General features: G+C 33.6%; 4 protein-coding genes across 9 annotated transcripts; 2 read left to right on the top strand and 2 right to left on the bottom strand.

The window, feature by feature from the left end:
• The first annotated feature begins 17,748 nt into the window (after window positions 1–17,748).
• LOC111401643 (G-type lectin S-receptor-like serine/threonine-protein kinase CES101) lies at window positions 17,749–23,392 on the top strand. Of its 6 annotated transcripts, none has more exons than XM_023029476.1 (9): window positions 17,749–19,016; window positions 19,435–19,467; window positions 19,833–19,865; window positions 20,082–20,174; window positions 20,713–20,903; window positions 21,403–21,613; window positions 22,374–22,611; window positions 22,718–22,868; window positions 22,948–23,392. In XM_023029476.1, exons 1-9 carry the CDS (start codon window positions 17,792–17,794, stop codon window positions 23,254–23,256), a joined length of 2,484 nt encoding a protein of 827 aa, XP_022885244.1. In that variant the 5' UTR covers window positions 17,749–17,791; the 3' UTR covers window positions 23,257–23,392. The 6 variants fall into 6 exon arrangements, with proteins under 6 accessions (XP_022885244.1, XP_022885250.1, XP_022885247.1 ...); XM_023029482.1 differs by having other exon boundaries at window positions 22,718–22,749; window positions 22,948–23,069; XM_023029479.1 differs by lacking the exon at window positions 19,435–19,467.
• A 7,200-nt stretch (window positions 23,393–30,592) lies between these two features.
• On the bottom strand, window positions 30,593–31,458 carry LOC111401644. The gene is made up of 4 exons (XM_023029483.1): window positions 31,129–31,458; window positions 30,930–31,049; window positions 30,772–30,862; window positions 30,593–30,699 (listed from the first exon to the last, which is right to left on the bottom strand). The coding sequence occupies exons 1-4, from the start codon at window positions 31,447–31,449 to the stop codon at window positions 30,641–30,643; spliced, it is 591 nt and encodes a 196-aa protein (XP_022885251.1). The 5' UTR covers window positions 31,450–31,458; the 3' UTR covers window positions 30,593–30,640.
• A 327-nt stretch (window positions 31,459–31,785) lies between these two features.
• On the bottom strand, window positions 31,786–33,767 carry LOC111400460 (protein FAR1-RELATED SEQUENCE 5-like). Its single transcript, XM_023027875.1, has 2 exons — window positions 33,728–33,767; window positions 31,786–33,251 (listed from the first exon to the last, which is right to left on the bottom strand). Exons 1-2 carry the CDS (start codon window positions 33,765–33,767, stop codon window positions 31,786–31,788), a joined length of 1,506 nt encoding a protein of 501 aa, XP_022883643.1.
• A 17,912-nt stretch (window positions 33,768–51,679) lies between these two features.
• LOC111400459 (uncharacterized mitochondrial protein AtMg00860-like) lies at window positions 51,680–52,479 on the top strand. Its single transcript, XM_023027874.1, has 4 exons — window positions 51,680–51,694; window positions 51,762–52,132; window positions 52,222–52,279; window positions 52,408–52,479. Exons 1-4 carry the CDS (start codon window positions 51,680–51,682, stop codon window positions 52,477–52,479), a joined length of 516 nt encoding a protein of 171 aa, XP_022883642.1.
• Window positions 52,480–72,089: the final 19,610 nt, after the last annotated feature.

Here is a 72,089-nt window from a genome sequence, read left to right as displayed (position 1 = left end):
AAATTGTCTTGAATATGTGAAAAATCAAAAGTTGATTTTATTCGGTTTCTAGTTTCTAGCAATTAGAAATTTATTTTCATCTTCAAAATCTGTATTGAACTAGAAAATAATTTTTGGGCGAAAAAAGGGACAAATATGAGTCGGCAACCGCCGCCGCCGCCGCAGCGACGGTGCCAACGTCGGGCGCTGCTACAATAGCACCAACGCTCGGCTGCTTATTGCAACAGCGTGCGACGCTGCTGCTGTCGAACATGGCAGCAGCTCTGCAAGGAAATGGCGCCAGTCATTGCTAGCGTTGCTAAGAGAAGAAGAAGAAAAATTTCTTAGGGTTTTCAAATCGTGGTGAAAAAGGGTGGAGGCAGGGGCTTCGACTGCAATTAGTGTAATTACGAGCCCCCGCCTGCAATTAAAGAATAAAGAGGTGATTTTTCAATTTTAAATAAAGGGCTGCTCTGCAATTTTTGAAATTTGGAGGGCCACTCGCAATTAAGGGAAATGGGGTCAATTTGCAAAATTTTAAAAGGGGACCTGTTCTACAATTTTTTAAATTGGAAGGGTCAGTTATAATTTCGAACTTGGGTCAATTTGCAAATTTCAAAATGGTTTTGAATTTGAATTTTAAAATGGTTTTCAAATTATATTTTAAATGGGTTTGACCCATAAATTTTAATTTTGACGCAAATTAACATTTTATTTAAAGTTGACGACTTTCAATATTTTCATTAAAATATGATTTTAACTTAAATATTAAATTTTGACCCTAAATTGAATTTTATTTTATTTAGGAGTGTTATCCTGGATTAAAATACTAATTCAATTTAAATTAGAGTTGGACTCTAATTTAATACTTAATTAAAATATGATTTTAATTAATTACTCACCGGAATATATTCTAGAAATTAGAATTGGATTCTAATTTAACATTTAATTAAAATTTTATTTTAATTAAATTGTCTTACCCTAAAATTTTCCTTGGAATTAGAGTTGGACTCTAATTCAATATTTAATTAAAATTTAATTTAATTTAAATAATTCACCCTAGCATTTCTTGATTTTAGAATTGAATTCTAATTTGACATTTAATTAAAATTTGATTTTAATTAAATTGTTTGGCCCTAAATTTTTTCTTGGAATTAGAGTTGGACTCTAATTTGGTATTTAATTAAAATATGATTTTGATTAAATAAATTCGTCCTAAAATCTTGGAATTAGAGTTAGACTCTAATTTTGTTATTTAATTAAAATTTGATTTTAATTAAATTCAACCGCCTTAAGTTTTGAAATTAGAGTTGGACTCTAATTTGAAATTTAATTAAAATTTGATTTTAATTAAATTGTTTGGCCCTAAATTTTTTCTTGGAATTAGAGTTGGACTCTAATTTGGTATTTAATTAAAATATGATTTTGATTAAATAAATTCGTCCTAAAATCTTGGAATTAGAGTTAGACTCTAATTTTGTTATTTAATTAAAATTTGATTTTAATTAAATTCAACCGCCTTAAGTTTTGAAATTAGAGTTGGACTCTAATTTGAAATTTAATTGAAATTTGATTTTAATTAAATAATCCCGCCTTATAATTGTGGAATTTGAGTTGGACTCTAATTCGATATTTAATTAAAATTTAATTTTAATTAAATATGTCCGCTAATTAAATTAATTGATTAATATGATTGATTAATTATTTAATTGTTTTCATCCATTTGTCTAAAAGAGTTTAGACGAACTTGATTGCTGGAAACTTGAAACATGTTTGCTTAAAATATTAGAATTATATAATAATACATTTATTTGATAAATGCATTATTAGTGGACGATTATGGATTCGACCATGTGGATGTATTAAATGATTAATTTTACTCTTGTCGTTTTGTGAGCCTGCGAGCTCTTAGTTGTTTTGGGCTTGCGAGCCAGTTATTATTTTGGACCTGCAAGTCCATTTTTGCTATTGTAACTGTGGGCCTACGAGTCCAATTTCATCTAGGCCTACGTGCCAGCTAGTATAGGATATATGTTACAGTTAGATTAATTGAAGACACACGAAGAGGAGAAAACCATGAAGATGATGCATTGATACTGATCAATGCGATAACCCCTAGGAATTGACTAACTAGTCTTTTTTATGGCTCAGGAAGACTAGATAGTAAAGTTCATAATCGTACACACTATTACATTATATTATATATGTATTTATTTGCATGGTAGATGTGTAATATAACATATATGATTGTTACGATGAGACTTTTAAATGCAAAACCCCTCAACAATATATTAGGTCACATTTATAATTGTCTTTCATCATTACAATGAAAAAATAGAGTCCCAAATCGTCTTAACTTGTTGAGTACACTCAAGACTGGTCTATTAGGGATATGTTTGACGCTATGAACTATTGGATATTTCTGAATGATGGGTTCGACTTATCTAAAATTTATCTTTTGTTGACTACACTCAAAGAGATAAATTTTAGAGGCATATTAAGCTGACATATAAGATGTGTGAAGAAAAAAAGTTGTCGGCTTAATGATTGGGAGTTGTATGGAGATACAATTGATAATAGTATCTACCCAAATATTTTATTAAAGCTTGTTGAGTATACTCAAGGTCTTAATATAACAGATGAGCTCCAAGCCCACTACGAGTCAAGTATGGACTCCATAAATTTATGTGAGAGGGTCATGAATTTAAGTTAAACAGTGGAAGTATAATTAATTTAATAAAAGTCTATGTTAAATTAATTGATACATTTTATATATTACTCTTTTTCTTTTTGTCATTTATACTTATTGAATCGTGTGTAACCATGTATATTTGAGTGGCATACTGGATGCCAACAACCAAATCAAATCAAACCTTCTTGATTGGCACTGTAATTTGAGAATTGTCCTCATGCATGAGAAAATTGGTTATGTCATTGAGTAGTCCTTTCCAGAGACACCTGCTAATGACTCAACTAAGGAAAATGTGGCTACTGTAATAAACACTGTGACAACGATAGTATTGCAACATGTGCAATGTTTGCATTACGTCACCTGAGTTACAAAAGCAACTTGAGAGTATAGATGCTAACGCATGATTTTTCATTTCAAAAAGTGTATGATAATAATCATGTGTGGAAGGATATGAGACTTCAAAGCAACTATACTGATGTAAAATGACAGAGTAATCTTCAATCGATGCTTGGACATTGAAGATGATTGATGTTGAGAATTGTTTCAATGAGGTGTAGTCATAAACTATGAATTAGGTATTGACTTAGCTTTGCAATCTCTGTCAGTGAGTTATTCATACTAATTATGAATTATGATATGAATAAGCTCGAATGCACACACATTAAGCTGCTGAACATACTTAACACTGTTGAGCCCAATATCAAAGTTAATAGTGGGCAAGCCATTGATCCCTCTAAAGATATTAAGAGGAAATTTAAAGGAGCTTTGGGAAAGCATCCAATATGGCTTAGACGGTAAAAGCAAAGGATAAATACCAAATCTAATGACCTTTGTTTTCATTATAGAATGAAAGGTCATTGAAAGATATTGCATGGCTTACGTCTACTTCACGTGTTTCTTAAATATTTGATACCAAATGTAGATCTCATGTTTATACAAATATGGAGAAACTAAATAGAAGTAGGTCACTGTGAAAGGAAGAAGTTGACCTACACGTTTAAGATGAGCAAAGGTTGCTGCATTGCCCGTAAGAGCATACTTTTTGCCGTTGCCTTTTGACTTAGTATTGGAATTAGAGAAATGTTGTTTTGAACCCACCATAGCCGGAACATTAAATGAATTTCATATTTGGACATTAACTATTTTAATATTGAGAATAATTGTTGTTCGTGTCTATCTTGATTAAGATCTTAATAGTTATGGTAAACTACAATGGGTATAGAAGTTAAAAGGCGTAAAAGGGATAATCTGAATAATACCCAAATCTGTCATTGCAGACTTGGTCATATAGATGAAATACAATTTCAAAATTACATAGAGATGCATACGCAGAATCAATTGATTTTGAATCGTTTGACAAGTGCAAAACATACATGTTTGGCACAATGACCAAATCTCCTTTTACTTGAAAATGAATAAGTCTACATAAATATTGGTATAATACATAGTGATGTATGTAGACCCATGTCAATTAATGTCAGATGAAGTGTCTCTTATGTCATCAATTATCATGTATACTTGATGAAATTCAAGCATGAAGTTCTTGAAAGGTTCAAAGGAGTAGAGAAACAAATAGGAAAAGTTAAAATTTAGATTATCTAAGAGAATGGGATTTTCTTGCAATGAACTCCTCTATATATACTGCAACATTGTGGTGTGTCTGAATGGAGGAATCGTAAACTATTAGATATAGTCCAATTTATAACAAGCTAGGCAAATCTCCCAAAATCGTTTTTGGGGTCATACACTGATTGTAGTGTGTTACACACTAAATCATGTCATATCTAAATTGGTTAACTCAATTTCATATGAGTTATAGAAAGGCAATAGTCCTAATTTACCATATATGAAAGTTTGGGACTGTGACACTTATTTGAAGCACATTGAATTGGATAAGTTTGAGACTAAATACGATAAATACATATTTGTGGAATATTCAAAGCAGACATTTGGATATCAATTCTATTAACCTATTAAGAAGAAAGTCTTCGTCCCACGACATATCGTCCTCTTAGAGAAAATGTTTACTCTACGGAAGGACAGTGGGAGCAAAATAGAAATTGAAAGAGCTCAAGAGTCCACACAGATACAGTTAACCAAGTAGATGAATCCAAGTTTGATCTCATATCTGATATGGGACATACTCTTGATAAGGAAGTAAAGACCCATGAGGACATATTAGCTCTATGTGAATCTAGTAGGATCATTCGACCTTTAGGAAGGTGTGAATCCATGATTACTAATCAGGTATTATTAATCCAGGGTGATGAACCTACTAGTTGCACAAAAATAAAGTCAAGTGTTGACTTAAAAAGAGATAGAAAGAGGCCATGAAACCCGAGATGAACTCGACGTATGTGAACAAGGTTTGGACCTTGGTCGACCCTCCTGATGGGATAAAATCCATAGGTTGTAAATGGTTTACAATAAAAGGTTGACATTGATGGGAATATCCATACATACAATGCAAGGCTAGTAGCAATAGGTAACAAACAAAGACAATGTGTTGACGACTTTAAAGAAACCTTTCGCCTGTAGCCATACTGAGGTCCATTCGAATTTTGGTTGCAATAGTTACATACCGTGACTGTGGATTAAAACAAATCACTTGGAGCTGAAATCTTCGATTTGAGGAAAAAAATCAAAATGTTTAATTTTATCAAATATGAAGGTGAGTTGTGTGTTTACAAGAAGATAATAGGAGTATTGTCGCATTCCTAATATTATAGGAAACATCCCTATATTTCAATCGTTGAAATAATGGTTGTTAAAGGAATTTAATCGTGAACGATATGGGGAAGCAACTTGATCTATAGAAATAGATCTAGAAGATTACTTAGCTCATCCCAATCTATATAAAATATTGAGAAGATTTTATATAGAGAAATTGGTTTACTCTTAAACGGTGTGTTGGAAAGGTTCCAAACGTGAAGTAACCGTTGATTCAATAGCAGAAACCTAATACATAATTACTTCAGAAGTAGCAAAGAGTTGCAATGTGGATCATGATGTTCATAAATGAACTTGGAGTAATTCCTGATATTGTTGATCATATGCCATTGTATTGTGATAACCATAGAGCCATTGCGAACGCGTAGGAACTAAGGTTTCATCAATGATCTAAACATGTATTAAGGCTGTATAATCTCATCAGAGAGATAATACATAGAAATGACGTAAAGAGAACAAATTCCCACATTTAACAATATTGTAGATATACTGACAAAGAGTTGTTGTAGCATAAATATGATCGTCATGTAGACTCTTATGATATTGGATACATAAGTGGTTGGATCTAGTGCAAGTAGGAGTTTGCAAGTGTTATGCCTTAGGTCCAATCAACCTTGGACATAAATACTTTTGATATATAATTAATGCAATTTAATGACAGATCTATTATTTTATTAATAGACAATTAAATAAATAATAAGGTCCATAGATTCAAATTTTCGTAATTTGTTAATCACAAGGAGTTGTGATTGTAAGATACAAATGACATATGATTGAATCTTAAATTGTCCGTTGTCGTAAGTTATAACGAGATACGATTATCGTTATTACGAATAGACCATCATGTGTGGCATTTCTTACTTGTGAAGTAAGTAGCTGATCTCACAAGCTAAAGTGTGATGACACTTAAATGAATACGTGAATGTTTTGTTACAGAACAAAATATTGGAGACCCAACAAAAGATTCCACATGAATTACTATCTGAGTATCAGTGGTTAATCTTTAATGTTCGGTAGTGGGATTGGTCCTTTGACTTGGGGTCATCATAGTATCTTATATGAGGACAGTCTTGTTTTGATGATGTTGGATGTTGCGCTATCAAGGGCCGCTAAAACGCATCATTCGGGTATGTCAAGAATCGTATGAAGGTTGTGAATGACCAATAGAGGATTCGTCACGCCTAGATAGTAGGAGATTATGATCTGCGTTTCATTCAATTAAGTCGATAACGAAATCCTTGACCAAGGTGTACTCATAAGTCAAAAAGGAGTTTTCGATTTATATTGATTTAATAGTGGAGTGAAAGATATGATTGATATTCGAAATTGACACACTTCCATATCTCGTAATTGATCGGATCATATTGACGAAGGGATTATAGTTTCACGGTAAACGAATGAGTTTGATTTTGTCATACCACATGACATTCCTCATCACATGTATTGTCCTGACACACTGCTAAATCTCAATCTGGGACAGCGAGTGTGAATTGGTGATAAATTAAAATGGTGTTTTAATTTATCAATTTTAATTAGATCAAAATAATATTTCCTGTCGTTAGGTATCGTGATCGGGAATCTAATGGATCGCACACAAAAGAGAATTGGAAGATTGCAATTTGTCAATTAATTAACTTAACAATCGTTGGATAAATTAATTAATTGGGTTGGTTATTTATATGCTCGAATTAATTAATTGGATTAATTAATTCACAGACCAAAATTAATTAAATATTGGACCGGACCAGGCCCGTTTGGACTTATATAAATATATGGCTATGGTTTTCAATACATATAGTTATCATAATTTCTTGCTAGCACAAGAGGAGAAAATCCTGGTAATTGCAATATGTTCTCTGTGTGGATTATCGTTGGAGGCTGGACAATTGGACAGCTATGGTTGACAGATCAAGGTCGTTGCAATGCAAGTAAAGTAAAGGAGTTTGCAGATGTAAAAAAGGTATGATTTTTATCACAATTTCTATCTAAATACAAAGACGATTCCTGGTGGGAATCGAAAATTGTTTAATTTCCGCTATGCACGTTAAGTAGATTCCCAACAAGATCGACCCTCAGCCTAGGCAAAGTGCTATGAACTATTGCAATACAAATCCAATGAAAGTAGTCTTTAAAATACACGAATTAATCTTCTCGCCTTGCCTCTTCCAAGAGATCTTCCACATAAGAAATTTCTCAACTGATTGATGCGGCCCTTTTGCAGCAAGTGCCTCTCAATCAACTTGTTAGTCTACTTTACAAATATCAAACCTAGATTGTGGCCAATTTTTTAAATAATTAAATGTCCTTGAACCTATGACTGCAAGAAGTAATACCAAGGAAGAGATGCAAGACCGTTAAGATAATGCCACATATCATTTTATTCAACGTAACTACTTTTCATCTTCTACTATAAAAGTTCACATTTAGTGTCATTTAAAGGTAATGCAATTTTACAATCTCAATAGCATTATTGCTCACTCTCATTATTTTTTCTCTATAATCCGATGTCTACACGCACTCTTGTGGTTCACATCTTTCGTTCATTCACACTCAAATATACATATATAAGTTGGCTAACTTGATTATCAGAGTTCTCACAACTGTAACCTCTACCACCAAAGAAGGCCATGTGCTTCTAACGATTTTTCAAGTGTGCAAGAGCATTACATGTGGATGTGAATGGTGGCCATGTCACTAGGTCAAAAAGATCAATAATTTTTCTTATTATTACTATTATTTGCTTTTAATTTTCCCGAAAGTTTTTTTTTTTCTATCTTATTATTATTATTTTTTTGATTGCGTCAAAAGTTCGACATATTTTTTTTATTTACTTATACGAATTAAACAAGTCAAATTGATGTGACGAAAATGAAATTAGAATATTAAATATAGTTTTAAAATTTTTCTTTACTTGTTATTTTAAATTCCCCATTCAAAAAATTTCAATATGAAAGAACCTATCCTACTCACGAGTGAAGAACGTAGAAATAAAATAAGCTAAATGGTGATGATAAATGGGAATTAAATGATAAAAAATCAAATTATTAAATTCATTTCTAGCAATCATTTGGACTCATCATTCTGAATATCTCGTTTATCGAATTTTAATCTGGAAGATGAGTTGCGAAATTTGCAATGATTTTTCTGGCATGATACCAAGATCTTGTCCGACGAGGTAAAGAACATAGTTCAAAAATAAGTCAAAAGAGGTGACTTAAAATTAGAATTAAAAGATAAAAAAATGAGATTCTAAATTAATTTCTACTTGTTATTTTGTATTTGTCGCTTAACAAATTTTTAATCTGAAAGATGCTAGCAAGAAACCAAGCCCTCGAAATTCCCGACACCGCTACTGACTAATGCACCAAAAATTGGTGAACATGCTAGAATTGTGCCTAAGGTCCAGTAAACTAGGCTTGCATGCGTGGTCCAGTTATATAACAACATTTTTTGGGAAGTTTTAAAGGTTTAAGTTATAAATACGTAAAAATGAGTAATAAACAAGTGGATGAAATTGAGTTTCCTCAAAATATATGGATAAAATGTGACTTGAAAAATAATTTATACACATAAGTGAAACGTAGTCTAAGATTTAAAATAAGAAGAATTTTATTATTTATTTATCCAGGTAATAAAAAATTATAAAACATGAGTAGATATTTGCTTTAAGAGAAATTATTTGAAGTGGAATGCATAGTTAAAAGTAAATAAAAATTATGGGTCCAAGTGAAATTTTATTTTATTGAAAGAATTTGAGGAAAAAACATTTTCAAATAAGCTGTGCCATTAAAATGCAAATTGAAACTAACATAGTCTCTTATAAATATTGATTATTTTCTATTAGATCCAACTATAAACAGTATGAACTGCAAACAAAATGCTTAAATATTTGATCTGAAATTTGATGGAATGAAGGTCCAATTTATTGTAATGTTATTCATGTTGTTTTACAAATTGGAAAATTCTTAACTTTGAGAATAGGACTATTCTACACAACTAACTCGGAAATTCCAATGTTCACAATTCACACAGCTTGACCATGAAAGATAGACCTAAATTACTCCGTAATTTCATCAATTCTTGGCTTGCCATAGCATATTTCAGTCACAAGTCACACGTGTGATTGATTTTCGTAATTTAAGACAAAATATAAGATCAAAAACAAAGCTGGTAGAAAGTTTATTGCTAAATTTTATGTTGATCAATATATTTTATTTCAAGTTTACCAGTGAATTCTACTTTTTCATTTTTTAACACTACTTTGATTTAGTCTTTTAGTTTGACTCATAGTAAAGAAAATTTGATGATCTAGTGAACAAAAATTATGTCAATACAGGTGAATCATCGAACCCGCTATATAAATTAACCTTGCCACTCACGGTAGTAATTAAATTTCCCATAATGCATCAATGAGTTTACAGTTCCATCTACCCTTAGAAAGGGAACATAATAATTTTATATGGTGTCAAATTTTCTAACGACTATTTATTTAAACAGAAATTTCAAGTGGGTCATTAAACATTTTATGGTAACTTTTAAGATATTGAATTAATAATTTGAACTTATGATTTTGTTACTTGCACTATCTATGTATGTTAGTAAAATTAGGGTTAAACACGGTTCGATTTGAACGTTTTGTGGCTAATTTTTAAACCAAACCATTTAAAATAGTTGGATTTTTCTAGAGCAAACCAAACCTCTTACCTTCTAAACCAAACCCAAACAAATTTTTTCAATTTGAATTGATTTAAAACCACGATTTAGTGTATATTTATATATCACATTAAAACATAAAATTAGTATCATTACGAATATTTAAACGAAAGTTCACTTGTAATCATTGCAATGCAGCGAAATGATAGAAACAATTTAGTTCTAACACCTTAATCATACTAATTAGGCCAACATCTTTAGTTAAAAAATGTGATTCATTCTCGCATAAAGATAAGAATTTAATGAATGTATTCATTAATTTGTGAGTTAATATAACAAATGTATTCATTAATTTAGGAGACAATCTTGCACTTATTTTCATTCAATTTTCACTAAAATAATATGTCGAAATGCTCATTGGTGAATCTTCACAGCACTCTTTTAATAATCCATCAAATCATTCTTTTCGGCTTGAGCTTCATGCATAAATCCAGCGTTAAAAATTTAGGGAATTTGATTGGAAATTCTAATGTAGTTTTTGATGGACTTGGGCTTCGAGGTTGAGTAGCATTCTTAAATGGAGTTAGTGGTAGAATCATCATTTCCTTATAGCATTCATATAACCGGTGAAGTGGGTTTTCAACTTTCTTTAACAACATGTTTGTGATTTGTATATTATAAATACGTTCATGCCCAACTTTAAGCAATTCCGACTTGCATCTGGGGTCAAGAACTGTTGCAATGAATAACAACTGATTACACTTTTCAAGATTGCTTTATCAAATATCATATTTTCTTTTCATGCCAACTATCATGGATCCTATTAGAATATTTCTCTCTTTAGCTAATTCTTTCAACTCTCTACGAATTTCACATATTTCTTGAAAGAAGGTGTCTGACGTTATGTGTAAAGAACCACTAATTTTCAAAGTCATATCATAAAAAGTCTACAAACCAACAAATACGTCTACTTGGTCCCAATTGGGATGTGTTGGTTATCATCTATATTTCTTCCTATAGATCTTTCTTCATCAAAGTATTTTGTATAGTTTGCACCAATTTCCAAAACATCAAATGCCTTTTTAAACTTCATTTCAGCTTGTAACATCATGTAGGTAGTATTCCATTTAGTTGACACATCCAAACATAACAAACTTCGTGACTCAATATTTGCATCATTGCAACTCTCTCAAAATCTTTTTAGTCAGGATGGGGAAGATCTAGCATACCTTATAGCATTATTGATAGATGAAATAAAATTGCTAATTTCTTTTATACCATCACAAACTATAAGAGTGAGAATGTGAGCACACCACTTCATATGAAGCATTTCTTCCCCCAAGAACTACACCATTCTTCTTTTCTTGAAAATCACTCTTCAATTTCATTATTGCTACGTCATTGGTTGTTGCACCATTGTGAACAATTTCAATGGTATTCGCAGAGAATATTGAAATGTACAGAAGCATTCACACACTTTACAGTTAGAAAATTTCTTCATTTTGATTCCTTTTCCATGGTTCTAGACTCATAATTTTAAAATAACCACTATATTCTTGAATTTCAATTTTTTTCATTAATTTCTGGCAAACTTAAAGCGACAAGTTTAGCAATTATGGCCAGAGTAGCATTCGATATTTATGTAATTTAGCACTTGATATTGTATTATTTAGAAAATTTATTTATATCGTACGTTATTCTTAAAATCAAACAAAGTTAGGTAATGAACTCTATATACACAAATCTTCGATTCGGGTACATGCATGGTGGATAGAAGTCATTTTCTTGCATGCATTTATTAACATTACCTAATCAGCAAACCTAAATTCTCAAAATGAAGAATTAAAGTTAATTAATTAATGATTTTTTATTTCACTTTCCGTTATATATGGAGTGATTGATTATATGATAAGTTACAACGTTTTATAAACTCTTAATTATAGCTATCGAATTAAACTTTACTAATAAAAATGTGTGAATATTTACTAATAAAAAGGTCACATGGAAAATTTTATTAATTCTCCAATCATGAAGGCAAGATATAAACTCCTTACCTACCATATCACCCTTATGGCTAGGGACTTGGATGAAATTTAGGATTCTTTTTGAAGTCTCGAATCATTAGCAATCGAATGAGTAGTCTAATACAATTAATTTACTCTTGGTATAGATATCCAACAATCAATAGTCAAACATACTCGATATTTAATCAATTCTTTCCTCAATTTCTTCTTCTCATCAAGGAACAAACGATATATATCCCTAGCAACTGTCACCCTCGAAGGAATATAAAAATTTGGGAAAATACCTTTTTAAAATTGAAAACCTTAGTCTTCCATGTATCGAAAAGGTAACTCATATAATATAAAGTACTTAGTAATTTGTTCTCTCACCAATTCCTATGTAAACTTGACAAGGTTTTCGCCACAACCAAAACTATATAAAACCTCATCATTCTTAGAGTTACAATAAAAATTCAAAGTGTTTTGCCTTTTGTCTTGAATCCTATATGGATACTTTTTACGTAAACCCTTGATATGATTTCGCAATGTACTAGTCCCACCTTTAAATTGATGCTTACACACTTGTCCATAGCAGCTGAGTCAGCACTCGACGAGGCTGCCCGTGTTGCCTCTGCTGAAATTTACAAGTTACTAGTTTGAAATTGGAACCCAGTTCATAATTATAAATTTCTAGATGTGTCAGAAGACATATATGCTTATCTATTTCTACTTGACTGAAAATACCTTGATTCATATCTTCTATTTCTTAATCCAATACCATCTTGAACTACAACTTTTAAATAGGGATTCCAATGAGGTAGGCCCTGCCCATCCCCCACTCTGTCGAGTGTTTTGGGGATCCAAGACTATGGCGAGAACGTTCATTTATAATCATGTTTATTAAATTTTTTAATTTTTTTAAAAAAATCTGATATAAATTTTAAAGTATAAAATAATAAAAAATAAAAACCGGGCTAGGTTTGGGATCACGTAAGGACCATATCCCTTCTCTCCTCCCTTTACCCAGCAGGTCAAGGAGGGACATGCCATTTTCTCATTCTTAGTTTAAAACTTTAAGTTATTGGAAAGACAAAAATTTTATTTATTTATATTTTAACTTTAAAGATGATATATCGTCGCACATGGCTAAAAAAACATGATACACGAGCCATTAACTCTAAATGCTTCTACAATTTTTTTAATTAGCTATCAGGCGGCAGAACCTGTCTAATGGTTAGCTATATAGTCTAGATAGCTATACGAACCTGGGTGCCACACCCTTTCTTGTCATAAACTATCTAAATAGAAAATAATCCAAATTTATGTCAGATAATTAATTATTTAATTAACGAGTTAACTAATTATTCTAATTAGACCAGCTTAAATTTAAAAAGCAAAACGTATTCCTTGACCAGCTTAAATACAAATTAGTGGGCTTACCACTGGCCCCCAGGGCATATCTCCCAGTGGCAAAGGGGAGGGTGGATAGGGTTCAGCGCTGCAGTGTGAAGAGTTCGATTCCCCGCAAGGTGGAATTAGCTTTGTTGCAAGCGGGAGTTATCATATGGGTTAACAGCTTTGGCCTATCCATATGCTCTCCACCCTGACTCCTGGAAGGCACATCCTGCGATTTATCTCCTCCACGATGACCCAGGGCAGGGTCTGTGGGGGCCCTTAAGGTTGGGGTTCAACCTTTTTAGTGGGCCTTACCACTGTGGAGGAAAAAAATAATAATAATAATAATAATAAACTAATAAATCAGTTGTGCAAAAGACATAAGTAAGGTAGTCTCAATCTTGCTGACAGTGGCAGTATGAGAATTCGATTCCTGAAATATGAAATTGAACTCTTTGTGGGACCAGTGTATGAGCAAGCTCTGGTTCCCTGACCTACTGGGACGCATCTTGCGATTTACCTCCTTATTATAAGGTAAGAACTTTGACTCCAAACCCTAAGTGCGGATACGAAATTGATGTAAGGAATTGTTATAAGGTAAGAATTTTGACTCCACACCCTAACGACGTCCAATTTTGTTGGGGGGTGTGTGTGTATTAATTAAATTTTACATTTTTAAGCTATTGTTTGGCAATCTGAAACGACTCACAAAAATTGAAACCTATTCCAAATTGCTTTTTGGGTCAAAACCAAAACATTGAATGATCTACGTGGATTTAAATCAACAGTTCAAAAAAGTGGTTTTCGTTGAGTTCAACTGATTTGTTGTTCATCCCTAAGTAAAACTAATGAAAAATTCATTTGCAAACTTTAACTCTCAACTATCATTTGAAGTGAATGAACTTATTTATTTGAATGGTTGTAACTTTAAGTTAAATATGCTTTTAATTGTTGACTTTTATTTTAGTCAAAAATTTCCCCCACTTTTCACAATGCCTCATAAAATGTAGAATTTGTTTTTATATTAGTTTGAGCAAATTATCCTCAAATTTGTTGTAAAATTTAATGAATAATGGATTTTGTTGTGTGGAAATTATTTGGTTTTCCATTTAAGAAAGTGTGTGTTTGATTACATTTATTTTCCATGAAAAATATCAGTTTTTCATCCAAATTCTTACTTGGGTGTTTAATTGTTATTTTTTCCATTGAAAATATTTTCCAACTTTTGAAAATATGTCTAATTTTCCTTGTTTTCAAGAAAAATATTTTTTTGCGGGGGGCGGGGGGGTTTGTTTTTCTCGAAACGTTTTCTTTTCTAGGCGACATTTTTCCAAGCCAATCAAACAAACTTTAAGGCCATGTTTGATTGGTTCGAATTCCATGGAAAATGGAATTCAAATTCCACTTTCTTCCAATTTTGTGTGTTTGATAGTTATTTTTTTCCCATGGAATTTGGTTTTCTTGCTGTTCTTGGAAGTTGGAATTTTCTTGGTTTTCTAGGGTACTATTACGATTTTTTTCTTTGCAATGGAAACAAATTCTATTCGTAATTGTAAATAAATATTTTCTTTTAATTCATAATTTACATGTAAAACAAAGCCAAACGAACATCAAAAGATAGATGATTTTTTTCATAAACATAATTTTAATGGAATGTAGCGAATTTGCAATTCAGAGATGGGCAGGTAGGAGTATTAAGGCTCGATAGGCTTACTTGTTGCTTAAATTCAAAATCTCGATATGTTTGGCAATTGGAAAGTATTAGTTATGGAATATGGGCAATTATTTAATTATGTTTTGTACTTTTAAGTATTGTTGTCGTCTGATTAATGAATAAATACTCATGAGTACATTGTATTGAGGCGTGAGTTTTTAGCTGTATTTGAAATACAAATCATTTCCATTGATATTATTGTTGATTATGCTTCTAAAAGCGGTATATTGCAACATTCAGCAAGTGTATGTTGCTAAGACAACATTTTTTTAATAAATGTTGCTAATACACCATTTTGCAACATTCGATGTCTGTCGTCATTAAATTTTTTTTGCAGCCTGCAATACGCGTTGCTATTAATGTTTTAGCAACGTACAATGTGTGTATCATGATATCTTGCATAATTTTTTACAGTTGGCCGAAAAATTTTAAAATTTATTCTTGGAAGGTTTAGAAAAAATGCACTTTGAAAAAGTCAAAGGAAAGACTCGGAAGACTAAAAAATGTAGACAAGCTAGAAACTCGAAAAATATATATATAAAAATAAAAATAAAAAGAGGAAGAAGACTTGAAAGACTTTAGGAAGATGGTGTCGATGTCGGGAAAAAGAGATTTTGGGAGGAGACAAAATTATTGTAAGGAATTGTTATAAGGTAAGAATTTTGACTCCAAACCCTAATGAAGTCCAATTTTCACATTTTAAGCGGTTTGATGGTGTGAAACGACCCATGAAATTGAAACTTATACCAAATTGCTTTTTGGGTCAAAATCAAAACGTTGAAGGATCCACGTGATTGAACTTATTTATTTGAATGGTTGTAATTTTAAGTTAAATATGCTTTTAATTGTTCGCTTTTAGTTTAGTAAAAAAATTAATTAATTTTTTTCCCCATTTGTCACAATGCCTCATAAAATGTAGAATTTTTTTTTATACTAGTTAGTGCAAATTATCCCTGAACTTGTGTGAAAAATTTGATGAATAATGGATTTTGACTCGTGGAAATTACTCGATATACTTTTTCCTGTTGTTATATTTTTTCTTTTTTAATTTCCTTTTCCATAAACATAATCTTAATGGAATGTAGCAAATTTGCAATTCAGAGATGGACAGGTAGGAGTATTAAGGCTCGATAGGCTTACTTTTTGCTTAAATTCAAAATCTCGATATGTTTGGCAATTGGAAAGTATTAGTTATGGAATATGGGCAATTATTTAATTATATTTCGTACTTTTTAAGCATTGTTATTGTTTGATTAATGAATAAATACTTGCAAGTAACTGAATTGTAATGAGGCGTGAGCTTTTCCCTAAATTTGGCATTCAAATCACTTCGATTGAGGCGTGGTTCACGTGTTGAGAGTTAGTTGCGCAATTGGTCCAAACGTGTCCGACCCCACATGAGTGAAGAAATTGTGGAATATGGTCCGTACAATAGAACAAGGGCGAATTTGTGGTAATTTAAATTCAATTCAGAACTCACACATGCAATAAGGCCCACCCTGAATTGACAGGGAAAAAAATGCATTTATGGGGGTTCAAACAGGGCTGAGGAAAAGTATTCCTTGACAAGCTCAAATACAAATTAGTGGGCCTTACCGCTGGGGAGGAAAAATGAAAAATAAAAAAAATAAAAAAACCAGTTTTTTGCTACGTTATTCATTTGGATTAAACATAAACAAGAAGCTAATGATGATGCTCAAGAATTTAAATTCAATTCACATAAACATAAACAATGTGGTAATTCTAGTGTTGATGTGAGGAAAAAATGGATTTTCGACAATGACGAAATTATTGTAAGGAATTGATATGAGTCAAGAATTTTTGACTCCAAACCCTAATGACGTTCAATTTTGTTTGTGTATATATATTCACATTTTATTTTTTTCCATTTATTTTGGTAATTTTCGTTTTTCCTATTGTAATATTTGTTCTTTTCTAACTTCCTTTCTCATAAACATAATTTTAATGGAATGTAGCAAATTTGAGATTCAGAGATGGACAGGTAGAAGTAATAGGGCTCGACAGGCTTACTTGTTGCTTAAATTCAAAATCTTGATATGTTTGGTAGTTGGAAAGTGTTAGTTATGGAATATGGGCAATTATTTAACTATGTTTTGTACTTTTTAAGTATTGTTATTGTTTGATTAATGAATAAATACTTGTAAGTAACTCAATTGTATTGAGGCGTGAGTTTTTCCCTTTATTTGAAATACAGATCACTTCCATTGATATTATTGGTGATATCTTCTCAAACTTTTTACAGTTGGCCGAAAAATTTGAATAGTTATTCTTGGAAAGTTTAGAAAAAATGCACTCTGGAAAAGTTAAAGGAAAGACTCAAAGGACTAAAAAAGACAAGTTAGAAAGTTGAAAAAATTTAAAAGAGGAAGAAGACTTGAAAAAACTTTATATGGCAGTCTAATTGATACTGGGAAGATGGTCCCATTCAATTTCCTGTATGCACAATGTACACATGTTGACGCGTGGGCCCCCCCATGTGAGGGTGTCAACGTGTGTACTGATTTAATCCATTCAAATATTGCTGCTTTTACTGATTTATGCAATTTAAACTAAAATCACAAGTCCCTATTTATATTATTGGCTTTAACAATTGCTCATATCCAAATGGAGAAAGCTATAATCCTAACCATATCATTCTTCCTTTTGATAATCTATTGTTTTGGGTTCCCAATTTCATCTGTTGACACCCTTAAACCTGGGGATAGTCTAGATTCATCTTCTTTTTTAGTTTCTGCAAACAATGTTTTCACTTTAGGATTCTATAAGCCCATGAACTTCATTAACAATGACAGTTATTTGGGAATATGGTACACAAATTCTACTTTACATGTATGGCTTGGTAGCGGAATGAAACCTATTACGGATGATTCTGGCATTCTCTCAATAAATAGTGCTGGAAAACTTATTCTAACAAGCAACATATCAGATCCGATTGAGGTGTATGCAAGCGGAAATGGCGCAAATATAACAGCCACTCTGTTGAATTCGGGGAATTTTGTAGTGAGAGAGATGAACATAAATGGTTCTCCGGGCAGGATTCTGTTGGGAAGCTTTGATTATCCAACTGATATTCTTCTTCCGGGGATGAAATTAGGTGTCAATCATAGTACTGGAAGAAATTGGCATCTTACATCATGGTTTGGCAAAGACAATCCCGCTTCAGGAGCTTTTACGTTGGAATGGGATCCAGGCACACGTATGTTGATTGTACGACGACGAGGGCTGATTTATTGGACCAGTGGCAACTTGAAAGACTATACTAATCAGAGCTTGAGATTGAATGTCAAGGAATTTGAGAATATACCTAAACCCGATTTTGAAGATTTCAATTACAATTTCACCAATGTTTCAAATGGTGTGGAGGATTACTTCAGCTACTCCCTTATAAAGGACCCGACATTTGTATGGGAAACTATTTCTGGATGGCAGCTGAAATATAACGGGGATATAATTGACATTTTTCATGGGGCAATGATAGCAGAAGTGAGCCTTTGTTATGGTCACAGCATTAAAGGATCTTCTGTTTACAAAGGCTGTGAATTATGGGAGCAGCCCAGTTGCAGGAATCATAACGAGATATTTGTTTTGAAATCAGGGCATTTCGCTAATGGAAATGGGAAAGAGGCAGCTGCAGATTTTGATGATAATTATAGTCTTACTAAGAGTGACTGCAGAGAGAAATGCTGGCATGACTGTGAATGTTTAGGCTTTAAAGGCGGAGATGGATATGGATGTATATACTGGAAAGGGAAAAATTTGACTTTTGTACAGAGTTATAATGGTTCAGAACCTAAACAATTCGTTCTTGTTCTAGAGGCTTCAACCGAAAGTAAGTTCATAGCACCAAATCAAGAAATTTTCAACATATGCACACATATCTTTACTTCAATTCCTCTGTTTGGGGTTCAGAATCCCTTTATTATTATTATTATTATTATTATTATTATTATTATTATTATTATTATTATTATTTAGTTAAATAAACTTCTTTTCATTGAGTTTTGATTTTTTGCAAAAGAAATTTCTTCGGACTAAATATGTTGAAGATACATAAAGCACTATGCAGGTCAATAAATCTACTTCCCTTTTCCTCTATTGTTGACGTCTGATAGAACTGCTGGAAGGACTGTGAATGTGTAGGCTTTATCAGTAGATATGACTTTAGATGTTTATACTGGAAAGGGAAAAATTTTACTTTTGTACAGAGTTTTGATGGTCGGCACCTAAACAATTCGTTCTTGTTTCAGAGTCTTCAAACAAGACAGAGCTCCCAACCAAAAGTAAGTTCATATCACCAAATCAAGAATTTTTCAACATATGCACACATATCTTTACTTCGATTCCTTTGTATGAGGTTCAGAATTTATTTGTTTTTTCAATAAATTTCTTTTCATTGAGTTTTGATTTTTGGCAAAAGAAATTTCTTCAGACTAAATATTTTGAAGATATATAAAGCACTATGCAGGTCAATAAATGTACTTCCCTTTTCCTCTATTCTTGACGTGATAGAACTGCTGGAAAGACTCTGAATGTGTAGGTTTTATCGATAGATATGACTATAGTTGTTTATACTGGAAAGAAAAATTTTTTACTTTTGTACAGAGTTTTGATGGTTCTGCACCTAAACAATTCTTTCTTGTTTCAGTGTCTTCAAACAAGACAGAGCTCCCAACCAAAAGTATGTTCATATCACCAAATCAAGAATTTTTCAACATATGCACACATTCCCTTAATTCAATTCTTCAGAATCCTTGTTTTCTAAAAATAAATTTGAAGATATATAAAGCGATTTGCGGGTCAATAGATGTTCTACCCTTTTCCTCTATTCTTTACATCCCATAGAAGCATTTCTCTTTTAGCAATGTGTTTACTATCATCAAATGATAAATAACAGGATGGAAGTCATGGAAAATCATTACTTTGGTTATTTCGGTAGTTGCACTTTTGTTGGGCTGTGTATGGTTCATCATCCGAAAAATTGAACAAGGTATCTTTCTGATCACTTGTAGCTTTGAAAAACCTTCTTCGTATTCCATACAAATAAAATACCCATAACAAAAATTGACGAGCTGGAGAAGAAAAGATTGTAAAGAAAGTTCTATGTGTTTCTTATTTGATGTTATGTTGATATTTTTTTTTCATACAATTTCACTTCAATAGAATGATTGGAAATATGATTACAAAATACAGTAAGATTCATTTCAAGAGTTGTAGTTGCACTGTCATTTTTTATGTAGTGAGTATTGCAATTGTAATAATATGTCGCTCATATAGAATAGAACACATATGTATTGGAATAGATAGGGTCTCGTTGGAGCATAGCAGAGTGAAGTGAGGAGAGTGGATATATAACAAGTGGAAGTGTTAAAACAATATCTCTACATGGTGCGTTTTGTAAATATCATTGAGAATTTTAATATCTCCATTGCTTGCTTATTTTGATATTTCTAGTTTTTCTAGTTCTAATTCTCCTAATGATATTCATTGGCATTCTTATGTTGACACTTTGGATGTTCATCTCATAGGTAAAAGGAAGAAGGAAGAATTACGTGAACTGATGACCCTAGATGAATATACTGAAACACATGCTATTGAAAGTAATAGGGGACAGGGTTATCATCTTAGATTGTTTATGTATTCCTCTATCCTTGGAGCTACAGGCAACTTTTCATCGACAAACAAACTTGGAGAGGGTGGTTTTGGCCCTGTTTATAAGGTAAATTTGAATTGAGAATATTATTTTTGGCCCTGTTTATAAGGTAAATTTGGATTGAGAATATTATGTGTTCTTTGAATAGGATCAGCCCTTTGGAGCTTCAAGTAGCATTGAGAAGGCATTTATTGATCATTGCTGCAAAAATACTCTTATTGCCTTTTCTCCTTCTTAGCCATTGTCCTCGATCTTACTTTGTTAGGACACATCAACTTTATCCTATGTTTAGTTTAAGTTTCTAAACTATTTGTAAACGCTCAGTTTATTTTATATCCTCACATTTTGAAGGACTCACAAGTATTACTTACATTTTCAACATTCATTTCTTTGTATTTATGATTTAATGTTGATAAACACTTACCATACATGTTCACTCTGCAACTATTTCTTCTTTTGATAAATATATTAGTGTTGCATCAATATAAATATGGCATAGCCACTCCTATTAGTAGCATCCACTAATTTAATAATAAATAAAGTATGTGTTTATATATGATTACAGGGAAAAACCTTCGAAGGGCAAGAAATTGCAGTAAAGGTACTCTCACGAAGGTCAGTTCAAGGGTTGCTAGAGTTCAAAACTGAACTAATACTTATATCCAAAATCCAACACGTAAATCTTGTCAAATTATTGGGTTTCTGCATCCATGGAGATGATAAGATGATCATCTATGACTACATGCCTAACAAAAGCTTGGACTTCTTTCTCTTTTGTGAGTATCGTCTACTTCCTCCAGGATATTTACTTACGACACATTTTCAAGTTATAGTGACGGGTTTTTCAAAAATATGTTATGATTGACACAGAAATAAGCAATCAACAGACATTTCAATTGAAGAATAATGAGTTAATTTTGTTCACAAACGCATATTTTAAAATGGAATTTTTATACCCCGAGTTCAGAAACATAATTGGAGTCAACAAAATTTGTATTTTCTGGTATGATAAGGAAAATTCTAATTTTATCTTTATTTGTTTAGATTAAGTAAGTTTTACTTCTTATTAGTTCAAATATATACTTGTAGCAATATTTAAAAAGACTTTATTACGTACTGAGATGTTTTGTCTAAATGAAATGTAATCCTCGAGGCACTTTGAGGCGTGAGCCCCAATATAAAACAATAAAAGAATTCAAAAGAATATAAAAATGTGCTCATAATAAATTATGAACGTCCCTTTCAAAAATTCATAATAAAACTAATTAACAAAATTAAAAGTCTAACTTGTAATGAACATAAAATAAATCAAGAAAATAAGAGATAATAAATCCCCAAATTAGTAATTATGTAACAAAATTATGACCGCTAATTTTTTATATGATCTCTAATAATGTGATCACCATCTTTATAAGTTTATTTGAAAAACCTAAGGCAAAAATTTGAACACTATAGTTGGTTTGATGCGTAAGCCTCACTAAGTCAAGATATAAGCCTCAATAAAACGAGATACTAAGCAAATATTGAACATGACAGGTCCAGCTAAGAGGGAGCTCTTAATTTGGGATGCACGTTTCACTATCATTGAAGGGATTGCTCAAGGATTGCTCTATCTTCACAAATACTCGCGATTACGGATAATTCATAGGGATTTGAAAGCTAGTAACATATTACTTGATGAGAAAATGAACCCCAAAATATCTGATTTTGGAATGGCAAAAATCTTCAAGCAAAATGTGATAGAAGCAAATACAAATAAGTGTGCTGGAACATAGTAAGTAATGAAGAATATTTCTTTTTCATATTGCCTGCTAATAATGTATATATAATTTAAGCTCAAGGCTCATTACCAGCGAATTAATGCTTTCATGATTTCACAGTGGTTATATGGCTCCTGAGTACGCGATGCAAGGTATTTACTCTATCAAATCAGATGTCTATAGTTTTGGAGTTTTAGTACTTGAGATTGTGAGTGGTCGAAAAAACAATAGCTTCCAAAATGAAGACGGTCCTCTCAATTTAGTAGAATATGTAAGTTAACTTATGATCAATTTTTAGATTCAAATTTCAGTTTTTCTTTGTACTTAGATTTTGTGTAAAATTGTTGCAGGCTTGGGAACATTGGAGTAACGGTGCTGCAATCGAGGTCGTGGATCCAATGCTAAAAAGTTCATGTAGCCATATAGATCAATTGAAAAGATGCATTCATGTTGGTCTTTTATGCTTGGAAAATCGTGCAACTGACCGCCCCACAATTGAGGATGTTATATCCATGTTAAAAAATGAAATGAAGCTTTTGCCAATGCCAAACTGTCCAGCATTTGTCACTAGAAATAGTACAGTTTATGAACTTGAAAATGGCAGGTCTGAAAAGTTTTCGGCTGATGGACTCTCGATGTCTGCAATCGATGGAAGATAGTTAAACTCGAGAGCTACTCTTATTTGTTACACTGAGTATTCCATGATATTTCATGTCATTATTAAACTATGCAGCGTTTGAAAAATTCTACTTTAGCTATGCATTAAAGATATTTGTCTCCAATGTAATTATTGGTTTTCATGCATACATAAGTTAGAAGGAATAATAGTACATGAATTCAATTCATTGACTCATGCGAGGTAATCGAGAAGTAATGAATAATTTGTTCAAAAGGCTCCAAGTACATTATTTAATAAAAAATAACCAAGTTTACATTGAAACCAAGAGTCCCTATTCGAACAAAGAAGTCCTAGAAATGTAAAAAAGAAGCTATTTATTACTTTTCCCTCCCTCAATAAATAAGGCTAGAGGTTAATTGGTGTTGAAAGAGGATGTGAGGATACAAGGCAATATACAACTGACATTTTGAGGGAAGGTAGCATTATTGAGGATACAAGGCAATATACAACTGACATTTTGAGGGAAGGTAGCATTGATTTTGGAAAGAAGAATGATTTAGTGCAATATTATTAATACCAGCCGATTAGGGTGGGATTGGAATTGTGGAACAAAGAGCGTGATGCATAGAATTTGAGGTCATGTCATTCATTATGTTGCTAAAGAAGTTAACGCTATCGATTTTCATGTAGGATTGAAGTGGTCGGTCAAATTAGGTACGGATGGGGCACATATTTAGAAGTCAAATATGGATTATGGAAAAATGAAAGTTTGGATACCTATAAGAAATATCTAGTTAATTAGATATGTATGAGAAATATATTTAAAGTTCGAGTATGTATTTGAGAAAATTAAAAGTTTTTATACCTACAAAAAATGCTACTGAAAGTTGATGTACTGTTTTTTGGCTTTTTGTTAAACCTAAAAGACTACAGAAGCTAGAAAAGAGACATAAAAAGGAAAAATTATTCCCATCCCTAGAAATGAAGGAAAAACAGAAAATCTAAGGGAGTGTTCTCTTTGTGTTTCAATTTTGTGTTTTGAGTTTTGAATTCATTTTGAGTTTTATGTTTTGAGTGTTTATTTTGAAATTGTTGAAAATGCGTTCTTTTTGTTAGTTTCTCAAAACAAAAAATGAATTTTTTTTTTGAAATTTTGAGAATCACCACAACACCACCTCAAAACACCAAAAAAAAAAATAATAATAATTAATTTTTAATTTTTTTTGAAATTTTGAGAATCACCACACCACCTCCTCAAAAAAAAAAATAATAAAAAAATAAAAAAAGGTGTTTCCCGCATTTTCAATTTTTTCAAGTTTTACACTGAAAATGCCCAAAACAACAAAAAAGTCGTTTTGTGTTTTCTTCACAATTTTTTTTTTCATTTTTGAAAATTCGTTTTCAAAAACGGGAAAGAGAATACATTTTCACCGTTTTGAAAAATCGAAAACAGAAAACGGCCCGAAAACGGTAAAGAGAACAGGGCCTAAATAGTTTTCCTTCCATCATTCTGATATTTTCGTAATTTTATCTACATTTTCATCAAGTCCATATTTACATTCAACGCAATATTTTCTTTTCAGTGATTGTTTGTTTATTTTTTTGTAGATAAAAGATAAAATGAAAATCAATCTCGAAAGAATATAAATTTTATGTTCTATAAATAAGGCTACTTTAATAAAAGTAAATACGTAAATAACTAGTACTCATGGATTCAGCACTTTATTGTCATTATGTTACTTATATACAATATCCAGAAATAATTCTGACAACATTGAGTAGGAAGATAATTACAACAATAAACAAAAATCAAAGTAACGATATTTTTGTGCGACAGAGGTTAAAAAAGAAAAAACATTTCATGAAATACAGGGAATTTATTCTTGTAACATAAGGGGGAAAGGAAAGAAAATTCATTCTGCAAACACACAAAAGACAGGATGAAGAGCGGTTTTATTCATATAATTGCTCCCAGCAGCAATAGCTCAGATTCTGCAGGCGCGCTTCTATTTTTCTGAACATGTGAATTGGATTTCTTAGAGACACAAAAGCATATATGTGTCACAAAAATTCACGTAATTCTTATTCTCCAAAATATGCTAGTGAGAATCGACACACGACAAGGACAATCTTCCCAGTGACTAAATTTATCAATAATAATGGAATACTAAAAGTCTTTAAAGTCTTAATTTTACATTATTTATGTCTTTCCATTGAGAAGAAATAAAAAATAACAAAAATAAGTGCAAGTACGACAAATGAATTTAAGTGGTTTGGCAATCGTGCCTACATCCACAAAATCACACCAATTTTTCACTATATCAAGAAGAGAAGAAGAGGAATACAATAATACACTCTTTGTATTTTATTTGTCTGCATAAAGTTAAGTCTCTCAATTCTCTCTCATTTTAACTCTATGCACAATGCTACTTACTCTTTTTCTTCTCTCCTCTTCTTCATCAATTTTTATTTTTACACATAAAATTTACAGAGAAATATTAGGAGACATATTTACCAATTGCGTCTGCTAACTTTGAAAATGTGCTGCAATCGTATCTACTAACTCTTTCTCCTTTTGACTGTGCGTACCATTCATCTGCACAATGTCTGCCTGCCAATTTGAGAGTGAAAAAATTCTCATTATTCATGAATAGTGCACTCACTATTCAACTTTGAAAATGTTTCCTGCAACTTTTGAAAAATTTGAGGTCTATACTAGGCTCCACCATTCAACATTTAGTACCAATTAACATCATTGACAGGCTACCATGTAATAATGACGGGCACATCAGAAACAAATAGATTGATTCGTAGAGTTTGGGATAATACATTTTATTTAGGGGTGGCAAATGGGCCGAGCGGTTCATCGACTTGCCCGCTCGACTCACGAAAATGGAGCTCGTGGGCGGCTCGAACTTGTAAAAACACAAGCCCGAGCGCGAGCTGAGCGGGCCGGTTCAGTGGGTGAGCTGAGCCCGCTCGGCTCGCACAAAAAATGAGCCGCTCGCGGCTCAACTCATTTGGAGGCTCGTGGCTCGTTGAAAAACAAGCCACGAGCCGGTCTAGTTTGGAAATGTGACCGTTTCGGTCACTCTTTTAAACGGTCACTGACTTTTTGTCAGTGACCGTTTCAGTCCCTCATTTAAATTTTTTTTCTGTTTTTGACCGTTAATAGTCACTGAATTTTTTCAGTGACCGTTTTGGTCCTTAAATTTAATTTTTTTCTATAAATAGTGGCATTTAGCCACAATTTTTTTTACAATTCTCTCAACTTTCAATTATCTTTCTCTCAAGTTTCTTGTATTGTGTTGATAACTTGCATTTTCTATATACAATTTATACAATATCCAATTCTCATTTCTCAGTTCTCACTATATTTATTAAAATTTCATCCAATTTTCATTTCTCACTACATTTATACAATTATTCTTCTACTAGTTATTACTTATTACAACTAAACAAATGGATCCACGCTAATTTGTCGAAAACTTGTTCGGCGTGGAAGGAAACGAATCGCCTATGACACCGGAAAGTCAATTTCAGAATATATTTGAAGGTCTAAATGACGTACTCCTACCTGAAAATATTCCAGATTTGGATATTCATCATCATGTAAGCGGCAATCCAAATTATCCGATTAATTTGGATGATGTTGACGTTCCCGAAGAGGAACATGATCAGGAAGAAGATATTGAATTAAACATTCCTGATGCGAGAGGAAAACGAAAGGGGAAAAAACAAGCAAAATGTTGGAATCACTTTAAGTTGATTTCAACGGGAAAAATCGTCAATGGAGTCCAAGAATTCAAAGCAGTATGTAAATACTGCCAACAAAGATTGACATGGCAAAGAGGAATTGGTACCACCCATCTCAACCGTCATTACAAAATATGTGCGGCCAAACACGGACTTATTACAAGCTGTCAACCACAATTGCAATTTGGCAGTCCAAACGCCAGTGGTTCTACTGCACCCCTATCCACATGGGTGTATTCGGAGGAAAAAGCTCAAACCGGAATGCTGAAACTTGTTGCTGGTGCTGAGTTGCCTTTGACATTAATTGACAACCAACACTACGTCTCATATGTGAAAAAATATCTACAGCCAAGGTACGTTGGGGTAAGTCGAAACACTTTTCGTTCTGATACAATACAGTATTTTACTTCAACAAAACAACAATTAATTATGGATTTGCAAAAATATGGGGGTGTCATATCTTTAACTTCATATATATGGAAAGAGATTAATAAAATAGCATATATAGCTGCAACTGTACAGTATATAGACCCATTTTGGTGCATGCATAAAAAAATTATTGCTTTTAAAATTATTGAGTTTCCTCACAATGCTAATAATATATTTAATGCTATTATTAGTATTGTTAGAGAATATCATTACGAAGGTAAAATTCGTTCATTTACTTTCGATAATGCTAGTGTTAATAAAGTAGTTGCTGAAAAATTGCATAGGGTACTACAACCTGATTTTGGTGGGTATTTGTTTCATATTCGTTGTTTATGTCATATTTTGAATTTAATTGTCCAAAATGGTTTAAAATATATAAAGGATGAACTTCAAAATATTAGGAACACACTAATATATATCACAATCTCTCCAAGTAGAAAATAAACATTTGAGGATTATTGTGCCGAAATAGGAGTGCAAAATGCTAAAACATTTGTTCACGACGTAGGTTATATGTGGAACTCTACTTACTTATTATTAAAGTCATGTGACGGTTTTGAATATTTAATAACTGACTCTTATAACAATAGACATGTTAGAAGTGATGACGAGGGTATGTTGACTGAACGTGATTGGTATTTAGCTTTGAAAGTTAAAAAATTTTTGATATCTTTTTATGAAACCACTAAGATTTTATCGGGCGTTTACTATCCCACCAGCTGTATGGTGCTTGAACGTCTTTATATAATTGCAAAAATATTTCATAAATACAGAAATGACCCTGATTTTAGTGAAATTATAATTACTATGGAATTAAAATTTTGAAAATATTGGAAAGATTTGCCTATGTTATTTTCTTTAGCATGCGTGATGGACCCTGATATAATTTATCGGGAACTAAATATATAATTGATCAAATTTCAAACGCTTTAACATTTGATATACCTATCACATATAGAAATTTAGAGCAAACATTATGTAAAATGTATGCATTATATGTGAACCGAATGGGTACCAATATTAGTCGGGTACCATCTGCACCTACTCCTTCCACTGAAATTGAAGAAGAAGATGCGAAAATATTTAATTTATTTCAAGGCATTAATTCATATAGATTTTATTCATCTGCAATGTGTTCATCTATTACCACTGCCACTGCCATGTCATCACCATCTGTATCTCATTCTCATCATACATCTACGGGCTCAAACCATAATGCATTGCCTGCTGAATTAATTGATTATTTCAACCAGAATATGCCAACAGATAAAACAATTAAAAAAAGTTCAGATGAAATAATTGAATTCTGACGAAGGTATGAACGACGTTAGCTAGTTATATCTGTGATTGCAAAAGATCTGCTGACACTTCCTGTTAGTACTATTGCTTCGGAGTCTGCTTTTACTACAGGTAAAAGAGTTTTGAGCGAGGTCAGGAGCCGACTGAAAGAAGATATTTTATAAGCGTTAATGTGCGTTAAGGATTGGCAGGACGCTCATTTTCGACTACAAGATAAATATGTCGAAATTGCATGTCGTCAAGTAAGTGATATTTGATTTAATTATATTGATGAAACTTTTCTTTTATTATCGTTACTTTTAATTTTCTTTAAAAAATTGTACACGCTACAATAAATTGTTCGTGTACAATTTTTAACTCCGCCTGCTGAAAATTTAGGTAGCCGATCCCAAGCCCAGATAAAGGAGGAGGCTTTATATTTCGATCGCGCAACTCGTACTTGCTGGTTCACAAGCTTGTTGACACGGTGATGTGTCAGTTTAACAAAGTCGGGACAAAACTGAAGCCATTTAAAAAACAATAAATCTGGGTCAAAAACTTAAACTGGCCCACTTAATCAGCAAACCCATTTTGTCATTTTCACTTGCACTATCATCCCCAAATCTTCAAAACCCTTGGAGGCGAAAATTGGTTTGAAGTCCATCACTCCACCTCAGCCGGAGTAAGAAACCTGCGGTTAATGTAGCAATCGTGTTCTTGTTTGGGTTTTCTAGCCTAGGCTAAGCTCGCGCTTGGTTTTTTTTTTTGTTTTTTAGCCGTAAACGAAAGCTCCAACTTGTGCAAATCGGTCGTCTCCGACGCCATCCATTACCTCCGACGGAATCTAGCAGCACATATTATGTAAGCATGATATATTTGGCAGTGGTAATTGTAAATATTGGGAATTGGTCGACAATGGAGAATCAAGAGGTGGATCAAGCAGCATTACTGTGAAATCGAATAATCATGTGGCTGTTGAAGAAGTTGAACACTTCTCTCACTTGTTCCAATCTTTTTGTCGGGTAGCAGAAGAAAAAAATATTGAAATTTCATTGAACATGACACTACGCAAGGCCAACGGAAGTGGGGATCTGTCTAGTGTAGGTGGTGAACTGTAAGGATGTTGGTGTTTATCTGGGTGACTGAATGTTGGTGTTCTGTCTAGTGTAGTTGGTAAATTTCCTAGTGTAGTATGTGCTCTATCTAGTGCTTGGCAAGTTGATGTAATTTTCATTCATTCCATCTCAGTAATGTTAATTTGTGTTCTTGACTCTAGTATTTGGCAAGTTGAATAAATTGTGTTCTTCACTCTAGTGAACTGTAGTAATGTTTGGGTGACTGTATGTTGGTGTTCCTGCATCATTCTTGCCCATTTTATTGGATGATAGTGAGCGTAAGAAATTACTCATGCTGAGACTATTTTCTCTGTTAGACATTTTCTAGTTGGGGTTGATGGCAGGCTTGCTGGGGCTTCAAGTATTTTCCATAAGAAATTAATCAAGCCATGTGTTTATCATGGAGTCATGTCTAGACTGCCAATGTAAACCAGTAGATAGTAAGAGTAACTATACAAACACTAAGATTATTACATTATTAATTCCATTGTTCATGTATTCCATCATCCAGTTCACCATTGTGCCTGTATTGATGCTAACTGTGTACGCCAATCATACATGCATAATTTCATAAACTAAATTCATATATCGAAAGGAAAGATATAGCTATCACATATATAACGAAGGAGAGGTAGAAGATGCTTCCATTGTAACTTCATTAACTATTATACATTTCCATAAACATCATCCTGAGTTAACAAAATTTTGCAAATAGGATAAACATTTTTTTGAATGATGCTATTGCTAATGATGAAAAAAAATAATATTAATAAAAAAAAGAAAATTGGTAGGCTCTATTGTGGATGACCATGAGAACCTCCAAGACCTCAATTTTTCCATCCAAAATCACATATTTGCGCCATGTTGGTAAGGTGCGTTTGGATAATGGTACGGCATACCATTTCCTGTCAAATAATAAATTTATTAAGCAAACTGGAGTATGATTTCAAATAAATTACGTATGTTTAACCATATACCTTGACCATTGAATACAACACTCATTGAAGCCGACTGGAAGAAATTTGGAGTCATTCCTTGTTGTGTAAATACATGACCGTCGCTGTCACCCTACACAATATCACAATGTAACTAAAACATGGAAATCAAATGCATTTATAAATTGAATTAGACGAACCATTAGAAGTTGTGAATATGAGATCGGTGCAGGCATTTGTTCATTCATTGCTTGATCATTTGCTTGTACGATCGGTTCGTTCTCTCCTAGTTTACTTTGGCCTGACGTCCATCTCTTTCCCTGGGGTGGATGTGACTGCGTCAGCAACAAATAATAAATACACATATACAATAGGAGTAAACAAAAAATGGAAACATACCTTTGCTTTACTGGATGCTGATTCCAAAGAGCTTTTGTTTCGAAGTTTCTTCGGAGCCCCTTTTCTCTTTGAACATTTTGGATCCTGTATACCTAAATTACTGTTATGTTGTGACGCTCCACTATCCGACGCTATCTGAAATGCACTTCCACAACTCGACCCCATTGTCTTCAATACTTGTTTTTTGGATTCTATCCACTCCAGTACCTCATGGGTTTGATGATCGTCATTTATAGCCATGTCCGCAAGTGAAGCAAATGATTGACACATCTTGTCATATCTCAACTGGATAGGAGTACTACTTAAACCATCATAGTTCATTGCGACCTTGGTGTGGGCTCTACTTACATCTCTTCTCCATCTCCGTAATAAATAGGTGTCTGTCAATATCGTGATGTTATTACGGATAAGTACAGAGATCACGTGTCTGCAAATTATTCCTCTAAACTCAAATAAATGGCAACTGCAAACAATGTCACATTTCTGTCTTTCAAATGTCACAAAAAACTTCTGTTTCTTAACTCGATTATCAAGTATGACATTCTCCAAGACCTCATAGGTTGTCCCCGAAAAGCCCTCCGATGAAGATATAAGGTCACAATAAACCTTACCAATGAATTCATCCTGAACTTCCCTAAATTTTGATATGGTGTACACTTATTGAAACTGTTTCTCCAACTCGTACTTCGTTGCAGATGGTACCATTTGTGAGTATGATTTAAAATCTGCTTCAAACTCCTTCTCTACCTTTTTCCTTAATGCTCTCTCATATTGTTCTACAAATTGTTTTAGTGACGTCTTCGAGTGCACATAACCATCGAAGAACGCGTTCATACTTTCACTGCGCTGAGTGGTTGACATTCCCGCCCAAAAACTACTTTTTAAAAAGCAAGGTACCCAACAGCCTCTGTTCTCATACATTCTCCATAACCACTCATTATCATGCAAAGAATATCTATCAATCATAGCTCTCCAACCTTCTTCAAATATGTCAATAGTTTGAGAATCATATACCAATACGTGTATAGCAGAAAAGATCTCACCCTTATCAACGTGGTAACCAAATTTCTCTAGTAACTTCTTCAATATGTGCCATAAACACCATCTGTGTTTCATGTTTGGGAACACGATCTGAATTGCATTCTGCATGGCCCTATTTTGATCTGTAATAATCCCAATAGGAGCTTGGCCATGCATACACTCAAGCCAAGTTTTGAAAAGCGATACAAATGTTTCTGTATTTTCGTTTGATACCAACCCACAACCAAAGAGTATTGATTGTCCATGATGATTAACTCCAACGAAAGGAGCAAACGGCATGTCGTATTTATTAGTTAAGTACGTGGTGTCAAATGTTACAACATCACCGAACTCCTTATATGCTTGCCTACTCCTATTATCTGCCCAGAAAATATTCTTCAGCCGTAAATCTTCGTCTAAATCTATGCTAAAGAAAAAACCTGGGCACTTGGCCTGCATGTTCAAAAAATAAGTTTGAATTGCTGCGGTGTCTCCTGCTCCAAGTCTTAACCGCCTCACTTGTTCCACATAGTTTCGACAATCTTTTTCTATACAAGTCATATTTTCATACCCCCTTGCTTCTACGACTGCGGAGTTGTAGCTTTTGTGCAATGGAATCCCCGCCATATCATTCACATCAAGACGTCGTTTAACATAGGCAATTAATTCTCGATTGCAACGATATAACTTGGATTTCGAAGGACTCGTTTTATGATTGTGAATGAGATTGACTGTGTTAATCTTCCATATTCCACATGCATCTGTAGACGCAGTCATCCTAGCTTTGCAACCTGTCTGAATGGTAGCTTGTGGTTTTAAAGAACCACTTGTAGTACTACTTCTTCGCCCTTCACGGCTACACGTAAACACTACATATCTAACAATTCCATCATCATCCTTCTGTGAATTCCTTTCCCTAACTGGAAATCCAACGTTGTACGCATATTTCTTGTAAAAATTAAACATTTCATTTTCATCATTGAATTTCATACCCACCTCGGGCACAATCACACCGTTTGCTCCTTCAATTCCATCATCCACGAGGTTCACACTGTCCAAATTGTTATCATTTTCATCTTCTAATAGAATGACATCATCAACCTCTTAGAAATTTTCGTTGCCTGCAATAAAAAAAACCCAAGTACATGCTTAAAACTAATTCACAAAACAAATATTGAATTGAAATCATTCATCACAAAATAACCAATTTTGCAGCTTTTTTTTGGGGTTAATTCCCCCCTTCCCCATTTGAAAACTGGAAAACTGAAATCATCATTAACCCCATAGAAATCATCTATTCCCAAAATATGGATGATAACTAAAATCATCATCAACCTTTTTTTTTTTTCTTTTTTGGTTAATCAAGCTGTGACAAATCAACTATTCCCAAAATATTATAGTAATAACTGAGATTACTATAATAAGTAAATCAAAAAAACAAATTACAAAAATAATAAAAAGAACATAAAAAAAGTCATAATACAAGTGAGTGAAAAATGAGTTGACAGATTTCCTTGTAAAACAAAGTAGTCGAAAATGGGATTATGTTATAACATAGCAGCTATTTAGGTTTGTTCACTCTCAAGCAAACTTTTTCTATTGTAGTCTACTGTAACCATTGTTTCGGCATTTATATATCTCAAACAAGTTCTTTCTACCTTTGTCCGTCATCGAAGACGGCGATAGCTTGAAGCTAGAACAACTCTTTTTTACACTGCCGAATCTATGAAGATGACGGCAGCTTCAAGTCGGAATAGCTCTTTACCTTCAAGCCGAAGACGACGTCTTCTTGTATGGGAGGTAGGTTTCAATAATTGGGGCTAGAAAAATCGCGGGCAATGCGCTGGCTTATTTGAATTACCCGGTTTCATTAATTGGGGACAGCTTCTTGTATTGTTGCCCACTCCATCTGGGTCAAAAACATAAACCCACAACACCAGATTTTTTCTTTTTTCAAAATTCAAAAATTGCACCCTTTCCACGTCACAGTGTCATCCGACAGGTAAAGGTAAGGGTACAAATAGCTTTATTCTTTATATTTTATCTATTTTAAAAAGAAAAATAAAAAAATAAAGCTTTTCATATTTGTTTTTTCTTTCTCTTTTAGTTAAAAAAAATTACTTTTTTTATTTTTCAAATTACCTATTTGTTCTCTCTCATGAAAAAAAAAAAAAAAAAAACGAAGCTACTCCCGAGCAGGGCTCGGCTAGGCCACGAGCCTCGAGCCTCGAGCTCGTGGGCCGAGCCGAGCTCGCCCCTTTTGGACGAGCCGAGCTCGGCTCGACCCATTGATATCCCTAATTTTATCATATTGCTGAAGGGTTAATGTTGCCAACTTCCACGTAGAACCGAACTATGAGGATTGTAAACTAGTTAAATTATGTGGGGGTGAGAACGTGTTTAGAAGTTTGGAAAAATAAAAATAAAAAATAAAAAATTTGGATACCTGTAAGAAATTGAGTTAACAAATGCTCCCGTTTGGCCTTTATTTTTTTAAAATTTTAATGATTGGAATAATATTTTTTTGAAGAATGTATTGTTGAAAAAGAATGCAAAATTTTCAATCTACGTTCAATATTATTTTATGAAAGATTGTGATTGAAAATAAGAGAAAGCTAAAAAAATTGAAAGAGAATGAGGGTTAAACGGGATAGTGGTGTTATGTAAGTTCTTCTTTTTCTATTATTCTCCTTCATTATGTTGTTATATTACTACTTTTTAGGGATCGACTTATGGGTTTTTTTCGTTTTTTTATTTTTTTTTTTTCAGGGACTTATGGCTTCCATAGATACATGGTTTTTTTTTTCTTTTTTTTTTTTTAATTAAAACACTTGGAGCTTTTTGCACAAATTATTGGTTGCTTCTCATTTAACGTCACAGAACCAATAAATCATGATTACTTATTTTAGTCTTTCTCCCTTGTGTCTGCATTACAGATTAACACCAATAATTACATTGGACACAAATATCTATAATGAATAGCAAAAGTAAGAATTTTTCAAAAGTAACATGGTTTATATAATAGCTTGAAATATCATAGAATACTCTTTTAGTGTAACGAATAAGTCTAGCTTTCAAGTTTCACTATCTTTCATCAATTGCAGACATCGTCTATTTTATGTTTATTATAGGTTAGACATTTAATTTAGCAAATTTTTAATCAAACCTCCACAAGGCAGGAGTATTTATTAATATGGACAATAAAAGAAACAAAAACTTCGAACGAGGACATTCAAAGTAATCTCCATTAAATAAAATGATAAGGGAAAAAAATGATAGTCCGTAGACTAAGTCCCTGTTCGATTCAGGTTTTTAACTTAATTAAAGATTATAATTATAATCAACAATTAATTTTGAGCATATATTTAACGAAACACAACTTTTTAACCACACATTTTATCAAATTTCATCAAAATTTACTAAAATATGGGTTAGGTGCGTTTGGGGAAAGCTTTTCTAAAATTTGAAAGTATGTTTTGATTTCATCAACAAAACCCCCCCCCCCCCGCCCCGCCCAGCAAAAAAAGAAAAAGAAAAAAAAAGAGCTTTTGAGAGTTATTTAAGAGAAGAAGAGAAATACAACAAAACACTTTTTGCATTTTATTTGTCTGCGTAGAGTTGATCTCTCTATTTTTTCTCGTTATAACTCTATGCACAATGCTACTTACTCTTTTTCTTCTCTCTTCTCTTCTTCATCAATTTTTATTTTTACACATACAATTTATAGAGAAATATTAGGAGACATATTTGCCAATTGCGTCTGCCAACTTTGAAAATTTGCTGCAATTGTATCTACAAATTCTCTCCCCTTTTGACTGTGCGTACCATTCATCTGCACAATGTCTGCCCACCAATTTGAGAGTGAAAAATTCCTCACTATTCATGAATAGTGCACTCACTATTCAACTTTGAAAATGTTTCCAGCAACTTTTGAAAAATTCGAGGTCTATATTAGGCTCCACCATTCAACATTTAGTACCAATTAACATCATTGACGGGCTACCATGTAATAATGATGGGCACTTCAGAAACAAAGAACTTGACTCGTAGAGTTTGGGATAATACATTTTATCATATTGCTGAAGGGTTAATGTCGTCAATTTCCACGTAGAACCGAACTGTGAGGATTGTAAACTGGTTAAATTATGTGTGGGTGAGAACATGTTTGGAAGTTCAGGGAAAAATAAAAAATTTGGATACCTACAAGAAACTGAGTCAACAATTATGCTTTTTACCCACTCTTTCAAATCTTAAATCTTTCTTTCAAATCACACTGGCGTTATGTAGGGGTGGCAAATGGACCGAGCAGCTCGTCGACTCGCCCGCTCAGCTCGCGAAAATGGAGATCGTGGGTGGCTCGGGCTCGTAAAAACATGAGCCCGAGCGCGAGTCGAGTGGGCCGGTTCAGTGGGCGAGCCAAGCCCACTGGGATCGCAAATTAAACTATCCCACGAGTTGGGCTCGGTTATAAAGTGACCGAAACGGTGATCACTTTTTTAGTGATCGTTGTCAGTGATCGTTTCGGTCCCTGAAAAATTAATTTATTTATTATTTTTTTCAGTGACCGTTTAGATCCTTTAATTTTTTTATTTATTTTTTTTCCCTCTTCTTCTTCTATAAATAGTGGCATTTAGGTGCAAAATTTTCTACATTTCACTCTCAACTCTCTTGTGTTGTGTTGATAGTTGTGCAATTTTTAGATACAATTTATACAATATCAAATTCTCATTTCTCAGTTCTCACTATATTTATTAAAATTTCATCCAATTTTCATTTCTCACTACATTTATACAATTATTCTTTTACTAGTTATTACTTATTACAATTAAACAAATGGATTCACGCACATTTGTTGAAAACTTGTTTGGTATGGGAGGAAACAAATCGCCTATAACACCGCAAAATCAATTGTGGAATCAATTTGAAGGTCTAAATGACGTGTCCCTACCTGAAGATATTCCAGATTTGGATCTTCATCATCATGTAAGCGGCAATCCAAATTATCCAATTAATTTGGATGATGTTGACGTTCCCGAAACGGAGCAGAATCAGGAAGAAGAGGTTGAATTAAACATTCCTGATACGAGAGGAAATCGAAAGGGGAAAAAACAAGCAAAATGTTGGGATCACTTTAAGTTGATTTCAATGGGAAAAATCGTCAATGAAGTCCCAGAATCCAAAGCAGTATGTAAATACTGCAAAAAGGATTGGCATGGCAAAGAGGAATTAGTACCACCCATCTCAACCGCCATTACAAAGTATGTGCGGCCAAACACGGACTTATTCTAGGCTGTCAAATACAATTGCAATTTGGCAGTCCAGACGCCGGTAGTTATGCTGCACCCCTATCCACATGGATGTTTTTCGAGGAGAGAGCTCGAACTGGAATGATGAAACATGTTGCTGGTGCTGAGTTGCCTTTGGCATTAATTAACAATTAACACTACGTCTCATATGTGAAAGAATATTTGCAGCCAAGATACGTTGGGGTAAGTTGAAACACTCTTCGTTCTGATACAATACAATATTTTACTGAAACAAAACAATAATTAATTATGGATTTGCAAAAATATGGGGGTGTCATATCTTTAACTTCGGATATATGAGAAGGAATTAATAAAAGAGTATATATAGCTGCAACTGCAAATTATATAGACCCACTTTGGTGCATGCATAAAAAAAATTATTGCTTTTAGAATATTGAGTTTCCTTACAACGCTAATAATATATTTAATGTTATTATTAGTATTGTTGGAGAACATCATTGCGAAAGTAAAATTTGTTCATTTACTTTCGTAATAAAGTAGTTGCCGATAAATTACATAAAGTACTGCAACCTGATTTTGGTGGTATTTGTTTCATATTCGTTGTATATGTCATATTTTGAATTTAATTGTTCAAAATAGTTTAAAACATATAAAGGATGAACTTCAAAATATTAGAAACGCACTAATATATATCACAATCTCCCCAAATAAAAAACAAGCATTTGAGGATTATTGTGCCAAAATAGGAATGCAAAATGTTAAAATATTTGTTAGCGACGTAGGTCATAGGTGGAACTCTACTTACTTGTTATTAAAGTCATGTGAAGGTTTTGAACATTTAATAACTGACTTTTATTAGAATAGACATGTTAGAAGTGATGATGGGGGTATATTGACTGAATGTGAGTGGCAAATAGCTTTGAAAGTTAAAAGATTTTTTACATCTTTTTATGAAACCACTAAAATTTTATTGGGCGTTTCCTATCCCATCAACTGTATGGTGCCTGAACGTCTTTATATAATTGCAAGAACATTTCATAAATACAAAAATGACCCTGATTTTAGTGAAATTATAATTGCTATGGAATTAAAATTTAGAAAATATTGGTAAGACTTGCCTATGTTATTTCCTTTAGTATGCATGATGGACCCCCGATATAATTTATTGGGAACTAAATATATAATTGATCAAATTTCAAACGTCTTAACATTTGATACACCTATCACATATAGAAATTTAGAGCAAATATTATGTGAAATATATGAATTATGTGCGAACTGAATGGGTACCAATATTAGTCGAGTACCATCTGCATCTACTCCTTCCGCTGAAATTGAAGAAGAAGATGCGTACATATTTAATTTATTTCAAGACATTAATTCGTATAGATATGATTCATCTGCAATGTGTTCATCTGTTGCCACTGCCATGTCGTCTACATATGTATCTCATTCTCATCAAACATCCACAGACTCAAGCCATAATGCATTGCCTGCTGAATTAATTGATTATTTCAACCAGAATATGCCAACAGATAAAACAATTAAAAAAAGTTTAGACGAAGTAATTGAATTCTGGTAAAGGTATGAATGATGTTGGCCAGTTATATCTGCGATTGCAAAAGATCTGCTGATACCTCTAGTTAGCACCGTTGTTTTGGAGTTTGCTTTTAGTGCAAGTAAAAGAATTTTGAGCGAGGTCAGGAGCCGACTGAAAGAAAATATTTTAGAAGTGTTAATGTGCATTAAGGATTGGCAGGACACTCATTTTCGACTATAAGATAAATATGTTGAAATTGCATGTCATCAAGTAAGTAATATTTGATTTAATTATATTGATGAAACTTTTCTTTTCTTATCGTTACTTTTAATTTTCTTTAAAAAATTGTACACGCTACAATAAATTGTTCATGTACAATTTTTAACTCCGCCTATTGATAATTTAAATAGCCGGTCCCAAGTCCGGATAAAGGAGGAGGGTTTATATTTTATCTATTTTAAAAATAAAAATAAAAAAATAAAGATTTCATATTTATTTTTTTTATGTCTTTTAGTTAAAAAAAAAAGAAAAAAAATTATTACCACCAATTTAGTTAAATTTTTGTTAGTACTTAGTACTATTACTACTATATATCTACATTTTAAATTTTTTTCTCGAACAATGCGGTGCATACCTTTGCATATAATTTTCAAAGTAAATTTCTTCTGAAAATTGAAAGGGTAATCGAATAATTGTCATTTCAATTGTCAGAATTCTTTCACTTCGAAGATTATATATAATCTTCGAAGTGAAAGATTTCTATATAATCTTTGAAGTAAAGACTTTTGACAATTGAAAGGGCATTCGATTACCCTTTCAATTTTAAGAAGGGATTTACTTCGAAAATTATATACAAGGGGACGCATAGCGTTGCTTGAAAAAATAATTTTTAATACTGTTTTAAATTTTCTTTAAAAAATTGTATACAAACAAACAAACAAACGACACAATTTTTAACTCCGGTTACTCTAAATTTAAGTAGCCGGTCCCAAGCCTGGATAAAGGAGGAGGGTTTAAATTTTTTACCTAGTTTTTTATATAAAAAATTCACAATTTAAAAATTAAAATTAATTTTTTATTTTCCAATTTACCTATTTGTTTCAAAAAAAAAAAAAAAAGGAAAAACGACGTGTGCTCGTGAGTGGGCTCGACTCGGCCCACGAGCCCAAAATGAGCACTCGCCACGAGTCGAGCTCGTGCTTTCATGGGCCGAGCCCAGTTCGGCCCATTGACATCCCTAGTGTTATGTAAGTTCTTTTTTCTTTCTATTATTCTCCTTCATTATGTTGTTTAAAAAAAAAAGGTTCAACTCCAACCTTGAGAGCTCCCACCACCCCGTCTTAGAGCTTTGTGAGGAAGATAAATCGCGAGATGTGTCTCAACAGACCAGAGAACAAGAGTTGTCTGTATCCTTCATTATGTTGTTATATTTATTGAGTGAGGGCAAAGCAGTTAATTACTACTTTTGACTTTTCTTGGGTTTTTTTTTTTCCTTATGGCTTTTTTTTTCGTTTAAATAGGGACTTATGGCTTTCTTTCTTTTTCGTTTAAATAGGGACTTATGTCTTCCATAGATACGTGGTGGTTGTTTTTTTAATTAAATAAAACCCTTGGAGCTTTTTGAACAAATTATTGGAGCTTTTCTATCTATTTTAATTTTGAATTGTTTCTTTATTTACCAATATGAATTCCGTCAAAAAAATTATGTTATTATTATAATTTTTTTTTTGGGTATCATTTTTCAAATATTTTTGATGGATTAGCAAACGAAGTATCAACAAAAATGATTGATATGCAAAATGCGTCCGTTGTTGAATTAACTTTGAAAAACAAGGTAACCAACCGTTGCAAATTTGTCTATGGTAAAATTTCGACAAACAAAACTACAGAGACAATTTCTAGCAAGTATCGACATACAAGAAAAGTGAATGTATAAAATTATCAAAGATTGAAGCTTAAGACAATATAAAAGAGCGTATGTCATTTTCATGACATTCTTATTGGGATTTGACTTTTGCTTCTTCCATGCCCTTGATTTGTCTCTCATAACATATGTCCAAAATAACTAAATTAGGTCATTGTAACAGCTACCACACTTGAGAGAATAGAATCACTCCACAAATTTTAATAATCATATCTCATTTTAAATTGTATGAAAGATTTATAATCTTTATTCAATATTACATTCATGTTCTTCATTTTTTTCATAGCATTCTTATTCCTAAATTAACACAATTTATCACTGATTACAGTTTCTATCCAAAAATTTCATTAAGATAAATTAAAAAGAATTGGATGTATCTCGTATTTTCACATTAGCAAAAACTAATTACAAAATTAAGAAAAAATATGTGTCTTTTGTTCTAGAGCACACTATCAATATTTTTTAATGCCAATCGTGATTAATGATGAAATATGCTAACTAGTGAAAAGTTAAAATAAGAATGTCAATATGGATGGCAATGCGTGGTTTGAGATAGTGATTCCCGTCCCTCATGCCAATCGAATTTTTTTATCTCCTTGCCCTGCCTCCAATACCCGATTAAGGTGGGTTGGGGTGGGGATGGGTACCTTGTCCTGTTTATCCCTCCATTTAGTAATTTTTATTTTATTTTTTGCTTTTATTTTTTTCATATCTTTAATTAGTAAAAATTGTTACTTTTATAAAAATTGATGAACAACTAATGTTATTATTCTTTTCTTTTTGTATAATAAAAAACTTGTATAATGAAATGAACTTTAAATGAGGTGGAGTTCTCTATACCTACATCAGGGAAACGACGTCCCGCACTATCCAGCCCCTATCCCTGTGTACCTTGATTAGGCTGGGGTAATTGAGCGTGGCGTTGCTAGTATTGGATTTAACGAATTTTATATTTAATGTAATTATAAAATGTGATGTACTTCAATATATTCTCCCTTTAATTAAAAACATTTTTACAATGAGCTTTACCCTTCATCAAAGGCTACTAGACAAATATAATTAACAAGTGGTCCTATGGTGCATTGCTTAATAATCAGAGTTGTTGCGTAAAATAAATGTCTACCTCTGCACTGGTGACAAGGGTTAGATAATATTGATATTGATATTATGGGTTTATTATACCTAGATGGATTTTAGCTTAATATAATTTAATTGATTTTAGCTTAATAGTGGCTGGAAGCCCTTGTAATTTGTAATATTATTGAATGATGAAATTTGGTTCACCTTATAGCAAGGACCTTGCCCTTTTCAAGTAAACCCTAAAAAAATTTGACTTGCTCCTTTGAAAGTAGTATTCTACAATAAGGGGAGAATGAAGAGCAATGTTTACTTTCGAAAAGTGAGTGTCTCAATCATGTCACACTTCGAGATTCTTTGAAGCGGAATTTCTAGATTTTCCTATTTATTGATTAATCATGAATTCATGGAATATCCGTTATTTCAATTAATGCAATTTAGACTCCATTTGGTTTAGTTAAAAAATAGAGTTTTAATAAATTTAAATAAAAATTGACAAAATATGTAATTAAAAAGTTATAGATCGTACAAAATGTGTGATCGAAAAATTGATAAATTTGAGCAAGATTGTTGAAAGACTAAAATGTGATGAAACTTAAGCTCCTTGTTGAGGTTCAGATGGAAATTTACATTATGTCTAATCTTAACTTGCATGTCGATCTCATTCAAATGTTTGGGAGCACAAAATTTTGCACTTTTGCATCTGAAAAGTCAACTCATCCGAGCTCACATTCCACATTAGCCTCATCTTTATAATTAGTTCCTAACAAAAGTTTCCCCCAAGTTCCAGTTTAGGGTGTAACTCAGCTCGGACCATCAAATTTTGATTGTCATTCAGATTTTTGGCGTGTTTTTGACATCTATAGTGCACAACAGATCGTGTATACACATTTGGTTTTACACACATGTTAGGGTTTATATTATAAACACAACCTAACATATTTAGTCCTGTTTGACAATCATTAAATTAATATGTTTTTTATTATATTTTATAATTATAGCATAATCTCGTGTATTTATCATTTGATAGGAACAACTCAAAAATTGAAAGAAAAAAAATGAAATAACTGAAAAATGGATGAAGTCCAAAGTTTGGGGACCTAACTATAAATATTTAGTAGTTTATTCCGGCCACAAAACGATGATTGAAGATCACCTAGGATCAACTGGATGCAATTAGAAATCCAATGAGTGAGCATTGAAATATAATCAAAGAATTTTCACAAATCCAGATTTTGAGCCTTAAATTGATATCCATTTATTGCATGGTAAACTTTCGAATGGGAAACACAATATTTCTAGAATAATTGTGTCCCTTTGTTATATTTTCAATGTATTTTGAATCGTCTCAATTGGATACCGAGGAAAAAATGACAAATACTGACAGATGCGCAGAGACATAACCATGCGTGATGCAAACATAACGTTTCTCATTTTATTGGAACTCTTTTGAAGACCAAATTAAACTTAATTTTTGAGCTAATATTACCTTCTCTAAATTAATAACGTAGGTAAACATTCGACAGAGCTCTCTCTCACCTTTAAAGTCCAGTCTTATTATAAAAATCGATCAAAAAAGAGGGGCCATGTTCAATATCTATTGGAAAAGAGAAACAAATATTACACGTGGATAAATGAAGAAAGTCTAAAACTTGACAAATTAAAGCTCGAGGTTGAAAATGAAGAAAAAAGTATTAGACAATGGCTATCTTTCTTGTATTTATAAATTTCAGGTGGTTCTTTTCCGTTCTTCGTATTGTTCTATCTTTAGAATAATGTTAGACTATATTCTTATGTTTAATGAAGATGAACCATTTATTTATTTATTTATTTATAATTCAAAGACAAGTAGATTAGTAATTCTTGTATTTCTTGATTAATTATGCATGCTAATTGCATTATTTAATTTCTTGGCCATCAATTACGTAATTAGTTGCCTGATGTAATGTTGAAAGGTTCATAATTAAGTAGAACATAGCATGATTAACACATGGGAATATAGCCCCTGTTACAGACCAAAGTTTGCTTCACCAATACTTTCGACCTACGAACAGCCTTAACCCTTCAACATATTCGCCCCTTGCTAGAAACTTGATTAAGTCAGCTTGCTTGAAACCCAGCCACGAAATTAACCCTTTGAGGTTAATGGAACTTGCACAATTGAAGACGGGACAGATTGCAAGAGCAAGAAAACAGAGACAAGTTTGGAGAATCTGCCTTTATATTACTTGAGAGTAGTCTTACAAAAATACCCACACAAGTCTTTGCCATACCCAATCTATATCCATTACAACATTAGCAAAACTTGTAATATAAAGCGTACACTACATAGAAAATGAAATATAGGCCCAGGATTGGATTCATCCAATGGCCACATTTAAATCCAGCTAAAGCATGCAGGTTGCGACGATTCCACCATCTTCCAAACAGCTCATGCAAACCCTAAACCATAAAGTAACTTCCCCCAGTTTTATACCTTCAAAAGATAGTGGTTTAGGGTTAGGAAACATCCAAACTCTTGGCAAAATGCACTATTCACGTTTTACAGCATTCGTCCCTTGTTGAAGGCAGTTCTGTCCAACTGGAGCGTCCTGCCTACGCTGAATTTCCCAGTCACTGCCTCGATAGACCATGTCGTGTTTAGAATAGAATTAACATATCTTGCAAAATGACATTGAATACAATAGGATTATTGATTGTCAAAAATGCATTTATGAAACTAAACTAAATAGTTAAAAATTGAAAATAGGATAATAATAGATGGATTCGAAATTCCAACACATACCTCCCATATTTTATTTTAAAATCATCTTAGATAATTGGTATATTATTTAGACTAAAACCAATCAATCATTTTTGTCACTTACATTCGAGCTCGATTACAAATTGATACAATTCAATTTAAAGCTTATTTTCCGAGAGGTGATACTCTCAACTTACTAAATCTATTATTTGTCAACAATTCTGTACTCTTGTGGGATTTTTCCGATCAAAATTTTGACGCCATTATATCGTGAATAAAGTTTTTAAATTGAATTTATTGATTCAAATTGGATCCGAAAACTTTTATTTTTGTTTTTGTTTTGTTAATTTTGGCTATCCACCTTGATCTTTCTTGTGTTTGGTGTTCTACCGAGTACCATTCAACAACATATACAGGATTCTAATACTGGCGAATGAGCAAAATTTTTGCAGTAATTAATTTTGACATGAATGATAAGGATATACATGTACAAGATATATATTGTGAGCATTTTTAGGAGATGTATTATATTGGGCACTGATTTATACATGCACTGACTCTGTTAGATTCAAACTTTTGGAGTTTAAACAATATTTAAGATGTCGAAAATAAGCAATTGACAAATCTGATAAAAAAATTAAAAGATGGGGATATAATCCACTTCAAATAGTTGAAGAAAAAGACTTACCATTGCCCATGAATTTAAATTATTAATCAATCATTCAACTCGAGGAGATATCAACTATTGAAGAAAAGCTTAAAAAAGATGTAAAAGTAATTACAACGGAATCTAACAAAAAAGCGGCAATTAATGGAGATGAGATTAGCACACGGTTTTTCGACTCCATTGATTGCCCAAAAATTTAACTTGTAATTAAGCACGAAAATGAGGTATATGTTTACATAGTTGAATTTAAATAAGATGGAATAGACATGTTATATCACATTGAAATTATCAAGGCAAAATATAGAGGAATATTGAAAAGAAGCAAAATGGATAAGGGATCAAAAGAGGATAATTGAAAAGAAGCAAAATGGATAAGGGATCAAAAGTTTTACTCAGAATTTCATAATACGGATTGAAAAAGTCAAGCTAATGACTATAAATAAGCACTTATTAAGAGGTAAAATAATTTTCTTCCTTTTTATTTATCATGCTTTCTAGATAATAATTTACGTAAATTAATTATTTCTGTGTACTAATAGTTAGTTTGGTATCTTCATCCTCACACATTTATCACATAAAAAAATGTTCACCGTTGTAACCAGCGGCCATAACCTATGCCGGATTCCCGTCTGCAATTGTAAAACCTTACGGTCGAATGTAACCTTTGCTTCCCCTAACGACGGTTGCAACTTGCAGCCATAACAGGCAGCAGTTGTCCCCTATTCCATCCATAGATTTTCTTGTTAGTTATGATGCATTATTATGTCATTAATAATTAAATTTTATTTGTTTTGTACGAACATGACATTTCACCAACAAATTTTGTCCCTAGTCAGTCAGCCACCAAAATTTGACATACATCTGAGGAGTCTCATATTTCGTGTGTTTCCATTTTATTTACTTAATTGATAATATTTTGAGACATAGGGCAATGTCTGATTTTAGCTTAGGGGTGGAAAAAGTATTGGTTTTTTCATCATCATCATCATCATTATTATTATTATTATTATTATTATTATTATTATTATTATTATTTCTTTTTTATGATTGTGTGAAGATTTATTGCTTTATTAGATACGGAAAAAAAGTAGAAAAAAATTGAATTTTTTTTTAAAATTTAAAAAATAAATAAATAAATAAATAAATAAAGGGAGAGCCATGGAGGAGAGAGAGAGAGAGAGAAGGAGATGAAAAAGTATAGCAAAATAATGGGAGAAAAAGTATAGCAAAATAATGGGAGAAATATCGGATGAATGAGAAATTACGAAAAAGGACGAAAATCAGTGAATTGACACCTTTTCATTTCATAAAGGTGGTGCATTGTTTGGAAAGGGTGCATGGTTTGGCCCCAACCATTTCGTCCACACCCTTTCATGGTCTATAAATAGGACCCTTTGGGTGTCCTATTCCTCACAGTTTGATATGCAAAACGTCTCTCATCCTCTCTTCTATCCAAAATCAAAATCATTCATTTATTTTGATTTTCTTTCATTTCATCATTGGAGTACATAAACCTAAATTTGGTTCGTTGTACTTGTGTTTTGGAGTGCTACAAACACAAGTGTAGCCGTTGTATCTTGGGAGTCGATTGCCGAAATCCGTAGGCACCGTTGCGGGGCAAATTCGACTTAAGGACAAAGAGTCCAACTCTTGCCTCGGCTTTGTCCCTATCTTTATACTTATTTTTGACGTCTCTATTCACAAAATTCTTCCAACATGGCCACAGGGCAAACAATACAATTGTTATAGAACGAAATTGTATTAACCTGTAAAGATGAAGACACTAGTTTGAGAGAAGCCGACGATGGATGACCAAGGTGCGTATGCCATAAATTGGAAAGCTGGGATACTTAATGAGATGTAGGAGTCCTTTGCAATGGCGACATGTAATCAAGACCACCACGCTACTTACCCAACCCATTCATCTTTCCCATAGCCAAGTCCTGCAAGACACAAAAGTTGGGAAAAGAATGGCACAACAATTTAGAGGAGTGGTGAGCTTACTAATGGAAATTAAATTCAAATGAAAAGATAGGATGCTCAAAATATCATGTAACGTGATATTAGACAATTAGCGTTAAATGGCAAGTTTCCAGTGGAGGTTTTGGGGCCGAAAATCCTGTGGGCGCTGGTGACGTTTTCATATAGGTGAAAATGATAGAATCTGTGATGATATGGTCTGTTGCACTGCATCCAAGATCCAAGGCTTAGTGAAACTAGAATTAATGGCATTAAAAGAAGAAAACAGACCTGTGTCATTATTTAGTTTCATCAAAGATAGGCATGAGTAATTTGTTGTAGCTGATCAGCGCAAAGTCCATTTGTAGAATTCAATGAGTTGCTTTATTCGGAACCTAACCCATATGCGGATTGTGAAGTATCCGTTGTATTGGCTGCATGAAAGGTACGGGATCTACACTGCTGTTGTTGCCCCTAATTGCATTGACTCCCATTTTTGAATCTGCACCTACCATCGGTATGGCCCTTTTGTCACAGAACTTGCAATGTAATTTCAAATTCTGACATTCCTCAATTTTATGACCATCCTGCAATGATTACAATGTTTAGCTTTGTCGAAAGAGTTGTAGTGGCAATTCTGGACTGTAGATGCAATGGAAAATTTTTCGATAGACCCGAAGCCATAAGTCGCTAAGTTTCATCCTGGATGGCAAGGGAATAGGCCTGGCGGACATTGGGCATTGGTGCTATCTTGAGAATATTAGTACGAATGATGTTGTGGACATCATTGAGACCCATAAGAAACTGCATCAACCGATCCTCCTCTTTGATCATTATGGGCCTTATCTAACTGCAAGAAGGGGTGGTTCGATATCCTCTAACTCGTCCCAAAGTCCCTTGAGTTTTGTGAAGTAAGCAGACACTGTCATGCTCCCTTGTGTGAGGGAGGCTAATGATTTTCTGATCTGATAAATTGCCGGTGCATTTTTTTGAGAAAATTGATCCTCGAAATCTTCCCAAACTTGACGAGTGGTTTGAGTTAGCCATGACAAGATCATACTATTACATTGATTCTAACATGCAAACTCTGTTAGGCTTTCCTTCTCTGAAGGGGGTTCAATAGAACCATTGATGAAGCCAATTTTGTTTTGGCTGTGAGAGCATGGATAATTAATTTACTCCATGATTGATAATTGGTACCGCTCAATTTTATTGGGACCAACATGTGATAAGGGTGATCTGAGGAATTATATAATACGGATTTGATGTGTCCAACAATTACGATCCTTGGTTGTCTGTTGAATTTATTTGCCCTTCTTCTGCCATGATGATAGTTTAGTTGAACAAAAACAAGCCCTGGTGTCAAGGACCGTAACTTTACTTAGTCCCTTGACACTATCGCAGTCGCAGTTTGTCCAACTTCGTCCGCACATTGTAAATATTACTTCGAGTTTGAGTTGTAATTTTCTTCTCATTGTAATAGTTATTTCAGTTGTAAAATAACTCTGATATTAGTAAACGTTTAGTATGATTCCTCATCTTTTAAACTTCTACTCCCGTCACTTAGGTTTTTGCTCAAAATGCTATTATATGGGGTATTAGTCATTTAAAAATCTTTCAAGCTCACTAGTGTCCGCTCCTTGTACCAGCAATTGTAATTTTCTGCTTTCATCAATTGTAATGTTCAGTTTTCATCAATCAATGTTCAATTTACTTTCAATGTATTCAAATTCTTTGCTGTAAGCTTTCTACAAAATTGTAATCAAATCTTCTTTCGTCTCGACGCGATCGAGAAAAGGCGGAAGGTAGTCTAGCGGAGCAGACTACTGTCGCACGGTGTCCCTTTCTGTGCCAAGAAGAAAGGCACCCCGTGAAAGTTGGTATCAGAGCTGCGGCTCACGACCCTCGATAAGAAAGCTATGGATCTAATTACATCCCACACCACTGAAGTGGTAGAGCCTCAAAAGAAGGGTACTACGAAACAGCGCGTGGATGCGCTTGATGAGACAACTACTAGGTTGTGCTATGCTGTGGAAGGTCTCGAGGAAAAAGTCAAGATGGCCGAATCTGAGATTCGTGGATTACACATCCAATTGGATGAAAGCCAAAGAGCTTGCGCAGCAATAACTGAAGCTGCTGCAATCATTCCTGATCTGCAGGATGAAATGGAAGCGTTGAGAGCTCAATTGTGGGTACTCCAACGTGCGGTGGGCAATGGGCAAGCTCCCGTACCCGAGTATGCTCCTAGACTCAGAATTCTTGAACCGTGTACCTACAGAGGGGCACGTGATGCAAAAGAGGTCGAAAACTTCTTGTTTGATATGGAACAGTACTTTCTAGCAGCTTTGAACGAAGATGAAGCTAGAAAAGTAACCACAACTACCATGTATTTGGGTGGAGATGCAAAACTATGGTGGTGAACCAAATATGCTGACATTCAGGCCCACAGGATTTGAATTGATTCTTGGAATCCCCTCAAGGAAGCAATCAGATCGCAGTTTTTCCCGAAAAATGTCGAATATCAGGCTCGACGGGCACTTCGAGACCTGAAACACACGAGCTCTATCAGGGAGTATGTAAAATCCTTCTCAAGGCATATGCTGAATATTCGAGATATGTCGAAAAAGGATAAGCTCTTCACCTTTATGGAAGGGTTGAAACTGTGGACACGCACGAAACTTCAAAGACAGAGGGTTACTGATTTGAGCACGGCCATGGGAGCCGCTGAATGCTTGAGCGACTACCAAATAGAATCTAGAAAAGATTGACCTTCGGGGAGTAATCAAGCAATTGGAGGTGGTAACAGATCTTACAGACCCAGCTCGAACCCAAATGGGGGAGAGCGTTACTCTTAGAATCGTGGCTTTCAAGGAAACTATCATAACAGCCGTCAAGGAAATTTTAACGGCAGTAACAGTAACAACTGGAATGAAGGAAAAGCAACGGAGGGCCAAACTGATGCCACTCCCAAATTGAAGTGCTTTTTATGTGAAGGACCTCATCAGGTGTCGGAGTGTCCTCAGAAGTAGATGGTGAATGCATATTGTCAGTTAGCAAGTGGCGGGTCAAGTTCAAAGCAAGAGGCCCCACAGACTAATTGTCATAGTGAGTCTGACTTTGAAGAGGATGAGGACGTAGTTGTGGCATTTTCACATCGGTGCAACACACTGTCGCATCGGGTTGCTAAAAAGGACGATGTTCCATTGAAAGAGGCAAAGATGGAAGAAGCGAAGGCTCGAATTTGTAGCACCAAAGGCTTAATGTACATTGATGTAAAAATCAATGGGAAGCCAATCAGGGCTATGGTGGATACTGGTGCTACCCACAACTACCTTGCATGTACCGAAGTAGAGCAGCTCAGACTTGTTCTAGAAAAGGGTAGTGAAAAAGTCAAAGCAATCAACTCCGTTGCTCAACCAATAGCTGGAGTGGCGAAATCGGTGTTGATCAAAGCAGGTCCTTTCGAGGGAAGGACAAATTTATCTGCAGTTCAAATGGATGATTTCAAGCTTATTCTAGGATTGAAATTTCTTCAGGATACCAAGACAGCAGTGTTACCATATTTCGATTCGTTAATGATGATGGGTATTAAGCTGTGTGTCATCCCTACACAAGTTGGGAGGATGGGCGAGAAGAGTATCTCAACCATGTAATTTAGTAAAGTTTTCAAGAGAAATGAACCATTTTTTTGTGCACTCTTCGATTAGAGGAGATCGAAGAGGCGAATGGTCCTATTCCAAAACCCGTTAAAAGGCTTATTCGGGAATTTGAGGACATCATGATGAAAGAATTACCAAAAAAATTACCACCAAGAAGAACGATTGATCATGAGATTGAACTTATTCCAGGCGCCAAAGCTCCCGCCAGGGCACCATACCGTATGTCTCAGCCTGAGCTTGAAGAGCTTGGGAAGCAACTGGGGAAAATGTTGGAGAGTGGAATCATTGTGCCTGCGAAGTCGCCATACGGAGCTCCTGTATTGTTTCCGAAAAAGGCTGATGGTTCTCTTAGGATGTGTTGCGACTATCGAGCCTTGAACAAGATTACTGTAAAGAATAGCTATCCTATCCCACTGGTTGCGGATTGCTTCAATCGACTGAGTTGGGCGAAATATTACACAAAAATTGATCTTAGGTCCGGATACTAGCAAGTTCGGATCAAGGAGAGAGACGAAGCAAAGACTACGGTGGTAACCAGATATGGAGCCTTTGAATTTAAGGTGATGCCTTTTGGTTTGACAAACGTTCCACCAACATTTTGTACTATGATGAATCAGGTACTTCACGGGTTCTTAGATGATTTTGTTGTGGTGTACTTGGTTATATAGTAATTTACAGCGAGACATTGAAGGAACATGTCCGCATGTGAGGTAAGTTTTTAATCGGCTACGGGAGAATGAACTTTATGCTAAGCCATCTAAATGCTCGTTTGCTCAGACATCTATTAGTTTCTTGGGTCACATCATTGAACAATGTAAAATCCGCATGGATTCGAAGAAGGTTACAGCCATCAAAGATTGGCAACCACCAAAAACCGTACATGATGTACGTTCATTTCTTGGGTTATGCAATTACTATCGAAGATTTGTAAAAGCCTGCTCAGAAATTGCACTGCCACTTACTGAATTGACAGAGAAGGATAAGGATTGGGATTGGTCATCCCAATGCCAAGCTGCTTTTGAAAGGTTGAAGAAGTCCATATGGACGAACCTAGTTTTCGCCTTATCGAATATGGCTAAACCATTTGAAGTTCATACAGATGCTTCAGATTTTGCCCTTGGTGGAGTCATCTTGCAAGAAGGACACCGGTAGCATATGAGAGCCGAAAGTTAAACCAGACAGAACGTCGTTACTCGGCACATGAAAAGGAATTGTTAGCAGTAGTCTATTATCTCAGAGGATGGCGTCACTATCTGCTTGGGTCTCCATTTATTGTGAAGACCGATAACACTGCAGTTAGTCACTTCATGTCCCAACCAAAACTATCGAGCTAACAGGCTTGTTGGCAGGAATTCCTTTCAGAGTTTAATTTTATGTTAGAGTATTGTCCCGACTCTAGTAATCATGTTGCTGATGCTCTTAGTCGATAAGCCGATTTAGCTGCCATCTGCTCTGTAGCTGCTCTTTCAGGGAGCGCAGTCTCCACGAATACTAGAGACCAAATTTGGACACTTATGGAGAAGGGCCCGACTACCCAATATTTGGTCGACCTCATCAAACAGGGTAAAACTCGACAGTTCTGGCTCGATGGGGAACTAGTGAAGACAAAGGGAGACCGCCTATATGTTCCTAAGGGAGAAGATCTGAGGAAATCACTAATTACGGAATGCCATGACACAATTTGGGTAGGGCATCCCGGAGAGGAACGCACTTGTGCATTACTACAACGTGCATACTACTGACCTCAAATACGGGATGACATTGCAACATATGTAAAAATCTATCTTATTTGTCAGCAAGATAAGATAGATCATCAAAAAAAGACGGGCTTACTGGAGCCCCTTTCCGTCCCAACCCGACCATTCGAAAGTGTATCGATAGACTACATTATTGGGTTGCCAAAAGTTGAGAATTTTGGCACTATCATTGTCGTGGTTGACCATCTATCAAAATATGCAACTTTTATTTCAACACCTAAGTATGTATTTGCGGAAGAGACAGCTCAACTCTTCTTCAAACATATTGTCAAATACTGGGGGTTGCTTAAGGACATCGTCAGTGATCGAGATCCTCATTTCATTGGGATATTTTAGACTGAGTTGTTCAACTTCTTGGTTCAACTTTGAGCATGAGTTCTAACTTTCACCCACAATCTAACGGACAGACGGAGCGCTTCAATTCTATGCTAGAAGAATATTTTTGGCACTTTATCTCTATTTCGCAGAAAAATTGGGTAAAACTTTTGGATGCGGCCAAAATTTGTTTCAATGCCCAAAAGAGCTCTTCTACCAATAAGAGTCCTTTTGAGATTGTTACTAGCCAGTAACTGCTACTCCCTCATACAGTGGATATCGAACGAATTACCAAGTCCCCTCAAGCAAAGAACTTTTCTCAAGAATGGAAACGAAATATTGAAATTGCTCGGAATTATCTTGAGAAAGCTAAAAAACGGTACAAAAAGGTTGCAGATCTAAAGCGCAATTTTATTGAATTCAATGTTGGAGATCTGGTAATGGTTAAACTTCCCGACAGAAATGTTTACAAGCCAATAAAAGGGAAGGACTTAAGATTATCACCAAAATACATTGGACCATTACCCATCGTGAAGAGGATTGGAAGAGTTGCACACAGAGTTGAACTCCCTTCATGGTGTAAAATCCACAAGGTCCTTCATGTTAGTGTGTAGAAGCCATACTTTGCAGATAAGGAGGACGCATCTAGAAATGAGCCAAAGCGACCTGTGTTTGAACTGAAGAAAGCTGGAAAGAAGGTTGCTGAATCTATTCTTGACCATCGAATCACTCGAGCTTCTAGAAAAGATCATCATGAGTACTTGGTCAAATGGATGGGATGCAGCAGCGAGGAGAATACTTGGGAAAGAGAAAAAGATCTCGGAGCCTTCAAACCATTAATTGAAGCATATCATGCATTGATGGCACCGAGGACGTCGCCAAAACAAATGGGGAGAACGTCAAGAACCGCAGCTTTACTTAGCCCCTTGACACTATCGCAGTCGCAGTTTGCCCAACTTCGACAGCACATTATAAATATTACTTCAAGTTTGAGTTGTAATTTTCTTTTCATTGTAATAGTTATTTCAGTCCTAAAATAGCTCTGATATTGGTAAACTTTTAGTATGATTCCTCATTTTTTAAAAGTTTACTCCCGTCACTTAGGTTTTTGTTCAGAATGTTATTATAGGGGGTATTAGTCATTCAAAAATCTTTCAAACTCACTGGTGTCCGCCCCCTGCACCAGTAATTGTAATTTTCTGCTTTCATCAATTGTAATATTCAGTTTTCATCAATCAATATTCAATTTACTTTCAATGTATTCAAATTCTTTATTGTAAGCTTTCTACAAAATTGTAATCAAATTTTCTTTCGTCCCGACGCGACCGAGAAAAGGCGGAAGGTAGTCTAGCGGAGCAAACTACTGCCGCACGGTGTCCCTTTCTGTGCCAAGAAGAAAGGCACCTCGTGAAACCTGGGATGATGGCTCTTATACCATGTCAAATTTGGAGAAGAAGAAGAATATAATGCTTCTGTATGTATATTATCACAAAGGCATCATCCATATATACATGGATTTTTGACAGAATTTTCCTTACACCTAGTCTTACAATTCGTGACCTGCCCTAAATAAGGCAACTAATATCAATACAAATCATATAGCCAAGCTGGTATCATAGTGAGTGCTCAATAAGGCAGTTAATATCAATACCAATATTATACAAATATCATGCCAATCTCTTAATATGGTTAGTCATCATGTTCACTACTTTTAACACATAGCATCAACTCTGAGATAAACTTGGGGCGATTCGCAAAAATTTATTTAATAATAAATTTATTATCTTTATTATCATCTATACTCGTAACCTAGTGCATCAGATATGTATTTCAGAGAAGCCTTTAATACATACGAAAACTGGAGATGATATTTCTCAAGTTTGGATATATTAACAAGTGTACTCCAGGTACGGTACACATGCGTGTATAATATTGAACATTAAAAATATTGAGTAATTGATTCAGCAAACACTTTATGATATTCCAAGACATCAATACTTGATAGAAATTGACATTGTGTAAAATAGAACAAATACGTACTTTACCAGTTTTTTATTACAATGATAATTTAGAAGAGATCATTTATCTTACAAAATCCTGCCTGATCTACCAAGGATGTTTGTGCTAGAATACGACCAAAATTACTATTTGGATAGGTTTGTGTTGTTTGATTGATAAATGAGACATAAAATTTTTTATTTCAAAGCCCGGTCTGAAGAGGGATCAAACTTCATCAAGGATTGGAAATTTGATTGAAAGGACTTTGAAATGAAGAAAAAACCTTTGGAAGGCGTTGTGGCCGAAGTCGAGGCGATCCGACGCCTAATTGCGAGAAGCAGGAGACTGAATAGGGAGTTGACATCCCCGTCCCAAGGGGATTTGGGATGCCACCAGTGTGGGAAAATAGCCTCATTAATTTTTTTATTTTTTTTTATATCAGGATTCTTGCTTCTACTTTATTCAAAACACCAAAATTGGGCTATATATACTCCACATGGTTTAGGCACTTCAAAGGCTAGAACATAGCAAAACATTGTATAGAATTGAGAGAACATCAAAATGAGATGATCTATATTACAGAGAGAGACTCGCAAATTTTGAGATAGGTTGAGAGTCTTGCGAGACCCTTTTGTACTTTGTTATTAATCATAGTGAATTCTTTTACACCTACCAGTGGTATTCCTAAATTTGGTTTTCGCGTTAAATCTTGTGTTCTTGTGTGATTTTTTTCATCTTGTCATATTTTCGTGACTTTAATATTCTTACCAATTGATATAAGTTCTATAAATAGGCTTGTTTTACAACAAGTGGTGTCAAAACCCAAGGATTTGTTAGTTCTTGGGAGAGCCAATTTTGTCTTGTATTAAAGCAAGGTTGGTTCGACAAGGTTTAATTGTTTGGGGATGGCAAGTATGAAGTTTGAAATTCGGCTTTTGGATCGCAGCACCAGATTTTCTTTGTGGCAGATCAAGATGCAATCAATGCTCGCCCAAATGGATTTGGATGATTCTTTGTTGGGGCTTGATAGAATGCCTACAACTTTGACATTAGAGGAGAAACAAGGAAAGGATTAGAATGCTCTATTACAGATACATTTCCATCTTTAAAATCAAATTCTTCACTACATGATAAAGATGAAAATTGCAGCTGCATTATGGTTGAAATTAGAGCAGTTATGCATGACTCGGAGTCTAACCAACAAATTGCATCTAAAGCAACACTTATATTCTCGGTACACGACAAAAGGTTGATATTTGGAAGACCATCTATCTACATTCAAGGACATTGTAGCTAATTTGGAGACAATGAAAGTTAAGTACGATGAAGATGACTTAAGGTTGAATTTTCTATGTTTGTTGCCCACCTCTTACATGACATTCAGGGGGCACCATCTTGTATAGTTGAGATACTCTGACCATTGATGAGGTTTATAAGTGCTTTATTCTAGAGAGAAGATGAAGTAGCTGGTCGTCAGATCAAATGCCTAGGTAGATGGTCATGTTGTTTATGAGAGGGATTTTGAGTGGTCGTGGAAGGGGTAGGTCAAAGACTAATGACAGTGATTAGTCTGTTATTTCTGCGAAAAGAAGGAGCACATGCAGAAAGATTGTCCGAAATGGCAAAACTGGAATAATTTAGCTGCTACATATCAAAAGGGACAACTTGGTAATTTCGGTGAAACTCGTCTTATAGAAGAAGACTGCAATGATTGATATCTTTTAGTGAAATCTAACGGTGACTCCAAACCTGACCATAATTGAATTCTTGATACGACTTTCAACTTTATGTGTGTCCAATAGGCATTGGTTTTCAACATATGAAGATGTTACAAGGGGTTCCATGATAACGAGAAATAATTCATCTTGTAAGATAGCTGCATTGCTAATGTCATAATTAAGATGTTTGAAGGGAAGGTCAAGACACTTTGTAAAGTAAGATATGTTCCCACTTTGAACAGAAATATTATTTCCTTAAATACTCTCAATTCAAAATAGAACAAGTATATCAGTAAAAGTAGAGTTTTGAAAGTTAGCAAGGATTTTAGAGTTGTGCTGAAGGGACAAAAAAAGTTCTGATTATATGGAAGGTTCGATGATTAATTTGGATGCAGTTGCAGCTTATGGTTTGATAAGCGATGACTTAGTTAGAGTTGGTTGTGATAATGTTGCTCGTGGTAATTCAAGCAATGGTATTGTAGAACATTCCACTAGTTCAAGTAGAGTTAGTTGTGATCTCTTAATGATCATGTGGCCAGTGGTAATTTGAGCAGATTTGGCAACTCAAGTGGAGTTGGAAGTGAATGGGATGATTTAAATAAGTTCGTGATCCAAGCTAGTTTTGTTGGTAAGCAAGACTTGGATTTTATTCACATTTGTTGAGTATGCTGGGAGACATATGGTAGAGGAGATGGAGTTTGTAACACTCTGTTTGGAGAACTTTTTGAAGAATAAATTTTTTTTTTTTTTTTGTATATAACTTTTTGTCAATGTGAAGATTGTTAGAATATGACCCAAATTCCTATTTGGACTAGGTCTGGGTTGTTTAATTGATAAATGAGACATAACCAATTTTGGTTTGGAAGTCTAATTTGAAAAGAGATGAAACAAGGATTGGAAGTTTGATTGGAAGAAAGACTTTGAAATGAAGAAAAAACCTTTGGAAGGGGCGACAGTAGCCCCAACCCCAAGGGTAGAACTATGTAGGTAAATAGTCTTCTAATTTGATTTTTATTGAGATCCTTACATTTTACTTCATTCAAAATACTAAAATTGGGCTTCTATATATACTCTACATGGTTTAGGCTCTTGAAAGACTAGAACATAGCAAAACATTGTATAGCGTTGAGTGAACATCAAAGTGAGAAGATCTAGGTTATAGAAAGAGACTCGTATATTTTGAGATAGGTTGAGAGTCTTACGAGATAGGTTAAGAGTCTTGCGAGATCCTTTTGTACTTCTTTGCTATTGATTATAGTGATTTCTGGGCCTCTACCTTTGGTATTCACGCAATTGGATTTCCATGTAAAATCTTGTGTTCTTGTGTGATTCTTTTCACATTTTCATATTTTCTTGGATTTAGTATTCTTAACAAGTAGCATAGGCTATATCACCGGGTTATTGCAAATTGTCTTGTTTTACAATAGTTTGCTTGCAATGATGTTGAACTCTCTAGCTAATTACAACGATCCTGTCAGCTTCTTTCTTTCACGTCATCTCTCCTTGAAAGCTGTGTGGATTTTATTTGCCTGCAAGTGTGATTGATAGGAGAATATTCGATGTTGTAACATTTTAACCATCATAGACAACATGTTTATTAATAATTAGCTAACGAAAAAACCAAATACAAATTTAGGAGGAGAGGTCAGCTTCACCTCCAACTAAAATTGTAATAAAATATTTAAAATTGTCTTATTGTGTTGTGTCCACATTGTACAATAAAATATCAATATATGTTGGGTGTCAACATTGAGAAGCACAGTTTGATACAATTCCTACTTTGATCGTCAATAATTTGTTAACGATTGGTACCTTGTATTGAAAGATTATAGTGTTAATCGATTCACTATTCGAGTTTGCAATTTATCCTTATCATAAAAATAGTTAAGAGTAATACTATTACACTTAGTGTATTAATGAACGAACCATATGTCAAGTTTAATTATATATATGATCGTGTAGCGAATAAAATTTTTACTTGAATGCCAGATATTTCATCCAAATTCCTTGATAATGTTGTATTTATCTTTTTGAGTCCATTGTTCTTTGATTCATCAGAATGTGTGATCAATTTTATTGATTAAATATCATGGTGAGTTGGGAGATTAAAAACCAATAAAGTAGAGAATATGAATTGGTGTCGAAAATCATTACCTAAAAAATGGGTATACTGACAGTTTAAGTGTTTTCTATTGAATGATTAAAATATAAGCTTAGTATTTAGTGACGATTAAACTTCAAAATAACAATTCACATGACCGTTGATGAAAATAATACTTAACTTATTGAGAATAATTAGATGCGCAAAATGGCCATCGTGTCCATACTAATTTGTCGAATTTTGGACGGGGATAAAATATATACACAATAGGTTAGAGGAAAATATTCCTAATTTATTGGCAAATCTATGATTTTACGTACTTAGATGGTGCAGTCTTTTGTTGTAGTGAGAAAAGACTAATAATTAGATTGAATAATAATGATCGACTAGACATGATCTAATTATTAAAGCGTATATCAATATATCCCATTAGTTTTTTGTCATAACCCTACAAAGTAATGTGACTTATAATTACTTAAAAGAAAATTGAATTTTATTATAATTACTAGGAAAGTTTTGGACTTAATTACAACTACTATAAAGTTTTGAGTTTAATTTTAATAGCTATGAAAGTTGTAAACTTAATTGCAATTGCAATTGAAGTTCCTGGACTACACTTATAATTAAATAAATTGTGTATAATTTGGACTTAGACTTTAATTTTCAATTGAGGTTCCTATATCAACTTTATTTGAAATTCATATTGTACATCGGTTGAAACTATTTTATATCGATAACTGGAGATTAAATGGAACCAAAAAATCCTACACAATATAAAATAATTATTTCAGTAAAATTTAGAGAGAGAATTTTTTTTTATTTTTTTTTTATTGTCTATCCAATCAGAAATTAGTTTACTGGTTTAATTAAAATGTATTTTGGAAAATATTATAAAATATTTGAAGGTTGAAAATCAAGTTCTTGAAATTAAAAACTGGAAGTTCTTGATAAAACAAAAACTAAAAGTTCGTGATTTAGATCCAGTCAAGAATTGCTTAAGGGATTTGGATAAAAATTCAATCATTTATTATTTATATAATATACACGGGAACATCTGATTGATTTTATATTTTTGAAATGAAGATTTTTTTTTTTTAATTTCTGAATAATTCTTATTCCGCATTCAAACATGAAATGCCTATGATTATGAATGAGTAGCTGAGCTCATGGAGTCATGGTTCTCCATAGGGCTACTGTACATTGGTCCAAGAAATTCTTAATTTCTTAAGTACGCACATGCTAAGAAAATTTGTAGTGGAAATTATATGGACGCATAGTTTTAAAAATTCATTTCAAAAATGAAGATTGTAGTTTATATATACAAAAATTAGATGATAATGCAAATTTTTAGTATTAAATAATAATATTATAAAATTCAATTAATTATATACCCACACCCAAACTCTAATATTCATTTTTTTTCCTCCATCTCAATCCATTCTCTATCTATTCTACCTCTCTTCTCTACCCATTGTTGCACCGGCAAATACATCGAAAAAGAGGTGGAAAGGTGTCGTTACAAAAAAGGAGTTGTGATGCAATGCCACACGAGGCTTGTCTCTATTTGCTGTAGATCTGATCGGCCATCACCACAAACTTCGACCATCATCACCGTCGCCGTCGCCATAGTTCTTTTAAATGAACTAATCTATGAAATTTTAAAAGAAAGGCAAAACTTAAAAACGACAAAGATGTAGAAACAAAAAATGGTGATACTGGCTTTACTGTTTGAGTTATATCAGGTTGGTGATGGCTAGCGACGTGCAGTGGTAGGCAAGGGCTTTGGGTTAGGGATATTATGGATGTGTGATGGTTGTTGTTTGTAGTTTGCAATTAAATTACTTTGCTTATTAAATTTTGCTACAGGTAACACTGATGAAATTGATATACGTGATTAATGGGTAATTTTATTTAGGTTTGTATAAGGAACGAGTAATATTTTAATTTTCGATGAACAATTAATAATTTATAGCAAAGCTCAATAAGCAAAGAGTAATTTGTTGAATTCGATGAGCAAATAATAGCAAAGTTCAATGATCATTTATCAAATTAGCTCTCGTATTTGCTATTGATGTTTTACTATTCACAACAGCTTTGGGGAAGAGGCGAAGCGCGTCCAAATGTACACTAAGACCCCGTTTGATAACCATTTTTTTCAAAATGCATTTTTCTTTCTCTTCTTTTTAACTACACATTTTTTATTAAAATAATATTACACGTTAATAAAAAAAATTTACTTATTTTTCAACCATACATTTCACATCTATTTATTATTCTAAAATATATTTTTACATAAAAATGCCTATCAAACACTTTTTAGAGGAGTTAATATATTTATTCAAAAGCAAACATCTCTCTCGCTCCCAAAAATGAAAATTTTCCTGTCCAATAATTGCTTGTTTATATTATACATATGGAGGTTAACTACATTTAGTCATTGGAGTTATTTTCATATGGTAAATAGTTATTCAAGTTTTTAACTCCTATATTAACGGTCACTTGGCTAGAAATATTAACGATAAAACCTACCTGTCGCCGTTAAATATTAAGGAACTGCTACTATAAGAAGATAACATTAGTGGTCATTGGTGCAAGTTCTCTAACCTTCACTGACCATTAACATAATTAATCCTTATAAGGAACATATGTTTTAGAGTCATAATTGTATTAAAAAATCTTTTAGAGGAGTTAATATATTAAAAATGAAAAAACTACATGAAAAAGTAATTGGAAGAAAAGCCCATACCAGGCCCTTAAATTCAACCCTACGTACTAGCATATGTAGCTGTAATACAGTATGCACTTAAAAACCAACACGTATGTTCATAAATTAAGAATAATATTATTTGCAGTGAAGACTACCGACAATCGCCTTTTGTAGTGTATACTTGATATTTATTCATTTGATGTATAATTCAAAAAATAATTACCATATCTATGTATCAGATACCAAATTGCCAAGTGTATACCACATAAGATAACCACTAACAATTTTCACTACAAATAGCATTACTCATAAATTAATCTTGTGAACTAAATGCTAGGAATATCCATGCACACGAATTTGTGAAGAATTAAATATAAGACTAATTAGCTTATTTTTATAAGATGAGAACCAATAGAGCAATTTACGGAAATCCAAATATAAAAACCTGTTTGTAATTCATTCGTTATCCCATGCACGAAAAGGAAAATCAAGGCAATTTATTATTATTCTCATATTTCTCCCATACGAAAAGGGGCTTTACATTTTATACTAAACGACGATGCAGAAATCCAAATTCCACCTTACTCCCACCCTGCTCTTCCTCTTCCTCTTCCTCTTCCTCGAAGGTTCCAAATCCATCCAGACTCCTTTCTCCAATAACTGCCTTCTTCAACTGAAAACCCAATGGCATGGCCAGTCTCATTCAGAAGTCGCGTGACAAGAGGAAGAGCTAATTCCATTAACTATTCAAGAATTTTATCGAAAAAAATTCCAGAGCACTTGCACAGCATCATTTTCATCACAAAAGAAAGGGTTCTTATGAAACCCAGACAAATTAAAACATTCTTAACGAGATTCAACAAACAAAATGAAGGGAAGGAGAGGAGAGGGTAGCAAAGAAGACGGTGACGATGAAACAGAGCAAAAAAGTAAGAAGAATATAGAAAATCAAGCAAAGAAAGCTGAAGCAAAGGAGTAAGGAGGGTATAGAAAATCAAGCAAAGAAAGATGGTTTTGCTGTGGAATTTTTCTCATAAATTTGGAGATGAAAAAACAATTGGAAAAGATAATATTTTATGAAAACAGACACCTTATTTCTTAACACTTCAAAATAACACGTTGAAAATGAGTACAATCACAAGCCTTTGATGAACTTCACAAAGAGCCTGCCTAAGAGTGAGGGAGGGAGGAAGAGATCCGCATTCGAATTTACCTGGGTGACGAATTTACTAGACTAAATACATGAATATAAACAAGTACACTAGTGTAGCATAAATTATCCCAAAAGATATGAATGAACTTGACTAATAAATTATTAACTTAAATAAATAAAGTGTAAATTTTCTACGTCCCCATAAACTTCATTTATTGTAACTTCAAGTAAATTTCGAAACTTCAGAAAGGCATCAATCTTCAATGGCATGTGAAAATGCCTGCTATTTGACCTTAGGACTTTACAAACTTATATATCACATATTGTTCGTCAACACAATAGATCAGTATATTTTTATACACTTATCCAGGCTGTTAAAAATGAATTAATATAATTTCAATTTAAAGATTATTTCATATCAGACAATACTCTTTATCATAAAATGTTACTTATCAATGATCTCATATGCTCGAGTGATTTTACCAAATAAGTTTTTCGCGTTGTGTTGAACAAAATGATACTTGTCGATGTGCTGCATTCGAACAAAATGATACGCGACTTGTTATCTACAAATATTTTGTAGAATCACTTTGTTGCAAATTAACTTTAACAAAATTCTTAACCAAATTGTTTGATAAACACAGGATGCAACAACAACATACTCCGCTTCACAACTTGAAAGCGAAACAATTGGTTGCTTCTTAGATAACGATGTAAAAGTCATATCTCCCATGAAGAATACATGAGCATTTTGTACTTTTTGGATCTTCCTTATTTCCGGCTCAATCAATATCACTCAACCACCAACCTTGAAATCATCAATATGTGAATAAAATAAATCATATCAAATAGTACCTTTGATATATTGCAAATGTTTTCACGCCTTTCAAATGTGTAATAAAAGGAGATTCTATGTATCGACTAAAGAGAGACCAAATCCAAACAAAATATTAGACCTTGTACATGTTAAGTATTTCAAACTTTCAATAATACTCGTATAAAGAGTCGAATAAACTTTTTCTCCATTCAATTTGGCAAAATTTATTCCATAATCAACTGAGGTGCAAATTGACTTGCAATCATCTACCTTGAACTTTTCAAGAATTTTCTTATCATACATTTCTTGAGAGATAAAGATCTTATCATTTTCGTGTTTCACTTCAATGTTTAAGATAATAAGTCATTAGCCTGATATCTGTCATCTCAAATCCTTTCACCATGATTCTCTTAAATTCATCAAATAATCTTAGATTGTTGCTTGTAAAAATTACAAGCATACAATTAAGATATCAACAATTAGTGTTCATATTCCAATAGAAAGCATCCTCTTAGGGACATTAGATAAATCTATTAGCTTGAAGAAATTTGTCAAGTCTCGAATTCCATTCCTTTGGAGCTTGCTTTAAATCATACAAGGCTTTCTTCAACTTCAAAAACTTGTCTTCGTGTCCTTTCAATACATGCCCAAGAGGTCGTAGTATGTATACATTTTCTTGTAGGAAACTCATTCAAAAACATCGATTTAACATCTATTTAGTGAATTTTCGAACTATTTTGTGTTTGCATAGAAATAATAAGTTTTATTGTTTTGAAACAAGTTACAGGTACAAATACTTCATCATAATCCATAGCACGCTTTTGATTGTCGCTTTTAGCTACTATTAATTTTCTCCTTAAAAATCTCAACTCCAATTGGCTTCTGATCATTAGGAAATGTAACTCCTAATTATCATTCCCCTCAATAACTTCGATCTATTTTTTCATGGATTTCTTCGATTTATCATCTCAAATGGCACCATGAAAAATAAATTCATGATCAACAAATAGACAAAGCAATGTTAATTCCTCTAGATGTTAAGATAACTCCATGGTATTATCATAAATCTCACGATGACTTCTAAAACATTGTGGCATTTCACTTGAGGATGATGGAGATGAAGGTGTATCTTGAACATGTCTTAGTGGTGGAGTTGATGGTGGTGTTAATTAGGTGAGGCAAAATCACATCAACTTATTCTTCATCATCATCGGAAGGAAGAAATTATAATTTTATTTAACTGATTTTGTGAATCCCAAATTCTTTCTTTGTCAAACTCAACAACTCTCTACTAGTGATCACCTTGTTATTCATTAGGTTGTAGAGCTTGTAACCTTTTGACCTTGAATCATATCTAATGATGATATATTACTTTTGCAATCGAATTTGGTCCTTTTTTTTCTTTCAAAACACGAGATAAAGAAATCCTTCTGAAAACTCGAATATGTAAATACTTGGTTTGTTGCGGAAGCTCTTTCCAAAAGATCTTCAAATCGGTGATTTTCGGGCTCAGTCCAACGTACTTTTCTCTACCAACAATCAATCCGGTAAGTTCCAAAGCACAACCAATATAATTCACCTCAATTGCTATTCAATCTTACCCATATACGACAAGAAAATGTGATGATTTGTGGCCACCAAAGCTAGGAGAAGACACTACAAAGGAATACTATGAAAGAAGCACCAATTACACAAAGTAAACAAGCATTTTGGATACTTTTAGGGGCTGTTTTTCACACACCAAAGGGAGCAGCTGGGATTCTATTTTTTCTCACACTAAACATCACAAATCATACAAAAAAGTGGCTAGGGTTATTTCCTATATATACTCTAGGATTTGGCTTTTAGTTGGACCTTTAAGAGGTTTAAACAGGCCAAGATTCAAGGCATCCAAAAGGGAATACAATTGGGTCGAGTGTAGCTCATGAACTTGGTTGTTAAACTTATTTCATTCATAGGCCTATACCTATAAAATAATATTAACCCACGTTAATATCATAGCCTGAGATTTATTGGGTCCCAACATGGTTGAATTCACTCCATGCTTCTTGAATTGTCATATTTGCACACTTTTGGCTGGACAGTAACTCAGCAAATACACAACATACTTTTGAGTTGCCAATGTATTACCTTCAAAATTTATAGAAGAGTTTTTGGAGGAAGCTACCCTTATTTTTGTTCGGAAAACTATTTTCTAAAAGAGTTTTCTATTCTAGAAGTATTTTTAGAGAAAGTCACGTTAAACTAGCTTTCTTTAAAAATTCTTCCAACGAGACGAAGCATTTTTATAATATTAGCCAAGCGAATCCAGAAGCAAACTTTTGAATCTCTAAAACTCTTTTTGGCTTTTCTAAAGTCATGCCAAATCAACCATTATAATATATTCAAAACCACAAGTAAGTGATATTTAAAATTTCCTCTTTATCTCTTTTCTAATGAGATTGTGAATTTTCATTTAAATGAAAATATTTCTTTTAGTTAAAAGAAATATCATTTAAGCTTATGTAATAATAATCAAATGAAAATATGAAATATAGAGTTTCTTTTGAAACTCTGTGTTTTTAAAATATAACCGTGACCAACTTATTTGTTCTTAAATAATGAGCAAGCAAACACAAATGCATAATTTAAATGCTCCTTTTTATGGAGATTAAAATCAATTTTTTATTATTATTATTATTATTATTATTATTATTTTTGTAGATTTTGATATAAGTGATGAAATGTGTGGTTGAAAAATTGTGAATCTCATGAAATATGTGATCAAAATTAATTGTTGACTTTGACTCTTAGGATTGAGTTTTCTTGGCTTCACTCTAGAGTCTTGGGAAACATCTAGACTTGCAAATTCCTAAGACCATGATAGAGTGTCCTTGACTTTAGATTTTAATAAAAAGACAATTTAAAATATGTTAAGTTTCAATAATTTGTATTTTGATCAATTCGTTCTATTTGCAATCCTGTTGAAACATACCATGAATTAATATATTTTTGATATTCATTGATTTACCTAGTTATTCAATGACCAAACAAACCTCATTGGCGAATCATACTAAACATCGACTAGGAGGCTTGTCTAGTCGATTAAGGTGTCTCTTTTTAGCCACCAAATTTGATAGTCGCTGATAAATCCAAAACCACACGAAAGATATTTGGAACTTACTTAACTAGTTATTCAACAACCAACCAAAGCTTGGCTGCTGAAGGGTGGTCGTTGGGGCTGACTCTTATGCGGCAAAAATGCAATTTTTTCCTGTCGTAATATTTAGCGACCAACTGAATGTATGATCCCTGATACTTTGAATCGGCAACTAAGTTTTGGTCACAAAAGAGTGTGCAAAAATTAGTTCCATTTAACGTACTAAAATTTTTACCGGCCAATTTTTGGTCAATGATAGTGTCTTATTACCAATCATTTAGATTAATCATTAAATTTTGGTTCGAAGAAGCTTAATTTTTTTAGTGAGCATGTTGCTGCTTCTTGTTTACCAGCACTCAATGCTTTGTTTGTAGGTAAATTTCAAAAGTTTAAACAAGAAAATATCTAATGTTTCTTATAAAATTCATATATGTTGGAATTGGTTCAATAGATAACTAAAAATTGGAAAATGAAAATGTGTGACTTCATGTCAACTTCAACCAAATATTCGGTGTCAACTTCAACCAAATATTCGAACTTGATCCGATGGTTAAATTACAAAAGTAAATAGATCAACTTATTCTACTCGTCGAGTAAATCATTGTGGTATATTTGAAATCTCGAAACCAATCTAGATGAATGAGAAATTGCAATACAAAGTTGGAAGCAATGAAGTGTTACAACCTTTCGAAAGGATACAAATTTTGACCAAGTGTTGCAACTTTTCGAAATGATGCATGTTTTGGCTCACACTACTTCATTTACACCCTTTATCCATCTATAAATAGGGCCATATGGACATGATTTTGGGTACACCAATTGCATTAAGCACTCATTCTCCTCTTGCAATTATCTCATTTCTATTTCTATAGCATTTTCAAGCATTTCCTTTGTAGAGGGAAAATTTTGTTAAAAGTTCGCCGGTTTCTTGTGGTTTGAAGTGCTGCTACCATAAGTTGTGAATCCATTATATCTTGGGAGACAAGTTTCATCACCGTGAGCACCGTAGCGAGACAATTTGTCTTAAGGAAATAGATAACTTCTCACCTTAGATTATTCTCCATTTTCTACTCCTCCTTAATTCTTGTTTTGCATAATCGTTTATCACATTATATATACCAAAACTCTATCAAAATTTTTAGATAAATTGTGTTTCGATCATGCTCATGCAGGTTAAAACTGGTCGAACAAATATATCAAAAACCAACCCTTACCTAGCCCGTTTAAGTCATCTCCAATAAACTTAAGACAAATTTTCATGTAATTTTTTGGTTGGTTGTGGACAAACCATTACTTTGTTTGAATAGTGCTCTATGTACTATTCCTCCACCGATATTATTATCATTTTGTTGAACTTCTATTTGTGTAACAGAAATGACTACCGTCGTGATTTCGTCAAGTCAAAATGGTTCCAATAATGCGATACCCCCCATGGCCGTACCGTTGCATAATACTATTATCTCACATGGGGAAAAGTCAAAAAAATTTGCAGGAGTGGACTTCAAGAGGTGGCAACAAAAGATGTTTTATCTCACCACTCTTAATTTGGCTAAGTTTCTAAAGGAAACCGCACTGACTGTACAAGAAGGGGAAAATAATTATGAATCGATTATTGCTTTGGATGCATGAAAACACTCAAACTTCCTATGCAAGAACTATATCCTAAACGGATGGGGTGTATGGTTCAAAGGAATCAGCCAAGGAACTATGGGATTCTTTGGAGACAAAGTACAAGACCTAGGATGTCGGAACAAAAAAGTTCACTATCAGCAAATTTTTGGACTACAAGATGGTAGATTCCGAAATCGTAATTAACTAAGTACAAGAGATTCAAGTCTTGTTGCACGACATCTATACCGAGAAAATGGAATTGAGTGAATCATTCAAAGTGGCTGCCATTATTGAGAAACTCCCTCCTATGTGGAGAGATTTCAAAAATTACCTCAAACACAAACGCAAGAAAATGAATTTAGAAGAATTGATTGTGCGCTTGAGGATTGAAGATGACAAACCGAAAAATCAAACGAAAGTCGGTTAATCAAGACAGTGCAAACTTTGTTGAAATGGAACTGAAGGCAACAAATAAGAAATGAAAGGCTCCTAATTATGCACCGCGAAGAGACAATTCTAAGAAGACTAAGAAGTTCAAAGGGAATTGTTATAACTGTGGCAAGGCTAGACATCGTTCAAGTGAATGTTGAAAGTCAAAGAAGAATGCTCAAACCCACATGATTGCAAATGACACTCTATCTAACGGACTGCAAGAAATGAGTTTATTTGTAGTAGTATCCGAATGCAACATGATTGGAAATATTAGAGAATGGTGGATTGACACCGGCGCTACCCCTCCATGTATGTGCGGACAAGGCGATATTCTCCAACTATCAAGAATTGAACAGGGAACAACTATACATGGAAAACTCTGCAAGTTCTAAAGTTGAAGGACAATGCAGAGTCACTCTGAAGATGACATCCGGGAAAGAACTTGTCCTCAAAAATGTCCTATACGTGCCGAAAATAAGAAAGAATTAGTATCTGGGTCTCTACTTAGCAAGAATGGTTTTAAACTTGTATTTCTATCCGATAAATTTGTGTTATCTAAGAATGAGATGTATGTAGGGAAAAAATACATGTGTGATGGAATGTTCAAGTTGAATGTTCTTATAATTGTACCGAAGTAAGTCGTTTTGAATAAAACTATAAATTTTGTTTACTAGCTTAAACCTTCATGTTTGTGACATAATCGATTAGGACATATGAATTACAAATCGTTGCGCAAACTAGTGAATCAAAGTTTAATTTTGGCGTTTAAAATCAATCCTAATCATAAATATGAAATATGTGTTGAAGCAAAATTGGCTAAAACACCGTTTTATTCAATACAAAAGAACACAACCCCTCTTGAATTGATTCATAATGATGTATGTGATCTAAAGTTTGTACAAACTCGAGGTGTTAAGAAATACTTTATGACATTTATTGATGATTGTACAAAGTTTTGCTATATCTTTCTTTTGAGAAGTAAAGACGAAGTTTTGGATGCATTCAAAACCTATAAGGTTGAAGTTGAAACACAACTTGAAGAATGAATAAAGAATATTCGTAGTGATAGAAGAGGTGAATATGTGGCACCATTCAAAGACTTTTGCTCCGAACATGGAATTGTTCATCAAACAACGGCACCTCACTCTCCTCAATCAAATGGTGTTGCGGAACATAAAAATCGAACACTTAAAGAAATGATGAATGTCATGTTAAGAAATTCGGGTTCACCTCAAAACATGTGGGGAAGGCTATTTTAACGACAAATAGTCTTCTTAATAAAATACCTCTTGAGAAAATAGAAGAAACACCATATGAACTATGGAAAGGTCATCCTCCATCCCGCCAATACTTAAAAGTATGGGGATGTTTGGCTAAGGTGAAGTACATAAGCCTAAACAACTGAAAATCGTTCCTAAAATGACAAATTACATATTTATTGGATGCACCAATAATAGTAGTGCGTATCGATTTCTTGTACACAAATTATAAATACAAGACATACACAAAGGGACCATAATCGAATCAAGAAATGCGAGATTATTTGAAAATATTTTTCCTTGCAAAGATAAAGAAAATACGAGTTTTAACAAAGATAAAGAAAATACGAGTTCTAACAAAAGAACATATGAAACTACCAATGGAACTTCAAATAAGGAAAAACCAAGACGTAATAAAAAGGCTTGGACTTCCAAGAAGTTTGGTCTAGATTTTCTAACCTATATGGTAGATGATTATCCAAAGACTTTCGATGAAACAATGTCTACACCTGAAGCATCGCATTGGAAAGAAGCCATCAATAGCGAGATAATGCAAAATCATACGTGGGAGTTGGTTGATTTACCTCCCGGCAACAATACTTTAGAATGCAAATTAATATTCAAAAAGAAATTGAAACCTGATGGATCTATTGATAAATATAAGGCCAGATTAATTGCTAAATGATATAGGCAAAAAGAAGGACTTGATTTCTTTGATACCTACTCACCTGTAACTAGAATCATGTCGATAAGGTTAATTGCAATTGTGGCAATACATAATCTTGAGATTCATCAAATGGATGTAAAAGAGGCATTCCTAAACGGTGAGTTAGAATAGGAGATTTGCATGCAGCAACCTGAAGCACAAAGTGTGTAAACTTGTTAAGTTCTTGTATCGATTAAAACAGGCTCCTAAACAATGACACCAAAAGTTTGACAAAATAATGTTGTCAAATGAATTCAAGATCAACGAATGTGACAAATATGTATATATTAAACATACACCGAATGCCTATGTAATTGTATGTCTATACATGGACAACGTGTTAATAATGGGCAATAATCACGAAATGTTGCTTAACACCAAAATGATACTAACAAAGCATTTCAACATGAAAGATATGGGTGTAACAGATGTAATCCTAGGAATTAAAATCTTTGGAACACAGGATGAAATTGTAATTGTACAATCTCACTATATAAAAAACTACTTAAGAAGTTTAATGTGCTTGAAGAAAGTCCTGCAAGAACTCCTCTTGATCCGAGTATGCACTTAGTCAAGAATACGGGAGAAAACGTATCACAACTAAGGTATTCACAAATAATTGGTAGTCTTATGTATATTACAAACTGCACTGGACCGGATATTGCTTTTGCGGTAAATAAACTTAGCAAATTTATAAGTAATCCAAATAATGATCATTGGAAGGCTTTGACGAGGGTTGTAAAGTACTTGAAGTACAGCTTAACCTATGGATTACACTTCACAAAATATCTTGCAGTACTAGAAGGATATTGTGATGCGAATTGGATATCTGATAAGAAGGATTTCAAGTCCACTAATGGTTATGTATTCACCATTGGTGGAGCTGTTGTATCATGAAAATCAACAAAGCAAACGTGCATAACTCGATCAACGATAGAATTTGAGTTTATTGCTTTGGACAAAGCTGGAGAAGAAGCAGAATGGCTTCAAAATTTCTTAGAAAATGTTTCATGTTGGCCTATGCCGGTACCTACGATAAGTATACATTGTGATAATCAATTGGAAATTGGAAGGACTTGAAGTAGCATGTATAATGGTAAGTCTAGACATATTTGTCCCAGACACAACACCAGCAATTGATCTCAAATGGTGTTATCTCCATAAATTATGTAAAATCAAAGGAGAATATTGCGGATCCACTTACAAAAAGTTTGTCTAGAGATTAAGTACGTTTGCCTATCGAGAGGAATGGGATTAAAGCCTACTACGTAAGAGTTTTTGCAATGGTAACCCTACCTTATTGATTGAAGATCCCAAGATCTTGGTTCAAAGGAATAACTAAGTTGTGAAAATTTCATGAAACACTTAGGAAATTAGAATTCCTAACTCATT

The sequence above is a fragment of the Olea europaea genome, chromosome 10 (genome assembly GCF_002742605.1).
Source record: "Olea europaea var. sylvestris chromosome 10, O_europaea_v1, whole genome shotgun sequence".
Lineage (NCBI taxonomy): Eukaryota > Viridiplantae > Streptophyta > Magnoliopsida > Lamiales > Oleaceae > Olea > Olea europaea.
This window is presented reverse-complemented; position numbering and strand designations above follow the sequence as displayed.

Bases quoted from the DNA above. Each gene is read 5' to 3' on its own strand.
- LOC111401643 (XM_023029476.1), top strand. From the start codon at position 17,792: ATGGAGAAAGCTATAATCCTAACCATATCATTCTTCCTTTTGATAATC. The intron at 19,468-19,832 runs GTAAGTTCATAT...TTCTTGTTTCAG, and splicing joins GACAGAGCTCCCAACCAAAA to TGTCTTCAAACAAGACAGAG. The intron at 21,614-22,373 runs GTGAGTATCGTC...TGAACATGACAG, and splicing joins CTTGGACTTCTTTCTCTTTT to GTCCAGCTAAGAGGGAGCTC.
- LOC111401644 (XM_023029483.1), bottom strand. From the start codon at position 31,449: ATGAACTATGATGGTTTAAGTAGTACTCCTATCCAGTTGAGATATGAC. The intron at 30,863-30,929 runs GTTCGTCTAATT...GATATTGTGTAG, and splicing joins CATATTCACAACTTCTAATG to GGTGACAGCGACGGTCATGT. The intron at 30,700-30,771 runs GTATATGGTTAA...ATTATTTGACAG, and splicing joins TGTTGTATTCAATGGTCAAG to GAAATGGTATGCCGTACCAT.
- LOC111400460 (XM_023027875.1), bottom strand. From the start codon at position 33,767: ATGGTTACAGTAGACTACAATAGAAAAAGTTTGCTTGAGA. The intron at 33,252-33,727 runs GTGAACAAACCT...AAAATTTCTAAG, and splicing joins TAGAAAAAGTTTGCTTGAGA to AGGTTGATGATGTCATTCTA.
- LOC111400459 (XM_023027874.1), top strand. The intron at 52,133-52,221 runs GTAGCATATGAG...CTATTATCTCAG, and splicing joins ATCTTGCAAGAAGGACACCG to AGGATGGCGTCACTATCTGC. The intron at 52,280-52,407 runs GTTAGTCACTTC...TGATGCTCTTAG, and splicing joins TGAAGACCGATAACACTGCA to TCGATAAGCCGATTTAGCTG.